The sequence below is a fragment of the Somniosus microcephalus genome, unplaced genomic scaffold (genome assembly GCF_052327205.1).
Source record: "Somniosus microcephalus isolate GS21.2 unplaced genomic scaffold, FLI_Smic_1.0 unresolved_chr2, whole genome shotgun sequence".
NCBI lineage: Eukaryota > Metazoa > Chordata > Chondrichthyes > Squaliformes > Somniosidae > Somniosus > Somniosus microcephalus.
In genome coordinates, this window is record NW_028225180.1 from 38,103,049 (window position 1) to 38,175,137 (window position 72,089).

A 72,089-nucleotide genomic window follows, 5' to 3' on the forward strand; every position below is an offset into this window, starting at 1 on the left:
CAACTCTTACCCACCCACTACTCTTTCATCACCCCCGGAAGAACATCGACCAACGGCACCCCCGGCAGAGACCCAGGAGACTACCGGGGACACCCAGCCGACACCTGCGGCACCACAACAGCTACGTCGGTCGCAGAGGACTATCAAACCCCCGAACAGACTAAATCTATAGAAGGGGTGACTGATGAAATATTCCATTCATCACTGCCTGTGACTGTGGTCGGTTTCAGTGTCATTTCCCTTCCCCCAGTCCTCATTGTATTGTTTATTGGAATGTGCTGGAATGTGCTGTGTGTGTAGGGCTCCGCCCATACCTGGCCCCTTTTGTAAGCTAGCTCAGTCTGGCCTCAGTCTCCAGAAGGAAGATATCTCTCTCTCTTACGTGTTACATTCTAAGTTAATAAAAGCTTGTTTTGTTTCGCTAACATCGAGTCTCGGAATTATTGAGGCACATCATGAGCCTAGCCCTAAACTCTGGAATTACCTCCCTAAACCTCTCCGCCACACTTTCCTCCTTTAAAAATATAAACCGCGGGTGTGTGAGCCAATCCCTAAACTCTGGAATTACCTCCCTAAACCTCTCCGCCACACTTTCCTCCTTTAAAAATATAAACCGTGGGTGTGTGAGCCAAGCCTTAAACTCTGGAATTACCTCCCTAAACCTCTCCACCTCTCTTTCCTCCTTTAAAACGCTCCTTAAAATCTATCACTTTTCATCTGCCCAAATACCTCCTTATTTGATTCGGTGTCAAATTCTGTCTAATATTCGAACCTGTGAAGCAACTTGGGACGTTTTACTACTTTATTGGCGCTATATAAATGCAAGTTGTTTTTCTGGTGTATATGGGTGTGGTGTTTATATAGCAAGTGGGTGTTTATAGAATAAATACGATGCTTTGCACGTGTGCCTGATGGTAAATAGTGATGAATGGTTGTTTTTCAGGCTGGAGTGACATTTACAGTGTTGTTCCCCAGGGTTCGGTATTAGGCCCACAGCTCTTTTTGATATATATTAATGACTTGGAATTGGGTATAGAGGGAATAATTTCAAACACTGCAGATGAAAGGAAACTCAGAAATGTAGTAAAAAATGAGACGGAAAGTAACAGACCGCATGTGGACATATAGAATGTGGTGAAATGGTCAGAGACATAGGAGATGTAATTTAACACAGAGAAGTGTGAAGTGATCCATTTTGGTGGGAAGGATGAGGTAAGGCAATATAAATGAAATGGTACAATTTTAATTGGCGTGCAGGAACAGAGAGACCTCGGGGTGTGTTTATCTATCTTGGAAAGTGGCAGGACAAGTTGAGAAGGCTCTGAAAAATCATACGAGATCCTTGGATTTATTAATAGAGGCATAGAGTATAACAGCAAGGAGGTAATGCAAAGCCTTTATAATACACTTGTTAGCTCTCAAATTGAGGGATCAGGGCACAACAGTTTAGCAAGGATGTGTGATACGCTTATCAATTACTCCATAAAAGGCGATGAATTAGGAAAGTAATGAAGAGGTTTTTATTAACTAAAGAACAGAGCATGCCTCTCGTGGCCAACTGGTTCCAAGAAGGAAGTGGGTTGCCGAAACACCCACCTTTATAACTGGTCATGTGGGCGGAGCCAGCTGAGGCATGCATTGGTACACAGCGCCAACCAGAGGTAACAATATGCAATAACAATAACAGTAGGATACAATAACAGTGGTTTACCACATTCACCCCTTGTTTAAAATTTAGTCCGGCGGGGTGAAGTGTACTCCAAGTTCGTGTAGGTAAGTCTCTCAGGAGGACTTGTATGACGTCCTGATCGTCGTGGTGGCGGCGGCGGTGGTGCAGTATCCAACGTCGAATCTGGTGTCTGGGTGGTCAACGAAGGGTCCTGGGGCTCCGGCATGCCGTCTACAGGGAGAAGTGGTGGGGGATAACGGTCGTAATTCAGGGGCACCCGAGGGTGCGAGGTCTCGTATGGAGACTGTGTCCTCCCGCCCGTCTGGGTACGCCACATAGGCATACTGGGGGTTGGCGAGTAGGAGGTTCACCCTCTCGACTAGGGGGTCCATTTTATGGGTCCTCACGTGCCTCCGCAGTAGGACGGGCCCAGGAGAAGTCAGCCATGTCGGTAGCGAGGTTCCCGATGTGGACTTCCTGGGGAAAATGAACATTTGCTCATGAGGGGTGGCATTAGTGGCAGTACAAAGCAGTGACCGGATGGAGTGGAGCGCCGCAGGGAGGACCTCCTGCCAGCGAGAGGTCAGAAGGCCCTTAGATTTTAAGGCTAAGAGGATGGCCTTCCAAACCGTCGCGTTCTCTCTTTCCACCTGGCCGTTCCCCCGGGGGTTGTAGCTGGTGGTCCTGCTCGTAGCAATACCTCTCGCGAGCAGGTACTGACGAAATTCGTCGCTCATGAAAGATGAGCCCCTGTCGCTATGTACATAGCTAGGGAACCCGAACAGGGCGAAGAGGTCATTCAGACAGTTGATGACCGTGGTACTGGTCATGTCTGGGCAAGGGATGGTGAACGGGAAACGGGAGTACTCATCAATTATGTTGAGGAAGTACACGTTGCGGTCAGAGGAGGGGAGGGGCCCTTTAAAATCGACGCTCAGGCGCTCGAAGGGGCGAGTGGCCTTGATCAGGCTTGCTCTGTCTGGCCTATAAAAATGCAGTTTGCACTCGGCACAGATTTGGCAGTTCCTGGTCATGGTCCTGACCTCCTCGATGGAGTAGGGCAGGTTACGGGATTTGATGAAATGGAAGAACCTGGTGACCCCCGGGTGGCAGAGGTCATTGTGGAGGGACTGCAGTCTATTAACCTGTGCGTTGGCGCATGTACCACGTGATAGGGCATCTGGGGGCTCATTGAGTTTCCCGGGCCGGTACAAGATATCGTAATTGTAGGTGGAGAGTTCAATTCTCCACCTCAAGATCTTGTCGTTCTTGATTTTGCCCCTCTGCTTATTATTGAACATAAAAGCAACTGAACGCTGGTCAGTGAGAAGGGTAAACCGTTTTCCGGCCAGGTAATGCCTCCAGTGACGCACCGCTTCCACAATAGTCTGGGCCTCCTTTTCGACAGAGGAGTGTCGAATCTCGGGGCCCTGGAGGGTCCTTGAGAAAAAGACCACGGGTCTCCCCGCCTGGTTAAGGGTCGCAGCTAGGGCGAAGTCGGATGCATCGCTCTCCACTTGGAAGGGGATGGACTCATCCACTGCGTGCTTTGCGGCCTTCGCAATATCGCTCTTGATAAGAGTGAAGGCTGCACATGCCTCTGGTGTCAGGGGGAAGGAGGTGGATTTGATGAGGGGTCTGGCTTTGTCCGCATAGTGGGGCACCCACTGAGCATAGTAAGAGAAAAACCCCAGGCATCTCTTCAGTGCTTTTTGGCAGTGGGGGAGGGGGAGCTCCATAAGGGGGCGCATTCTGTCGGGCTCGGGCCCGATGACTCCGTTCTCCACTACGCAGCCGAGAATGGCAAGGTGTTTGGTGCGAAACATACATTTCTCCTTATTGTACGTTAGGTTCAGCCGCTGGGCCGTACGGAGGAATTTTTCTAGATTAGCGTCATGGTCCTGCTGGTCGTGGCCGCAGATGGTGACGTTATCGAGGTAGGGAAAGGTGGCCTGCAGCGCGTTCTGGTCAACCATCCGGTCCATCTCCCTTTGGAAGACCGAAACCCCGTTGGTGACGCCGAAGGGAACCCTAAGGAAGTGGTAGAGGCGGCCGTTCACCTCGAAGGCAGTATACTGGCGGTCCTCATGGCAGATGGGGAGTTGGTGGTATGCTGACTTAAGGTCAATGGTGGCGAATACTCTGTATTGCGCAATCTGATTGACCATATCAGATATGCGAGGAAGCGGGTATGCGTCCAGCTGAGTGTACCGGTTTATGGTTTGGCTGTAGTCAATGACCAGGTGGCGTTTATCGGTGGTTTTAACGACTACAACCTGGGCTCGCCAGGGGCTGGTGCTCCCTTCGATAATGCCCTCCTTCAGGATCCGCTCCACCTCAGAGCTAATAAAAGCTCTGTCCCCGGCGCTGTACCACCTGCTCTTGGTAGCGATGGGTTTACAGTCGCGGGTGAGGTTAGCGAACAAGGGAGGGGGGGGGACTTTGAGTGTGGAAAGGCTGCAAGTAGTGTGCGGCGGGCGATTTAAAAGGTGTTGGTTGCAGACTGTGAGTGGGGGGAGGGGTCCACCGTATGCTAATGTGACACTTTTAAGGTGGCACTGAAAATCCAACCCTAGCAGCACGGCAGCGCAAAGACGGGGTAGGACAAGAAGTTTAAAATTTTTATATTCTGTGCCACTAACCGAAAGGGTCACCACATAGTAGCCGCCGACGTCCATTGAATGGGACTTAGACGCCATAGAAATCCGATGGCGCGTTGGCAGGACCGTGAGGGAGTGGCTACGTACCGCGTCGGGGTGAATAAAACTCTCTGTGCTCCCGCTGTCAAATAGGCAAGTGGTGGCGCGGCCGTTTACCGTGATGTCCATCATGGACCTGGACAGATGATGAGGCAGGGCTTGATCCAGCATAACGGAGGCCAGTGTATGGCTTAGTGAGTCGATATGGTCGTCCGACGAGACGGTGGTCGAGTCCGGAGACAAAATGGCGGTTGAGTGCGGCGGACAAAATGGCGGCGGCCATGATTCAGGTCCCCACGCGGCTGGAGGTGCACAAAATGGCGGATAAGATGGCTGCCCCCACGTTTCGCACGCGGCGCTGCTGGCGTTCGCGGGTTTCCCCCTGCAGGCATTGGCGTAATGGCCTTTCTTCCTGCAGCCCGAGCAGGTAGCGGTCTTAGCCAGGCAGCGCGCTCTAGGGTGTTTTAACTGGCCACAGAAATAGCATTTTTGGGCCTGGTTACGGGGCATCGCTGCAGTTGGTACCGGGGGCGGCGGTCCCGGTTGATTTCGGGACATCGCTGCAGCAGTTGGTACTGGGGGCGGCGGTCCCATGTCCCAAGGTCGCGATGGCCATGGCACGGCGCCGTTACGTGAGTATGCTTCGAGGTTTCGGTGGGCCGCATCTAACGAGAGCGCAAGGGCTACGGCTGTCTTCAGGTCGAGCTCCTTGCTTTCGAGCAGTCTCTGCCGGGAGTAGTCGGACTGGAGGCCCCTAACGAAGGCATCACAGGTAAGTCCCTCCGCGTGCCCCGCAGCCGTTACCTCCTTACAGTCGCAGTCCCTGCAGAGTGTCTATAGCGCCCGTAAAAATGCCTCTACCGATTCCCCCGGTTGCTGCCTGCGGGATCCCAAGAGGTGTCTGGCGTAAATCGTGTTCACTGGGCGCGTGTATTGCCCTTTTAGTAGTTCGAGGGCCGCCGTGTACGTAGTAGCATCCCGGATGAGTGTATATACTTGAGGGCTCACCTGGGCGGTCAAAACTTTTAGTTTGTTCTCCTCCGATGTCACGGCAGAGGATTCTAGGAAGGATGCAAAGCAGCTCAGCCAGTGTTCGAAATTGGTCGATGAACCCGCTGCTTGAGGGTCGAGGTCCAGGCATGCTGGTCTGAGGGCTCGCAGCAACGCCTGCTGTTGTTGCTGCTCAGTTCTGGACATTTTACTTTTAGTTAATAAAATTGATACGCTTATCAATTACTCCATAAAAGGTGATGAATTAGGAAAGTAATGAAGAGGTTTTTATTAACTAAAGAACAGAGCATGCCTGTCGTGGCCAATTGGTTCCAAGAAGGAAGTGGGTTGCCGAAACACCCACCTTTATACCTGGTCATGTGGGCGGAGCCAGCTGAGGCATGCATTGGTACACAGCGCCAACCAGAGGTAACAATATGCAATAACGATAACAGTAGGATACAATAACAGTGGTTTACCACAATGCGAAGGTGTTAGAGAGTGTGCTGGAGAGACTTACAAGAATGGTTCCAGGGATGACGGACTTCAGTTTTCTTGATAGACTGGAGAAGCTGGATCTGTTCTCCTTGGAGCAGCGAAGATTGCGAGGAGAGTTGATAGAGGTGTTCGAAATAGTGAGGTGCTGAGACAGAGTAGATAGAGAGAAGCTGATGCAATTGCGGGAGGATCGAGAACCAGATGAATACGCAGCTAGGGGAATGGTGCCAGGGGGAGCGATTCCAATTCCTGGGACATTGGAAATGGTTCTGGCGGAGTTGGGACCAGTACAAACCGGGCGGTAAGACATGGGTGCGACCGGAACCGATGTCCTAGGGGGAGTGTCTGCAAGTGCTGTTGGGGAGGGTTGAAACTAAAATGGCAGGGTGTTTGGAACCTGTGCAAGGAGACAGAGGAAAGGGAAGCAAGGATAGAAACAAAAGACAGGAAGGTGAAAAGCAATCGTGGAAGGCAGTGAAGTCAAGGGTGTAAATCGAACAGGGCCACTGTAAATAAGAATTCTAAAAGGATTAAGAGAGTTAAAAATCAAGCCTGAAGGCTTTGTTTCTTAATGCGTGGAGCATTAGTAATAAGGTGGATGAATTAGCTGCACAAATAGATGTAAGTGGATACGATATAATTGGGAATACGCAGACAAGGCTCCATGGCGACCAAGACTGGGAATTCAACATCCAGGGGTATTCAATATTCAGGAAGGAAAGGAAAATGAAAAGGAGGTGGGGTAGCATTGCTGGTTAAAGAGGAGATTAACAGAATAGTAAGGAAGGATATTAGCTCTGATGATGTGGCATCTATATGGGCAGAGCAGAGAAATACCAGGGGATGAAAATCTTAGTGGGCATTGTATGCAGACCCCCAAACAGTATTGCTGAGTTTGGGGATTGCATTATACGGGAAAATAGAGATGCGTGCAATGAGGGCACAGCAATTATCATGGATGACTTTAATACAGATTGTGCTAACCAATTTCGTAACACTACTGTGGAGGAGAAATTCCTAGAGTGAATGCGGGATGTTTTCCCGGACCAACATGTCAACATTAGAACATAAGAACATAAGAAATAGGAGCAGGAGTAGGCCAATCAGCCCCGCGAGCCCGCTCCACCATTCAATAAGATCATGGCTGATCTGATCCTTACCTCAAATCTTCTACCCCTCTCCATCCACCCGGACCCATGTGATCTCCCGGGAGAGGCGAAAAACCAGATAAAAAACCCAATGGCCAATCTGGGAGGAAAAATCTGGGAAATTCCTCTCCGACCCATCTAGGCGATCGAAAATCGTCCAGGAGATCACGCTGTCCCTATATTTTCTACAGTACTTACCTTCTGTAAAGGCGATCTCCACCCCAGCCAGGAACAGGAATAAAACCATCTCCTGAAATCTAACACAGAATTAGAACACAAGAAGTAGGAGCAGAACCAGGCTACACGGCCCCTGGGCCCACTCCACTACCCACAGGGCCATGACCATTCCAAACCTAGACTCATGTCCAATTTCCTGCCTGCTCCTCGTAACCCTTAATTCCCTTTACTTCTAGGAAACTATCTATTTCTGTATTAAATTTATTTAACGATGTAGCTTCCACAGCTTTCTGGGGCAGCAAATACCACAAATCTACCACCCTCTGAGTGAAGAAGTTTCTCCTCATCTCAGTTTTAAAAGAGCAGCCCCTTATTCTAAGATTATGCCCCCTAGTTCTAGTTTCACCCATCATTGGGAACATCCTCACAGCATCCACCCGATCAAGCCCCTTCACAATCTTATATGTTTCAATAAGATCACCTCCCATTCTTCTGAACTCCAATGAGTAGAGTCCCAATCTACTCAACCTCTCATCATATGTCCACCCCTCATCCCCGGGATTAACCGAGTGAACCTTCTTTGTACTGACTCGAGAGCAAGTATGTCTTTTCTTAAGTATGGACACCAAAACTGTATGCAGTATTCCAGGTGCGGTCTCACCAATACCTTGTGCAAATGCAGCAATACGTCACTGCTTTTATATTCTATCCCCCTAGCAATAAAAGCCAACATTCCATTGGCCTTACATCCAAGTGTCCCTAGAAATAGTAGACGCATTGCTGGTCATTTTCTGAATAGAGAGTTAACATTAGCTACCTTCCAATCCATGGGAACTGTTCCAGACTCTATAGAATTTTGGAAGATGCCCAGGAATGCATCTACTATTGCTAGGGCCACTCCCTTAAATACACTAGAATGTAGATTATCAGACCCTGGGGATTTATCGGCCTTCAATCCCATCAATTTCCCTAACACCAGTTCCCTACAAATACTGATTTCATTCAGTTCCTCCCTCTCATTAGACCCTATGTCCCCGATATCTCTGGGAGTTTATGTGTGTCCTCCTTTGTGAAGACAAAACCAAAGTATGAATTTAATTGGTCTGCCATTTCTTTGTTCCCCATTATAAATTCCCCTGATTCTGACTGCAAGGGACCTACGACTGACTTCACCAATCTTTTTCTCTTCACACATGTATAGAAGCTTTAACAGTCAGTTTTTATGTTCCCTGAAAGCTTACTCTCATAATCAATTTATCCCCTCTTAATTAATCCCTTTGTCCTCATTTGCTGAATCCTAAACTGCTCCCAATCCTCAGGTATGCTGCTTTTTCTTGCCAATTTATATGTCCTCTCCTTGGGTCTTATGCTATCCCTAATTTCCCTTGTTAGCCACGGTTGAGTCACCGTTTTTGTTTCATTTTTATGCCAAACAGGGATGAACAAATTCTGTAGTTCATCCATGTGATCTTTGAATGTTTGCAATTGCCTATCCACCGTCAACCCTTTGAGTAACATTCCCCAATCAATCCTACACAACTCGAGCCTCATACCATCGTAGTTTTCTGTATTTAAATTCAGGACCCTATTCTCTGAAACAAATACTTCTCTCTCCATCTTAATGAAGAATTATATCATATTATGATCGCTCCGCCCCAAGGGTCTCGCCCAACACGATTGCTAAAGAGTCCTTTCTCATTACATAATACACACTCTAAGATGGGCTGATCTCTAGTTGGTTCCTCGACATATTGGTCCAGGAAACCATCCTGTATACACTCCAGGAATTCCTCCTCCACAGTATTGTTGCTAATTTGGTTAGCCGAATCTGTATTTAGATTAAAGTCTCCCATGTTAACTGCTGTGCCTTTATTGCACGCCTCTCTAATTTCCCGTTTAACGCCATCCTCAAACTTCACGTTACTGTTTGGGGGTCTGTATACAATTCCCACTAACGTTTTCTTACCCTTGGTATTTCTCAGGTCTACCCATACAGATTCCAAATCATCAGAGCTAATATCCATCCTTACTATTGTGTTAAGCTCCTCTTTAACCAGCAATTATACCCGACCTCATTTTCCTTTTTGCCTGTCTTTCCAGAATATTGAATACCCCTAGATATTGAGTTCCCAGATTTGGTCACCCTGGAGCCATGTTTCCGTAATCCCAATCATTTCATATCCATTTACCTCTATTTGTGCAGCAAATTCCTCCACCGTATTACGAATGCTCTTTGCATTAAGACACAAAGCCTTCAGGCTTTTTTTTTAACATTCTTAGAGCTTCTAGTATTATTATATGCTGCGGCCATGTTTGAGTTACACACTTGATTTCTCTGCCTGCCAATTTTGCTTTTCTCCTTCCTGTCTTTTGCTTCTATCCTTGTTTCCCTTTCCTCTGTCTCACTGCATAAGTTCCCAACCCCCTGCCATTTTAGTTTAAACCCTCCCCAACAGCACTAGCAAACACTCCCCCGAGGACATCGGTCCCAGTCCTGCCCAGGTGCAAACCGTCCAATTTGTACTGGTCCTGCCTCCCCCAGAACCGGTTCGAATGTCCAGGAATTAGACTCACTCCCCCTTGCACCGTTCCTCTAGCCACATATTCATCTGAAATATCCTTCTATTTCTATTCTGTCTAGCACGTGGCATTGGTAGCAATACTGACATTACTACCTTTGAGGTCCTATTTTTTAAATTTACATCCTAACTCCCTATATTCAGCTTTTAAGAACTCATTCCGGTTTTTACCTATATCTTTGGTAGCTACATGCCCCATGACAACTGGCTGTTCACCCTCCCCCTCTAGAATGCTCTGCAGCTGCTCCGAGACATCCTTGACCCTTGCACCAGGGAGGCAACAGACTATCCTGGAGTCCCGTGTGCGGCCGCAGAAAAGCCTATCTATTCCCCTTACAATAGAATCCCCTATTACTATAGTTTGCCCACTCTTTTACCTCCCGTCCTGTGCAGCAGAACCACTCAAGCAGCCAGGAAATAGGCTGCTGCTGTCTTCCTCTGATAAGCCATCTCCCTCAACAATATCCAAATTGATATATCTGTTTGAGAGGGGAATGGCCACAGGGGACCCCTGCACTACCTGCCTGCGCCTACTACTCTGCCTGGCGGCCACCCATTTCATTCCTGCCTGTGCAGCCTTTAACTGCGGTGTGACCGACTGATTAAACATGATATCCATGATGTACTCAGCATTGCGAATGCTCCAGTATGTATCCTTTCGCAATTTCAGCGCTGCAATGCGGTCTGCCAGTAGCTGCCGCTGAATACACTTCCCGCACACATGGTCGTCAGGGACACAGGAATTTCTAGTCCATCGCCTTAATCACTCGGCCACGACTACCCAGAAGTTCGATTGGCCACACGCAACTTCATTTGTTTGAATGCGGTTTAGTGACTTGCACGGTCCTTGTGCTTTTCTTTTTGCGTGCGGTTTGCAGTGTGTGATCGCTTAACGTTTTGAGACTGAAAGGAAATGGAACGTCTGATTCAAATTGTTGATTAATTTGGCGTTCGGCCAAATTGAGGCAATTCGACACTACGAATGGAATTCAAATCGCCTTTTCTCTCGTGTGCTGCTTTTCTCCCTTTATACGGCCACGTGCGTGTCAGAGAATGTGGTTGGAGAATAAATCTGTGGCTTCATTGTATTTCCTGCTGCTTGTCCATCCAGTTAAACATTGTTTACTGTGGTGAAATGAAATCAGCAGACTTTACGAAGGAAGTACATGGAAATTATTTCAGGGCTTGATTTGGCGGATGCTGAGAGGCTGTTTACCCTGGCTGTGGAGTCCAAAACTATGGGTCAAAGTTTCAGAATGAGGGGCCGGCCATTTAGGATTGCGATGAGGAGAAATTGCTTCATTCCAAGGGTTGTGTAGCTTTGTAATTTTCTACCGCAGCGGGCAGTGGCTTGTCAGTCGTTGAGTACATTCCTAACTGAGATGGATTTGTACATTACGGGAAACAAGGTATATGGGGCTAGGTCGTTAATTTTCAGTTGAGCTAGAGGATCAGCCATGACGTTATTGCATGGCGGAGCAGGATCGAGTGCCACATGGACAAATCCTGCTCCTATTTCTTATGTTCTCATGTACCGATCTTGGCCGGCGGGGTTGAGAACTGTGGCCAGTCTGGTTTAGTTCATTAATAAGCATTGCGTAGGAAGTAGCATCAACTGGCAGATGGCAGCATGGACGACGTGCATTTTCTTCAATGGGTTGCAAAATAAATATTTTCGATGGTTAAATTTGCTGTCACAGATTTAAGAGCATTAAACAATGTAGTACTTCTCCTGTGGCCTAGGCCTCTCGTGATGCCATGATTTAATAACGGGGTGAAGTGCTTGTTTTACTTTCTGCTTCAATCGTTGTTTGATTGTAGCTTTGAATGTGGCGCGGCACAGGAACCGAAAGGCAGCAGTTAAAATGAAGTAAAATCAGATCATTTGGAATAATGTCTTCATTGCCATCATCAACAAGATCCGAAACTGCGCGGGGTAACCCCAATGGATCTCGAGTGCATTGCCTTAACAACTCGGCCATGCCTACCCCGACCGTGCAATAGACACACGCAGCTTCTCATTTGCTGCAAAATCGGTGGCTCTGCTGTGAACACTCTGGTACACAATCACGTGCGTTCCTGTGGAATAATTCCAATTGCACAAAACTTTTTGTCTGTCTCTGTGGCGCAATGGGCCACCGCGTTCGGCTATTAACTGAAAGGTTGGTGGTTCGAGCCCACCCAGGGATATAAGCAGCATTTAATTTTTGCAAACTTATCTATTGTTTAAAAATGGAGTCTTTGATTCCGTGAAATGAACAGTGGTGAGCATACTGCTGCTGCTTTCCTGCTTCAAATGGGAACAATTGCTTCAGCGATCAGTCTTTTGCCGGGCAGCCTGGATATTCTACTTCCCTTATACCAATATTCCAAGTGCAGCGTTCTTGCCATGAAAATCCAGCAGGAAAATCGTCCACAGTAGATAATCCATTCTGAAAACCCTTTTCTACACTTTCCTCAGTTTCACACTTACATGGATTAGAACGGAAAGCTTGAAACAATAACAATTGCCAGATAACTTCAGCTTCCTTGCATTACCCCGTACCCTGATCATGTGACAACAACCAACCAATCACATACAGAGGCGCGAGAACGCCCACATTGAAAGTGCCCAATCAGGGGCTGAGGATTGAGCTGTTCCGTCACAATCAGCTCCAGTACGTTGGAGGACTCGGCTGTGAGCGGATGACTTGTTCCTGTCGCTGGCGCCACGGCCGAGAAGCGAGCAGCCCCTGCAATCTCTTGTTTTCGGCCAAATGCTAGAGGTATGAATTTCTAATCACAAAATGTTTGACGCGAGCTGATTTGCTTGCTGTATTTGAATGCAGTTTACTGACTGGCACGGGCCTTGTGCTTTTCCTTTTGCGTGCGGTTTGCACTGTGTGATCGCTTAATGATTTGAGACTGAAATTAAATGCAATGTCTGATTCAAATTGCTGCTTCATATGGCGTTTGGCCAAATTGAGGCAATTCGACACTACGAACGGGATTCAAATCGCCTTCTCTCTCGTGTGCTGCTTCTGTCCCTTTATACGGCCTCGTGCGTGTCACGGAATGTGGCTGGAGAATAAATCTGCAGCTGCATTGTATTTCCTGCTGGGTGTGCATCCAGTTAAACGTTGTTTTCTGTGGTGGAAAGAAATGAGCAGACTGTACGAAGGGAGAACATCTAAATTCTTTCCGGGCCTAACTGGGAGGATGCTGAGAGATTGTTTACCCTGGATGTGGAGTCCCGAACTAGGGGTCAACGTTTCAGAATAAGGGGCCGGCCATTTAGGAATCAGATGAGGAGAAATTGCTTCATTCTAAGGATTGTGTATCTTTGGAATTTTTGCCGCAGAGGGCTGTGGCTGTTCAGTTGTTGAGTACATTCCTAACCGAGAAGGATGTGTACATTACAGAAATCAAGGTATATGGGGCTAGGTCGGTAATTTTCTGTTGCGTTAGAGGATCAGCCATGATCTTATTGAATGGCGGAGCAGGATCGAGTGCCGCATGGCCAAATCCTGCTCCTATCTCTTATTATCTAATGTAAGAAGTCACACAACACCAGGTTATAGTCCAACAGCTTTATTTGAAATCACAAGCTTTCAGGACGAAGGAGCAGCGCTCCGAAAGCTTGTGATTTCAAATAAAGCTTTTGGATTATAACCTGGTGTTGTGTGACTTCTTACATTTGTCCACCCCAGTCCAACTCCGGCATCTCCAAACTATGATCTAATGTACCGATCTTGGCCGGCGGGGTTGAGAACTGTGGCTCGTCTGGCTTAGTTCATTAAATAAGCATCGCAGCAGGAAGCAGCATCAACTGGAAGATGGCTGCGCGGACGACGTGCATTTTTTCAATGGGTTGCAAAATAAATATTTTCGACGGTTAAAATTGCTTTCACGGTTTCAAGAGCATTAAATAATGTAGTATTCGCCTATGGCCTAGGCCTCTCGTGATGCCGTGATGTAATAATGGGGTGAAGTGCTTGTTATACTTTCTGCTTGAATCATTGTTTGATTGTAGCTTTGAATCTCGGCACAGGAACCGAATACTGTATTCGCTGCTCACGATGCGGTCTCCTCTACATTGGGGAGACCAAACGCAGATTGGGTGACCGCTTTGCGGAACACCTCCGTTCAGTCCGTAAGGGTGACCCCGAGCTTCCGGTCGCCTGTCATTTCAATTCACCGCTCCATTCCCACTCGGACCTCACCGTCCTTGGCCTCTTGTACTGTTCCACGGAAGCTCAACGTAAACTCGAGGAACAGCACCTCATCTTCCGATTAGGCACTCTGCAGCCTTCCGGTCTCAATATCGAGTTCAACAATTTCAGATCATAACCTCGGCCCCTATTTCATTTTTACTTATATTTTTCCACTCCTTTCCTCCCCCCCCCCTTTCCTTTTGTTTCTCTCTCACACCTGGCAGCTATCTTTTGCCCTGCCAGTACACTTTACACCTAATCCCAGCCTATTACCATCTCGTCTAGCTTCTAATCTCTTTTACTTCTTTTGGTTCTTTTATTCTTTTGTCCGATTGCAGCCCTGCCTTCGATCTAGTTCCTTTTCTCTCCAGTTTTGAAGAAGGGTCAAACCCGAAACGTCAACTCAAATTTCTCTCCACGGATGTTGCCTGACCTGCTGAGTTTTTCCAGCATTTTCTGTTGTTATTACCGAAAGGCAGCTGTTCAAATTAAGTAAAAAAGGATCATTGGAACAATGTCCTCGTTCCCGTAGTCGAACCTGCGCGGGAAAACCCCAATTGATTTCTAGTCCATCGCCTTAATCACTCGGCCACGACGACCCCGACGGGAGCTTGGACCCACGCAGCTTCTCATTTGCTGCGAAATCGGTGCCTCTGCTGTGAACGCGCTGGTACATAATCACATGGGTTCCTGTGGAATATTTCCAATTGCAAACTTCTTTCGTCTGTCTCTGTGGTGCAATGGGCCACAGGAGAATTACTACATTGTTTAATGCTATTGAAACCGTGAAAGCAAAATCAACCTGGAAAATCGGCCACAGTATATAATCCATTCTGCAAACACTTGTCTACGGTTTCGTCAGATGAAATCTTTCGTGGTAAGAATTGAATGCTTTGAAGCGATTCCAATTGCCAGAGGACTTCGTACGATAGCAAAATACTGCAGATGTTGGAAATCCGAAATAACAACAGAAAATGCTGGAAAAACTCAGCAAGTCAGGCAACATCCGTGGAGAGAAATTTGAGTTGACGTTTCGGGTTTGACCCTTCTTCAAAACTTCAAAAAGTTTTGAAGAAGGGTCAAACCCGAAACGTCAACTCAAATTTCTCTCCACGGATGTTGCCTGACTTGCTGAGTTTTTCCAGCATTTTCTGTTGTTATGCCAGAGGACTTCAGTGGACTTGCATCGCCCTTCACCCTGATCATGTGACAGGAGCCAACCAATCACATACAGGGGCGCGAGACCGAACCCATTGAATGTGTCCAATCAGGGCCTGAGAATTGAGCAGCTCCGTCACAATCAGCTCCAGTGCGTTGGAGGACTCGGTTGTGAGCTGCAGTCGAGAAACCAGCAGCCGCTGCAATCTCTTGTTTTGAGCCAAAAGCTAGAGGTAAGGATTTCTTATAACCACATCTTTGACGCGAGCTGATTTGGTTGCTCTGTTTGAAAGCGGTTCAATGACTCGCCCGAGAATGATGCCTTTGTATTTCCGTGCAGTTTACAGTGTGTGATCGCTTCATGGTTTGAGGCTGAAATGAAGTGTAATGTCTGATTCAACGTGCTGCATAGTTCACTTGGGATCCTGTGCAACAGTGACGAGCATCCACTGCTGCTGCCTTCCTGCTTCCAAAGTGAACAATCGGTTCAGCCAACAGTCTGCAGCCAGGCAGCCTTGATAATCTACTTCCCTCTTATCAATATTACAAGTGCAGGGTTCTTGCCATGAAAATCCACATGGAAAATCGCCCATAGTAGATAATCCATTCTGAAAACACTTTTCTACTCTTTCCTCAGTCTGAAATGAAGTGTAGTGTCTGATTCAAAGTGATGCTTCATATTTCGTTTGTCCTTAAAAGTTAGTGCAGTCAGATTTGACAGCAACTTCAAAAGGAAATTGGAAATGTTTCTGAAGAGAACTAATTTGCAGGGTTCTGGGTAAATCCCTGGGGTGGCGGATGCAATTGGACAGCTCTTTCAAAGAGCCAGCACAGGCACGACTGGCAGAATGGCCCCTGCTGTGCTGCAATATTGTATGATTTTAACACATCCATTATGTCAAACGCCTTCATGAGCTCTCCTCTCAATTTACTTTTTCCGAGAGGGAAGATGCCAAATAGTTCTCCAAGTCTTCCTTCTCCATTCCCCCTTTCTCTGTTCTCGGAGTGACGAGACCAGAATACTTCTCTTCACCCCCAGTTGCAACAGGTGCTCCTACTTCAGCAAAGACTTGGAACACAAAGGGAGATTAGAAGGATAAGCTGCCAGTTCTTCTGTTCCACCCACCATCTCCCAGCCGCTACCCCAGTCGCCCTTCTCAACTTCAGGGTTGAAAAGCGTATCTCATCTGCTGCTGTGCTCCAATCCGATAAATATAACAAGAATATATTCTCAACCTGACCTATCCAGAGAGTGAACGTTACATTAAATCAATGTTAGGAGAAGATTCATTCTCTCTAAACAGGTGGCGAGCTGCTCTCTGTGTTCAGGATGAGGATCAGATGTGGTTTTAGAGTCATAGAGTTTTACAGCACAGAAAGAGGCCCTTCGGCCCATCGTGTCTGCGCCGCCCATCCATCCCTGTCCAGTCTAATCCCATTTTCCAGCATTTGGTCCATAGCCTTGTATGCAATGGCATTTCAAGTGCTCATCCAAATGCTTCTTGAATGTTGTGAGGGTTCCTGCCTCCACCACCCTTTCAGGCATTGAGTTCCACATTCCAACCACCCTCTGGGTGAAAAAGTTCCTCCTCAAATCCCCTCTAAATCTCCTGCCCCTTACCCTGAATCTATGCCCCCTTGTTATTGACCCCCCCACTAAGGGGAAAAGTTCCTCTTTATCTACCCTATCTATGCCCCTCATTATTTTGTACACCTCAATCAGGTCCCCCCTCAGCCTTCTCTGCTCCAAGGAAAACAACTCCAGCCTGTCCAGCCTCTCTTCATAGCTGAGGCGCTCCATCCCAGGTAACATCCTGGTGAATCTTCTCTGCACCCTCTCCAAAGCAATCACATCCTTCCTATAGTGAGGCGACCAGAACTGCACACACTACTCCAGCTGTGGCCTCACCAGCGTTTTGTACAGCTCCATCATAACCTCCCTGCTCTTATATTCTATGCCTCGGCTAATGAAGGCAAGTATCCCATATGCCTTTTTAACCACCTTATCTACCTGCTCCGCTGCCTTCAGGGATCTATGTACATGTACACCAAGGTCCCTCTGACCCTCTGTACTTCCTAGGGTCCTACCACTCATTGTGTATTCCCTTGCCTTATTTGTTCGTCCAAAATGCATCACCTCGCACTTTTCAGGGTTAAATTCCATTTGCCACTTTTCCGCCCATCTGACCAACCCGTTTATATCGTCCTGTAGCCGGAGGCTTTCCTCCTCGCAATTTACCACCCCACCAATTTTCGTGTCATCTGCGAACTTACTGATCATACCTTTTACATTCTCATCCAAATCATTTATGTAGATCACAAACAATAAGGGACCCAGCACCGATCCCTGAGGTACCCCACTGGACACAGGCTTCCAGTCACAAAAGCAACCTTCGACCATCACCCTCTGCCTCCTGCCACTCAGCCAGTTTAGGATCCAACGCGCCAAGGCACCCTGGATCCCATGGGCTCTTACCTTCTTGACCAGTCTCCTATGCGGGACTTTGTCAAAAGCTTTACTGAAGTCCATGTAAACCACATCCACAGCATTTCCCTCATCCACCCCACTAGTCACCCCCTCGAAAAATTCGATCAGATTTGTCAGACATGATTTACCCTTGACAAAGCCATGCTGACTATCCCCGATTAATCCTTGCCTCTCCAAGTGGAGATTAATTTTGTCCCTCAGAATTTTTTCCAATAATTTCCCCACCACAGATGTTAGACTCACTGGCCTGTAATTCCCTGGTTTATCCCTGCTACCCTTCTTGAATAAGGGTATCCCTTAGACTTCCATTAGTCTGAGGAACTTATGATTAGGAGGCAAAGTATCCCCTATTATTCTCTCCTCTTATAATTATGGTAAATTTCAGGCTCAATGCGGCCGGAGTATTTAAGTTGAGAGAGAGAGTTTGACCGCAAATCAATAGTTAACGTCTTTCCTCTAAATTTTATTACCACAATTCGCAAAATTCTCAAATATTTTCCTATGGAAATGATTGGCCCAGAAATTCCAGTCTCCATGGGTGAGTATGCATGGGGTACTCAACCATAAGCCCAATGGAAGTGCCGGTTTCCTGCATGCACTGCGTATGCGGGGGAAACCGTCACTTCCATTCCCCTGAAAAAAGGGCTTCAGAAGTCGAACGAATGCGCAGGAGACAGGTACAGGTTTTTGGGGGAGGGTAAGTCTGCATAAAGCCTGCTTTTACAAGTTAAGTGGTGAATTAATTAAAATTAAAGCATTTTTTCCACAGGTTCATTATTTTTAAATACTTTAATGCAAGGTAAGTTTATTTTTAGCCACGTTAGAAAATAGTTATTTTTTAATAATTGAAATTGTTGTTTAAAATAGTTATTTCATGTAATTTATAGTTTATTTTAAAAATGTGATGCTTTTTAAAAAATTATTCGACGATTTACTGATGTTTTGGGGCCCGAAGTATTTATAAGTTTTGAAAGGCCTTCCTGTCAAACTTATGAATGGGCATTCCCTGCTCCGATTGGCTCTCCATGGCCCACGTGATCCCACTGGATGGATTAAACTAACTGCGCTCCTGGGATACGCAAGCACTGCGTGCCGGAAGTTGGAGCAGGCCCAGGATCGGAATTTCACGGGGGCCCACAGCACAACGGCCGGCGTGCTAGGTAAGTTCAGGTCGGGGGCTTGCACCCGTGGGAAGCCTCCGACCCGAATTTCTGGGCCATTGTCTTTCTTTCTACCTGTGATTAAGAAGGCCAATGGAATGTTGGCTTTCATAGCTAGGGGTTAGAATATAAAAATAGGGAGGTATTGCTTCAGTTGAACAATGTATTGGTGAGACCGCAACTGGAATACTGCATACAGTTTTGGTGTCCATACTTAAGGAAAGACATACTTGCTCTCGAGTCAGTACAAAGAAGGCTCACTCGGTTAATCCCGGGGATGAGGGGATGGATATATGAGGAGAGGTTGAGTAGATTGGGACTCTACTCATTGGAGTTCAGATGAATGAGAGGCGATCTTATTGAAACATATAAGATTGTGAAGGGGTTGGATCGGGTGGATGCGGGTAGGATGTTCCCGATGATGGGTGAAACTAGAACTAGGGGGCATAGTCTTAGAATAAGGGGCTGCTCTTTCAAAACTGAGATGAGGAGGAACTACTTCACTCAGAGGGTGGTAGGTCAATGGAATATGCTGCCCCAAAAAGCTGTAGAAGCTACATCATTACACAAATTTAAAACAGAAATAGACAGTTTCCTAGAAGTAAAGGGAATTTAATGGTTACGGGGAGCGGGCAGGAATTTGGGCATGAGTCTAAGTTCGGATCGGTCATGGCCCTGTGGGTAGCCGAGCGGGCCCAGGGGCCGTGTAGCCTGATCCTGCGCCTATTTCGTGTGTCTAATTCTGTTAGATTCAGGAGATGGTTCTGTGATAGTAGATTGGCGGTTGGGATCAGATCAGCCATGATCTTATTAAATGGCGGAGCAGGCTCGAGGGGCCGATTGGCCTACTCCTCCTGTTTCTTATGTTCTTATGTTCTTATAACTTGTAATCATAGTAATCAGTAATCAATAGGTAATTATATGGTGCAACGGATTAAATGAAACATGGTTAAATTCAGGAACCGATTTTAGAGTGAATGCAAAAGTATCCAATCCTGAAGTGGCAGCCTCGCTTACTCCTGAGTAAGCAGGAGAAGGAAAAGGTGGGATTTTGCAGGTTTAAATTGTAGTGTCTGTGTGTCAGCTGTTGGGATGATTCAACTAACCTTGGTATCTTCTGGTGGGGTGGGGGGGACTTGTAAAGAAGCCTGGGATTAACAGGAATGTGTGAATCGATGGTGCACTCATGAAGGGAATGGAATTATGACAAAACACAATCTGTGTGATCATTCAATGACTATGGTCAATTGCTCAAGGCAATGAGCGTTTCTCCGGACTTTGACACATATCAAGTCATTCCATCAAATCGTTGGGCCTATACTCGTTGGAGTTTAGAAGAATGAGAGGTGATCTTATTGAAATGTATAAGATTCTTAGGGGGCTTGTCTGGGTAGATGCAGAGAGGATGTTTCCCCTCGTCGGGGGATCGAGAACTAATGCGTATAGATTGAGAAAAAGGGGTCGCCCATTTAAAATGGAGATGAGGAGGAAGTCCTTCTCTCAGAGGGTCGTGAAACTTGGTAAATCTCTTTGCCAGAGAGCTGTGGAGGCGGATTCGTTGAACATATTCAAGGTGGATATAGACAGATTTTTGAACGATAAGGGATTCAAGCATTATAGGGAGCGGGCAGAAATGTGGAGTTGTGGTCAAGTCCCGATCAGCCATGACCTTATCGAATTGCGGAGCAGGCTCGAGGGGCCAAATGGTCTACTCCTGCTTCTATTTCTTATGTTCTTTGTAATGTACGTAAGAGGAACACAGGAATTGCTAGACAGTAAAAGGCCGACATCCATCTAGTTCATCTCTTATCATCCTGGCAGTCACATGGTGCAATGATAATGTATGTGGTGACTAATCATAGCAATCAATCTTTATCAATTAATATTCAACAGGCTGGACGCAAGGAAACGACCAGTTGTGGCGAGCTTTGCGAATCACAGATCCAAAGTCATCAGTTTCTCACAGGCAAGCTGCACCTACACATATCAACTCTCGAATTGCTCCTATATTGTATGAAGAGATATTAATTGCTGAAATCAATCTATCCAATTTGCATTTGAATGAATCAATATTAACTCCTTCCACTGTCACCAGAGGATATATGTTCCGTAGAGTTACTACTCTCATTGTTACAGGATTAGTTTTGATTAAATTTGCCTCAAACGCGGCGATGTCTTCTGATTTTACAATTCCGGACAAGGTGAAATAGCTTTTTCATGGTCCGCATTATCTAGTCTAGAGATAAACCCAGTAAACCTGATAACCCAGATATATAGGCTGGTTGTCTCAGTAAACTCATATGCAACCAGATATGTGCTGGTGATTCCACTAAGCTCTGACAATTCAAATATAGAGGGCAGTTTTTATTTAATTTGTTTTATTCGAAGTGGGCGTTGCTGGCAAGGCCATTCCTAGTTGTCCTTCAGAAGGTGGTGGTGAGTCGTGTTCTTGAACCGCTGCAGTCCGTGTGGTGAAGTTACTCCCACTGTGCTGTTAGGTAGGGAGATACAGGGTTTTGACCCAGCAATGATGAGGGATCGCCGATATATTTCTAAGTCAGGGTGGTTTGTGACTTGGAGGGAAAGGTGGAGGTGGCGGTGACCGCAGTAAACATGAAAAACTCAGATGAATGGGCTACTGATCCCAGTAAAACCGATAAGCCCAAATATACAGGCAGGTGATCCCAGTAATCCCTGATGCATAAGAGAATGATCGTGAAAAACAATTGTTAGATCGGTGTCTTTGAACCCAAGGAAACCTTCTTTACAGGAATGCTCCTTTTAATGTACGTTAATAGGCATTACAAATTAATTTTATATTAACCATCAGGCTTGTTTTATGCCCTGTATCTTTATTAAGCCAACTTTTCAGCTCTTCAGTCCAGTTTCTTTATTCCTCGCGATTTTCTTGATGGCGTTATCTGCAATGATTATCCTACATCGCTGTGTTAATTTTCAGTTTTGTTGTGTTGTGTTGCTGTTTCCAGATCAGGAATGCCTTGCACTTGCAGCTTATTAGCTCCTGGACCTCCTGGTCGTTCTCGTCAAACCAGTCTTGATGTTTCCAGGTCGAGTGACTGAGCGTCTCTTCACATGTGCTGATTATGGGGGTCTTGAGTGCAGACCAGTCGCTGTGGGCACTCTGTGTCTCTGCATCTCTGGGAGTGGTCAGGTTTTTTGTGAGGCGAAGGCTGAATAGGGCTTTCTCACTGGGTGTTTGAGTGCTCCAGCTTTGATTTTCCTGCATCATTGTTTCTATTGCTGCCGCTGTTTTGGGGCTACATTGAGGAAGGATCTTCCCAAGAGCTACACAATTAGTCCCAATCCGCTGCTCTTCCCCCACAGCCCTGCTGTCCCTCCTACCAATGGAAACAATTTCCCCCGTAAATTTCATCATCTCTATTGAATCTCCCCTGAACTGAGATTAATGGAGTTAAATGCGAGCAAGTGCCAGGTCATCCACTTTGGGCCTAACAAAGATCGGTCAGTGTATGGTCAGGAAAGATCACATCAGAGAATATTTTTTCTGTGAAATAGTCGGTCCCGTCAAATTTAACAAAAATTGCCCCAGATCCCTGCTCTCATAAGCAATGAACATTTTACACATTTCTCCTAAAATACAATGTGTAAAATGAGATATGGGTTAACAGTTCAGGAGATGCAGAGAGCTAAATAAATGACTGAAGTTTCGACTGTCCCTCAGTAACCATATTATCATTTATTTCATTCTGCAAAATAAAGTTATCAGTTGATTAATGGTGAGTAAAACAATTGTTATTTTGATCTCATTAGATGCATGTTACTTCGCATTAATTAATTAAAATCGGTGATATCAAAATCACTTCCCTAACCTGGAATCAAACCCGGGTGGAATCGCTGATAGGGATAGGTTATTGAATCATTTAAAGGTGCCCTCGAATAACTTCACACTGCTAAATTAAAATCACAGCTGCAATGTGTTGAACAAAGGGATTGAGAATGATAATGCCAGGTGACACCTGCGGTGAGACAGGGTTCGAAATTACAAAGAAGTTGATGTTTTGAAGTAACCACTGATCTAAACCTTACGCTGAGTAAAGATGGAGAAACAACTCAAAATAAAGGATGAGCTCACAAACATCAGGTGCAGTGCAGTCTGGTAAACGTCAAGCCCCTCCTTTCTGATTCAGAGCCATGAACTGGAGTCAGACGCTGCAATCTTTAATTCAAGGCACAAATACGAGTAACACTGACTTCCAAATCTTTTCACTGTAAATTTCTATCAGTTTATTTCAAATCCGACTGCGTTGAATCTGAAAGTCAGCACCATGGGATTTAATATTCCCTGCTGATTCTATTTTCTGTGCATTGGTAGAAATAACCGGTCCTGGTCAATTTGACAAAAGTTGCCCCAGATTCCTGTTGTCAAAAGCAATGAATATTTTAAACCAGACAACTAAAGTGCATTGTGAAAAATGAGATATGGGTAACAGTTAACATGCAAAGCACAAATAAAATGTTTGAAGTATCGATATTTCGCTCAGTTTTCATTTCTTTCATTGTGAAAAAGAAGTATTTCGGTTAATTAAGGATGCTTTTCAGTGAAAGCAACATAAAAGTTGAACAAGAGGTACGCGCCCAACGTGGAGCTAGAACCCTCGAACACTGTGATTACAAATCTCATTTTTTACCGACTGAGTGTGCAAGGTTTAACGCCCCTGTCACTAACTGCCGCCGCCCGAGGGTCTTAACTTGTTCTGCAAACCACGAGCCAGGTTCTCCTGAATTCCAAGGTGTGTAACAAAATCAAGCATCAAAAGCCCTTTCATTAACCACAGGGCTTCAGCCAATTTTCTGATCAAAAGCACTTTTATTCTTTTTCAATATTGCTTGCCTATTTCCCGGTGTTTCCCGATTCTGTCTATCGCTCTAGCTCTGTTTATTCTGTGTGTGGCCACCTGCAGGTTGATTTTGAACGAATACCTGTGTTTGTCTTTTGTCACATTAAATAAATGAGAATTGTGGCGCTTCTCTCCCTGACACTGGGGAAACAGTGAGACAGTCTTTGGAGCAAGGGTCTGATTATTGTGAAACAGCAAAGAGAAAATTTATTCCGCAATTATCCGGCAGTGATTATGAACATTCACCTTTACTAATTTGGAGTTAAACACGCTACCATTGCGCCACGAGGCCCATCCTGTAAATGGGGATGTTTATATAAGTGCACGTTCCACAAACACTGTTTCATTTCTCCTGCCTTCTCCTGATTCCTCAGTGTCAAGCACAGAAGCGCCTGATGCCCTCATTTATTTAAAGTAACACGCAGACACAAATGCAGGTAATCTATCAAAATCAACCCGCAGGTCGACACACACTTATGGGTAAGCCATTTACGACTGAGATGAGGAGGAATTTCTTCACCCAGAGAGTGGTGCACCTGTGGAATTCTCTACGACAGAAGGCATTTCAAGCCAAATCAAAAACTATCTTCAAGAAGGAGTTAGATATATTTCTTAAGGTTAAAAGATCCATGGATATGGGGAGAAAACAGGTACAGGGTATTGAATTTGGATGATCAACCATGATTTACATTAAATGGCAGAACAGGCTCGAGGGGCCGAATGGCCTACTCCTGCTCCTATCATCTCTGTTTCTATGAGTAAGCAGGCGCTTGACTGTAATCACCGACAAAGATGTAACATTTTCACCGGCCGAGTTAGTTCAGTCAGTCGAGCATGCGATTCTTAATCTGAGGGCCGTGTGTTCAAGCCCCACGTTGGGCAAAAGCTTACTGTTAAACTTTTATTTTGCTTTCCCGGGAAAGAATCATTAATTAACCGATTACCTTGTTTTGCACAATGAATTTGATGCTAACTGAGGAAGAGTCAATAATTCAATACTGCTCAGGCTGGAAATCTGAAATTTAAGCAGAAAATTCTGGAGATACACAGCAGGTCAGGCAGCATCTGTGTAGAGAGAAACAGAGTTAACGTCTCAGGTCAATGACCTTTCGGCAGAACTGGAAAAAAGTTTAAATGGAACAGATTTATAAGCAAGTTTAGGGGCCTGGAAAATGGGGAGGAGATGAAAGAACAAAATCCGTGAGCTGTGAAAGGATAGAAGGCAGGAGAGGTTCAGTGGCATTAAGAGATATTCAAGGAAAAAAAGGAGATGGCAATGCACAGGTTAAGAAACAAAGGATGGCTCTAGATGAGTTGCAAATTGCATTGGCAGAATGAAAGACAACTGCCATGTGGGAGAGATGAAAAGGTGACACAAACAAAATGTGTGGATAAAAAATATATATATAATAGGGGCCGAGTTTATGATCTGAAATTGTTGAACTCTGTTTTGAGTCAACAAGGCTGTAGAGTGCCTAATTAAAAGATGAGGTTCTGTTCATCGAGCTTCAGTTGAACAATGCAAGAGGCCGAGGATGGTGAGATCTCAGTGGGAGTTGATCGGAGAATTATGTGACAGGCGACCAGAAGCTCGGGGTCCCCCTGAACGACTGAACGGAGGTGTTCCGCAAAGTGGTCACCCAATCTGCGTTTGGTCTCCCCAATGTAGAGGAGACCACATCGTGAGCAGTGAATACAGTATACTAAATTGCAAGAAGTACAAGTAAATCGCTGTTTCACCTGGAAGGGGTGTTTGAGGCCCTGGACAGTGGGAAGGGGAGGAGGTATAAGGGCTTCTGTTGCATCTCCTGCGCTTGCACGGGAAGGTGCCGGGAGAAGGGGAAGGAGTGTTGGGGGTGATAGAGGAGTGGACCAGCATGTCGCCGAGGAAGTTCTCCCTTCGGAATGCTGAAATGGGGTGGGGGGTGAAGCGATGATGTGTTTGGTGGTGGGACTACGCTGGAGGTGGTGGAAATGTAAGAGAATGATCCACTGATTGTGGAGGTTGGAGGGGTGAAAGTTGAGGATAAGGGGAACTCTATCATGGTTCTGGGAGGGAGGAGCAGGTGTGAGGGCAATAGTGTCGATGATAGAACGGACACAGTCAGAGGACGTGTCAACCACAGTAGAGTGGAATCCACGGTTGAGGAAAAAGGAAGACATGTTGGAAGAACTGGTATGGAAGGTGGCATTGTCAGAGCAGATGCAGCGGAGGCAGAGAAACTGGGAGAATTGAATAGAGTCCTTACAGGAGGCGTGGCGGAAGGAAGTTTAGTCCAGGTAGCTGTGGGAGTCAGTGGGTTGTAGTGAATGGTTGTCAATAACGTATCCCCAGAGATGGAACCGGAGTCGATGAGGAAGACAAGGGAGAATTCAGAGATGAACCATGGGAATGTGAGGGAAGGTTTCAAATTGGAAACAAAGTGAATTAAATTATCTAGTTCAGGGCGAGGGCAGGAAATGGCCGATACAGTCATCAATGTAATGGAAAAAGAGGTGAGGGATTGGACCTGCGTAGGACTGGAACAAAGAATATTCCGAATACCCCACGAAAAGGCAGGCATAGCCTGGACCTATGCGGGTTCCCATAGCAACACGTTTGATTTGGAGGAATTGAGTGCATTCAAAGGAGAAATTGTTCAACGTTAGAACAAATTCGGCCAGGCCGCGGAGGATGGTGGTGGATGCAGACTGGCCGGGCCTCTGTTCAAGGAAGAAGTGGAACGCCCTCAGTCCATCCTGGTGGGTGATGGAGCTGTAGAGAGATTGTACGTCCATAGTGGAAATGATGCGGTTGGAGCCAGGAAAATGTAAACTGTTAAACTGGCGGAGGGCATCGGAAGAGACGTGGATGCAGGTGTAAGAGACTGGACAAGGGGAGAAAAAGTAGAGTCGAGATAGGATGAGATAGGTCCCGTGGGGCAAGAACAGGCTGAAACGATGGGACTACCAGAGCAGACCTCTTTGTGGATCTTGGGAAGGAGGTAGAAGCGGGCTGTACGTGGATGGCGAAAGATAAGGTTAACGGCCATGGGGGAAGGTCGCCAGAGGAGGTAAGAACATAAGAAGTAGGAGCAGGAGTAGGCCATTCGGCCCTTCGAGCTTGGTCCGCCATTCAATGAGATCATGGCTGATCTGCTGCCTCAATTCCATTCAACAACCCTATCGCCATATCCCTTGATGCCCTTACTAGTCAGAAATGTATCGACTTCTGTATTGAATATACCCAATGACTGAGCCTCCACAACCCTCTGAGGTAAAGAATTCCAAATATTCACCACCCTCTGTGTGAAGACATTTCTTCTCATCTCAGTCCTGAAACACCTACACTTTAAGAACATAAGAACATTAAAAGTAGGAGCAGGAGTAGGCCATACGGCCCCTCGGGCCTGCTCCGCCACTCAATAGGATCATGGCTGATCCGAATCTAGACTCACGTCCACTTCCCTGCCCTCTCCCCGTAACCCCTAATTCCCTTATCTGCTAGGAAATTGTCTATCTCCATTTTAAATTTATATAATGTCGCAGCTTCCACAGCTCTCTGGGGTAGCAAATTCCATAGATTTACTACCCTCTAAGTGAAGAAGTTTCTCCACATCTCAGTTTTGAAAGGGCAGCCCCTTATTCTTAGATTATGCCCCCTAGTTCTAGTCTCACCCATCAGTGGAAACATCCTCACCGCATCCACCCGATCAAGCCCCTTCACAATCTTATATGTTTCGATAAGATCGCCTCTCATTCTTCTGAACTCCAATGAGTAGAGTCCCAACCTACTCAACGTTTCCTCATACGTCAACCCCCTCATCTCCGGAATCAACCAATTGAACCTTCTCTGAACCGCCTCGAGAGCAAGTGTATCTTTTCTTAAATATGGAAACCAAAACTGCACGCAGTATTCCAGGTGTGGCCTCACCAATACCCTGTATAACTGCAGCAAGACTTCCCTGTTTTTATACTCCAGCCCCCTCGCAATAAAAGCCAAGATTCCATTGGCCTTCCTGTTCACCTGCTGCACCTGCGTACTAACTTTTTGTGTTTCATGCACCAGGACCCCCAGATTCCTTTGTACTGTAGCACTTTGCAGTTTCTCTCCATTTAGATAATAACTTGCTCTTTGATTTTTTCTGCCGAATTGCATAACCTCACACTTTCCAACATTATATTGCATCTGCCAAATCTCTGCCCACTTACTTAGCCTGTCTATGTCCTTTTGCAGGTTTTTAATGTCCTCCTCACTCACTGTTTTCCCTCCCATCTTTGTATCGTCGGCAAACTTGGATATGTTGCAGTCGGTCCCTTCCTCCAAATCGTTAATATAGATTGTAAAGAGTTGGGGTCCCAGCACTGACCCCTGCGGAACACCACTAGTTACTGATTGCCAGCCCGAGAATGAACCATTTATCCCAACTCTTTGTTCTCTGTTAGATAGCCAATCTTCCAGGCATGCCAGTATATTTCCCCCAATCCCGTGATTTCTTATCTTGATCAGTAATCTTTTGTGTGGAACCTTGTCAAATGCCTTTTGGAAGTCCAAATACACTACATCCATTGGTTCCTCTTTATCCACCCTGTATGTTACATCCTCAAAGTATTCGAGCAAATTTGTCAAACATGACTTCCCCTTCATAAAACCATGCTGAATCTGTCCTATTAAATTATGTTTATCCAAATGTTCTGTTACTGTTTCCTTAATAATGGACTCCAACATTTTGCCAACCACAGATGTTAGGCTAACTGGTCTATAGTTTCCAGCTTTTTGGCTACTTCCCTTCTTAAATATGGGTGTTACATTAGCAGTTTTCCAATCTGCCGGGACCTTTCCTGAGTCCAGGGAGTTCTGGAAATTAATCACTAATGCATCCACAATCCCTACCGCCACTTCTCTCGAAGACCCTAGGATGTAGGCCATCAGGTCCGGGGGATTTGTTCGCCTTAAGTCCCATTCTTTTACTGAGTACCATCTCTTTAGTGATTGTAATCATGTTTAGCTCCCCCCCACCCATTGCCCCCTGTTTGTCCAGTGCTGGGATATATTTAGTGTCCTCTAGTGTAAAGACTGATACAAAATATTTGTTGAGCGTCTTTGCCGTCTCCATGTTTCCCACCACTGGTTGCCCGGTCCCATCCTCTAAGGGACCAACGTTTACTTTAGTCACCCTTTTTCTTTTTATATAGCTGTAGAAACTCTTGCTATCTGTTTTTATATTTTTTGCTCGTTTACTTTCATAATCTATCTTCCCTTTCTTAATTAATCTTTTAGTTATTGTTTGCTGGCTTTTAAATGCTTCCCAATCTTTTATCCCCCCACTTGATTTGGCTACTTTATATGCCCTTGTTTTCAGTCGGATACTATCCTTTATTACTTTACTAAGCCACGGATGGCTGTCTTTTCTTATATTCCCCTTTTTCTTCAGTGGAATATATTTATCTTGAAAGATGTGAAATATCTCCTTGAATGTAGACCACTGCTCTTGTACTGTCTTACACTTTAATCTGTTTTCCCAATCCACTTTAGTCAATTCTACTCTCATACCTTCATAGTCTCCTTTACTTAAGCTCAGTACGCTCGTTTGAGATCCAACTCTCTCATTCCAAGGGGATCCTTTATGAGGACATTTTTTATTAATCCTGTCTCATTACACAGGACAAGATTGCCTGCCCCCTCTTTGGTTCAGTTACATACTGCTCAAGGAACCCGTCCCTAACACACTCTATGAACTCGTCCTCAAGGCTGCCATGCCCAATTTGATTAGTCCGGTCAATATGAAAGTTAAAATCCCCCATGATTATAGCTGTTCCCTTATTGCAAGCCCCAACTATTTCCTGATTTATATTCCGACCAACAGAGTTGCAACTGTTAGGAGGCCTATAGACTACGCCCACTCGTGACTTTTTCCCCTTATTAATCCTTATCTCCACCAAACAATTTCACTATCCTGATCCTTTGACCCAATATCATTTCTGACTATTGCAGTGATTCCATCCTTGATTAACATCGCAGCCCCACCTCCCTTTCCTTCCTGTCTGTCCTTCCTAATTGTCAAATACCCCTGTATGTTTAGTTCCCAGTCATGAGTATCTTGCAGCCATGTTTCCGTAATGGCCACCAGATCATACCCATGTGTAGTTATTTGTACCGTCAACTCATCAATGTTGATACGAATGCTGCGTGCATTCAGATAAAGAACTTTCAAATATGTTTTCTGACAGTTTATTCCTTCTTTTACCCGTTTTACTACTTTACCTTTATCATTATACATTCTGGCCTAGAAATTCAGTTGGGCGCGCCAGCTGTTAGCGCCTTAGGGGGAGTAGATCTCGAGCGCTAGGCGCTTATCGCCCGGGCGCAGCGCGATCTGCGCCTCTCCCCAACTTCAGGACACATTTAGCGCCGGCGCAAAGTCTTAGCACGCGCCCTGCTGCGCGCGCAGATCATGACATCATTTAATAGTGCAACGCCCTTTGTGCGCCCCAAACCGGAACTTCACTCGCGCCGGCCCATTGTGCGCCGGGCGTCCCGAGCGACTGTGAAGTGGAACGGTACACAGGCCAGCCGGGCCGGGGGGAGCGCTAATTAAAGGGCACTTACCCAGCAGTATAAAGGCCAGCCATTTTGCAGCATTCACTCTTGTGCAACGGTTTTTTGGACAGAGACCAAGGAGGAGAGTTTACTGGTTTGGACCAACACTAGGACAGGTATTTTTGGCTCAGGCCAGAGCTTACCAATTATCTTAGCCTTCATTCAGAGCTCAGTGTTTGCCAGCATATAATGGGGGCTGCATTGGGTGGCAACGCTGAATATCAGCCTTATGCCAGAAGGGCTTACAGACGCCGTGAGAGAGTGGCAGCCCTGGCTAGACGCAGAGGGGGCAACAGGCGTCGCCAACTGAGGCCTTACCCACGCAGGGTATACCGCCAGCAGACCTCCTATCTGACCATGTCTGCCGCGATGTGTGTTAGGAGGCTGCGATTCCGAAGGGAGGTGGTTACAGACATCTGCCGGCTGCTTCAGAGAGATCTGCAGCCACAGCTGATGCGCAGGACGTCTCTGTCGGTGGCAGTGAAGGTGACGGTGGCTCTCAACTTCTATGCCTCCGGCTCCTTCCAATCCGCTACTGGGGACATCGCTAACATCTCCCAGTTCGCCGTGCATTGCTGCATCTGCCAGGTGACCGAAGCCCTTTTCAGAAGGAGACATCAATTCATCTCCTTCCCCATGACCCTGGACAAGCAGCAGCAGCGTGCAGTGGGGTTTGCAAGAGTAGCGGGCTTCCCCATGGTGCAGGGCGCCATTGACTGCATGCATGTGGCTTTGCGGGCACCTCTTGAGCATGCCGAGGATTACCGCAACCGGAAGGGCTACCATTCCCTCAATGTACAGCTGGTGTGTGACCACAGGCTGCGCATCCTAGCTGTCAATGCCCGCTTTCCAGGCAGCAGCCACGATGCCTTTATCCTGCGACAGACAATGGTGGCTGACATGTTCCAGGCACAGCCTCCCCCAAGAGGATGGCTTATCGGGGACAAAGGCTATCCTTTGTGTACCTGGCTCATGACCCCGCTCCGCGCGCCCACGACCCCTGCTGAAGAGGCATACAACGAGAGCCATCAAGCGACGAGGAGCCTCATAGAACAAACAATCGGCGTGCTCAAGCAACGGTTCCGCTGTCTCGACCGCTCCGGGGAAGCCCTCCAGTATTCGCAGGATCGAGTCTCCCAATTCGTCGTCGTTTGCTGCATGCTGCACAACCTGGCTATCCGCAGGACTCAGGCACTGCCACCTCACGTTGGACCACCACCTCAGGAGGAGGAGCAGGAGGAGCATGAGGACGACGAGGACGAGGAGTACCAGCCCAGGAGGGACGCACAAGGTCCAAGGGCCGCCCGTCGGCGGCTTATTGAACGTCACTTCTAGGCCCCCTGTCAGGGAATGGCTTGTGCCAATGATAGAACATGATTGCAGCCGCTCCGCAAGCCCTCAGCCGGTTAAGGCAACAAACACTTCAAAGATCAAACCTGGACAATGTGAATAAATAAAATGCTTTATTGTACAAACTCTGGGCCCTTCCCACATGAAAACCAAAAACAGAGGAAACCCCCAAAAAACACTCAAACACATTACTCGCTCCCACAACCTGGGGAGGATTAACAAACTAGGGCAACTAAAATGGCCGTCATTCTCGGCCTTCGTCCAAAACAAACATCACATCATCGGCCTTCAAAAAACAAACATCCAATTCTCGGCCTCAAGAAACAAACACAAATGGCCACACATTCGACGATTTGGCCCGCTAGGGCGATGCCTTGGCCATCTTTGGGTGGCCCCTGCCCGCCCTGCTGCTCCGCCTCAAAGTAAGGCCATTGGCTGCTGCAAGGCTGGGGGCAGGCTCCTGAGGGGCACATGTCTTGACGGCAGATGCCCTTGGGGGTCGGCCTAGTCGAGGTCTGGGCGTCGAGCGGGCGGCTGTTGATTGCTGCAGCTGTGGCTGGCCAGCATCAGTCGCTGCAGCAGCTCCTGGCAGCTCCACTGGGGGACTGGCAGTGGCGGCTGGAGGAATGGCGGCAAGCTGGCGGATGGCAGGCGCTCGCTGGTCGCCTGAGACACTGGCACTCGCCCGGGCCAGCACTGCAGCATGCGCACCAATCTGCCGAGGGACAGACCGCTGTGCTGCTGCAGCGCGCCGGGTGCCCTGGCGATGCCTGGCTGACACAGCGAGTGTGGCAGCAGTGAGTGCCCGTGTTGACCTGTTCACTGACCGCAGCAGAGCAGCCAGTGACTGGACGGCACCACTAATCACCTGGCCAGTCGCTGAAAGATCTGCCCGGTATTCCGCCCGACTGGTGGCCTCTAAGGGCCCGAACTCGGCCACACTCCGAGAGAGGGAATCGATGGACTCAGGCAACCGTGCCACTGCCGCCATGAGCTCCGTGTGCCGGCGCTCCGAGTCCGCGGACAAGTCTTCGAGGCGTTCCATCTCCTCGGCGAAGAGCATCTCCTGACTGGAGGCCGGACTCTCCCTCTGGGGAGAAGGCCGCCGAGCTGGCCGACCCTTCCTGCGTTGCTGGAGGCCGCTGGGCCCAGCAATTGGACTCCCCTCCGACGCATCCCCCCTCTGGGGAGAAGGCCGCCGAGCTTCCACCCCCCTCCCGCCTTTCTGCAGCACGCAGGTCCCAGGAGCTCCCCTCCCCTTCGACACTTCCGCCACGCTGCCCTCCAGGGAAGATGTGTCCCCTACATTGGCCTGGGTGGCCGCGGCTGAGGGTTCCCCTGATGGGCCGCCTTCCTCTTGCTCCTCCTCCTGCTCCTCCTCGGAGGGTCTGTCACTGGCAAGTTGAGGGACCTCCTCTTGACCATCTGAAAGCAGGAAGGCACAAGAGTAGCTTTAGAGTGAGGAGAGGGCGTCAGTGCGGGATGCATGAGTGGTGGCATTCAGCGCATTGGTCGGACAGTGGCAAAGGATGTAGATCTGATGCGCAAGTGGGACGAGAGAGGTGCAAAAGGTGATGTCCTTACCATTGCTTCCCAGAACAGGGTCGGCATCTCCACATGCAACGGGCCCAATCACCCGGCGACCCATGAGGCGCTCCACGCGATGTTGCAGGTCGGTGAGTGGCTGGATATGGGGTCATCCTCCCCCGGTCGCAGTCCGGCTCTTGCGATTATTCGCCAGCTTGGCCTGCAAGAGAAAGGACGGCCTCTAAGTACAGTGTGTCGCCGTGATCTTGTGTGCACTGCCTCCCATGGTGGAATAGCCTGGCCAGTGTGTCGCCATGATCTGCTGTGCACTGCCTCCCATGGTGGAATAGCCTGGCCAGTGTGTCGCCATGATCTGCTGTGCACTGCCTCCCATGGTGGAATAGCTTGGCCAGTGTGTTCAGTGCAGAATGTGCAATTGATGCTCATGCCTGTGCCATAGCTGCTGGATGAAGGCTGGCCATTAGAGCTTTCAGGTCCCTTTGCCCATAATGTGAGGTGCACATGCAAGGATGAGGAGGTCATTGGAAAGGGTACTCACCCTGACAATGCGTGTGAGGTCATTTAACTTTTTGCGGCATTGGGCACCGGTCCTGGGGACGTCGCTGTTGGCTGACAGCTTGCTGGCGACATGCCTCCAGGCTCTCCTGTAGACGCGGACCGTCGCCTTCTTGCCATTGTCCGGGTACAAAACATGGCGCCTCTTCTCCACAGCAGCAATCAGCACACTCAGATCACGCTCTGAGAAGTGCTGCGCACATTCACGGGCCTTCTCCATGTCTTCAGGCGCTATTTGGGTCCAGCAGCAGTGTTCAGGCCTAGCTGGAGGGCTCCACTATCCAGGGCGTGGCAGCAGACACATTCGACCCTTCCCCCTTAAGAGCTGGCCGGCGCCAGGGTGTCTGCTGTCAGTCACGAGATGGCCGCACCTGCGCTGCGCCCGGCCTCGGTGCTATCGATCACCACCTCCGGTTTAGCGCCCAAAGAGAGGCGTCCAACAGCAGTTTTAGCGCTCGCCCGAACTAGTAGGGCGAAGCTAATGAATATCGGAGAAGTGGCCTAGATTTGGCGGCGGCCGCAAACTTTAGCGGACGCCCCACTTTAGCGCCCCAAAAGTGGCGTCAATGAATTTCTAGGCCTCTGTCTCTTCCTGACACGCTCTGGTTTTTAATTCCCCCGCTGCTACCTTGCTCTATTGCCTGCTCCGCTGTCATTTTTATTTTTCGCTGTCTTAAAACCTCCCCTCCACTAATTAGTTTAAAGCCCTCTCTGCAGCCCTAGATATTCGATTCGCCAGGACTCCAGTCCCAGCACTGGCCAAGTGAAGTCCGTCCCAATGGAACAGCTCTCTCCTGTCCCAGTACTGATGCCAGTGTCCCAGGAAGCAAAACACATTTCTCCCACAGCAGTCTTTGAGCCACGCATTTAACTCTCTAATTTTATTTACCCTAGCCAAATTGCACGTGGCTCAGGTAGTAATCCAGAGATTATTACCCTTGTGGTTCTGCGTTTTAATTTGGGCACTAGCTGCTCAAACTCCCTCAGCAGAACCTCCTTCCTTGTGCTATCTATGTCGTTGTTACCAACATGGACCACGACAACTGGATCCTCCCCCTCCCACTCCTAGTTTCTCTGCAGCCCAGATGAGATGTCCTTAACCCTCGCTCTCGGAGGCAAAGAACTCTATCTATCCCCCTAACGATACTATCCCCTACCACTACAACATTTCTTTTATCTCCCCCCACTTGAATGGCCCCCCGCTCCACGGTGCTGTGGCCGGGTTGCTCATCCTCCCCGCAGTCCCCGTTCCCATCCTCACAGAGAGTAAGAGCCTCAAACCTGTTGGACAGGAGCAATGGCTGCGGCTCCTCCAAAACTACCTCCTGGATCGCCGTACCTGCCTCACTTCTAGTCACACCATCCTTACCCTGGCCACGGACTACATCTGAATTAAATAATCTAATTGGTGTGATTACCTCCTGATACACAGAGTCCAGGTAACTCTCCCCCTCTCTGATGTGTCTCACTGTTTGAAGCTCGGACTCCAGCTCTTCAACACGGAGCCAGAATTCCTCGAGCAGCCAACACTTACTGCAAATGGGATCACCGTGAGCATCAATGGTGTCCACCAGCTCCCACATATTGCAGCAGCAACACATCACCTGATCTCCCATTCTATGTAATTAATTTTATTAATATTATTCTTAAATACCATCTGCCCCGATCCTAGATGATGAATATCGCACCTTAGAAACTATAAACCACAGAGTTTAAGCTTAAAAAAGAGAGAAATACTCACCAACCAATCACTTACCCGCTTTCTGGTGACGTCACACTTGGATTACTTTTTACCTCTCTCCTTCCCTCTGAGGGCCGTGACTGGAGATTGTTACGCCTTACCGCCGATTCCCGCACTGAGGCCTTACCTGTGTCTCTGGAGCCCTTAAACAGCCGCTCAGCCCGCGATTCCCGCCGATTCCCGCACTGAGGCCTTACCTGTGTCTCTGGAGCCTTTATACAGTCGCTCAGCCCGCTATTCCCGCCGATTCCCGCACTGAGGCCTTACCTGTGTCTCTGGAGCCTTTATACAGTCGCTCAGCCCGCGATTCACGCCGATTCCCGCACTGAGGCCTTACCTGTGTCTCTGGAGCCTTTATACAGCCGCTCAGCCTGCGATTCCCGCCGATTCTCGCACTGAGGCCTTACCTGGGCTCTGGAGCCTTTATACAGCCGCTCAGCCTGCGATTCCCGCCGATTCTCGCACTGAGGCCTTACCTAGTCTCTGGAGCCTTTATACAGCCGCTCAGCCCGCGATTCCCGCCGATTCTCGCACTGAGGCCTTACCTGGGTCTCTGGAGCCTTTATACAGCCGCTCAGCCCGCGATTCCCGCCGATTCTTGCACTGAGGCCTTACCTGGGTCTCTGGAGCCTTTATACTGAGGCTGTGGCCCCGGGGTTCCAGACGCCCCAGCCAAGGGGGAAACATTCTCCCAGCATCCAACCTATCAGGACCCGTAATAATTTTGCATGCTTCAATGAGATCCACTCTCATTCTTCTGAATTCAAGAGAATACAGGCCTAGTTTACTCAATCTCTTTTCATACAAGGTCAGTGACAGTCTTGGAAACAGATGCTCGTTGTTCGGTAGTGGGGTCATGGACCAGGCGGAGGTAGGAAGATGTGTCAGTGAGTTGGCATTCAGCTTTTGCTAGGTAGATGTTGGTTCGTCAAACAACAACAGCAACAACCTTGTCAGCAGGTTTTGTGTTTTGCATGTTAACAGTTAACTGTTACACATATCTCAATTTACACAATGTACGGGCTATCCCAGCTCCTAACTCTATCGTTCTTAGTTCTTATGTCCTTAAACAGGAGAGCAAACTCGCCCGTGGACATGCATAAGGAGCTAGTTCCAACAAAATGATTCCACAAACATGAAAGCAGCTACACTGCGGACTGGTCTCCACTTTCAGTACCAGGTCAGATGGAAAGGTTCAGGGAGCAGGTGAACCACTGAATCCCACTTTTAAGGGATCTCACACCGTGGTGTCAAAACAAATGAATTCCACTTAGTAAATAAAAGTAAACAATGTTGGGTTCGAGGCCACATCAGCGGAGATTGCAATCTGAATGCAGCGCCTTCGGCCGCGCGACCATCCTGACTTGTTAACGTCTTTGATGCAGCTTATCACTTTCACGTTTAGAAAGTTTCTGTCCGAAGGCTTGTTGAATGCTGCTCGAAGGCTCAGTGACCCAGATATCATCTCTCCGGGGTTTTCCTGAGCCTGTGCTCGGTGTATGGGGAGGTTTGGCCCGAGTCCCAGGGATGGACAGTAACACTCTGAGCTCTGGAGCTGGGGTGGAATGAATAATTAATGGGTTTGTCTCTGCATCTGAAATGCGGCTTAGATCTGCTGTTGTTAACCGAGGCATATTGTTCACGTTTACTCAGAGGAATATCCGCAGTCAGGAGCTGAAAAGGACCAAGAGCTAAAAGAACACAAGAAAAAAGGTAAGAAATGTCAGCAATTGTGATCAACTCTTTAATGTGTTTTCTGATATTTTAGTGGTTTAAATGTTTTAATCGCCATTCATTAAGCAATAGCCTTGTTTTGCAGAATGAAAGAAATGCTCACAGTAAGGGACAGTCGAAACTTGAATAATTTAACTCTAATACTTTGCGAAACTTTATTCATTGATGAAGTTTTATCCCCTATCAGAATTTACACACTGTGTATTTTAGGATGCTTTTTTAAATTGGTCATTGCTTCTGACACAAGAAACCTGTTAAATGTATTTCACAGAAAAAATAATCTGGAACATAATGTTTCTGCCCAGGAAACATTTCGCGTGAGAGACGAACGTGATAGCCACTACACTATGGAAATCTCTACTTAACTACAATTCCAGAAAGCACCTTTCAGAAAGAAGATGCACTACAGAATCGCTCTTTCTGCAATGATTTCCTTTCACTAGAATTTCTCTGACCGGACTGCACCAGTAAAAAATGTTCATTTCAAACTCATTAACCTCCTGAAATTCCTTTCCCCCGAATCTTCTGAATCTGATGCCTTTAGTTTTGCCAACTCAACCAACGTCCCTTTGCAAGTTTCTGCTCCCATCTACACTAATTAATCTGCCACAAACATTGTGTTGTTAAGCTTGGTAATATATGCCTATAGAAGACCTTTGGATTATCTTTTATGTTTGCTGCCATTCTATTCTCAATCCCTCTCTTTGCCCCTCTTATTTTCCCTTTCACTTCTCCTCTGAACTTACTATATTCAGATATATTAGGATAGTTGAAACCCCCATTATCGCTAGTCTATAGTTCATAATCATAGAGTCATAACGACAAGAAGGAGGCCATTCGGTCTATCGATTCTGTTCCGGCTCTCTGTGGAGCAATCCAGTCTGTCCCATTCCCCCGCTCTATCCCCGTAGCCCTGCAAGTTTATTTCCCTCAAGTGCTTATCCAGTCTCCCCTTGAAAATATTGTGTGTTTCCATTTGCACCACTTCTGTTGGCAGCGAGTTCCAGGTCCTCACCACTCGCTGCATAAAAAAGTTTACCTCATAACCCCCCTGTATCTCTTGCATAAAAACCTTAAATCTGTGGCCCCAATCCTTATACCTTCAACTAGTGGGAACAGCCTTTCCCCGTCTAGCCTGTCCAAACCCGTCATAATCTTGTACACCTCTATCAAATCACCACTCAACCTGCTTTATCTTAAAATACTCCTACGCAGCACATTTGGAGTTTTACTATGTTAAAGGCGCTACATAAATATAGGTTGTTGTTGTTGTAACGAAAATAAATGCTGCTTCTCCAACATGTCCTTGTAGCTAAGATCTCCCAACCCCGGAACCATTCTGGTAAATCTCCTCTGCACCCTCTCAAGGGCCTTCACATCCTTCCTAATGCGTGGTGACCAGAACTGGACGCAAAACTCCAGTTGAGGCCTAACCAGCGCTTTATAAAGCTTCAGCATAACTTCTCTACTTTTGTACTCAATATTTATGTTTATGAAGCCCAAGATCCCATATGCTTTGCTAACCACTCGCTCAATATGTCCTGCCACATTCAGGGATATATGCCCGTTAACTCCCAGGTCCCTCTATCCCTGCACACTCTTTAAAACTATGCCATTATTTGTATATTGCTTCTCCCTGTTCCTTCTGGCAAAATGCATCACTTCACACTTCTCTGTATTAAATTCCATCTGCCATTTGTCTTCCCATTCTACTAAACTTTCTATGTCCTGCTGCAGTCGATTGGTTTCATTCTCACTGTTTGCCACACCCTCAATTTTGCTTACATCGGCACATTTAGAAATTCTACTCTCTACTCCAATATCCAGAACATTTATATATATCAAAAAAACGCAGTGGCCCCAGCACTGACTCTTTGGGAACACCACTGACTACTATCCACCAGTCTGGAACACAGCCATTTGCTACAAATCTCTGTTTTGCTATCCTTAAGCCAATTCCTTATCCAAGCTGCCACAGATCCACCTGTTCCATGAGCCTCAATTTTGTTAACCAGCTTTCTATGTGATATCTTGTAAAACGCCTTCCTAGAATCCATGCAGACAACATCCATTGCATTTGCTTCATCAATGCTCCCTGTTACTTCATCAAAAATATCAATTAGGTTCGTCAAACACGATTTGCCTTTTACAAATACGTGTTGGCTCTCCTTAATTAGCTTAAACCTCTACAAGTGTCCGTTAATTTTTTCCTTGTTTATTGTTTCTGGAACATTACCCACCACTGATGTTAAACTGGCCGGCCTGTTGTTACTAGGATTATCCTTAAACCCTTTCTTGAACAGTTCTTGCATCTCTCTGTAATTTCTCTGCAAAGTTATACGCCATATTTTCCCACTACTTGATGGCCGATAGAACACTTCTAGTAGTGTAATGGCCACTCTATTATCACTTAACTCTAGCCAAAGATATTCAGCCCTTGACCCCTCCAGGACATCCTCTCTCTCCAGCACTGTAAGATTCTCCTTAACCAATACTGCCACACCACCATCTATCTTTCCTTCACTATCTTTCCTGAACACCTTCTATCCAGGAATATTTAATACCCAATCCTGCTCTTTTTTGAGCCAAGTCTCCGTTATTGCCACGACATAATATTCTCATGTAGCTATTTGCACCTGCAGCTCACCAAACTTGTTTACTATGCTTCGTAAGTTAAAACACAAGCACTGTAAATATTTCTTAGACCATCATGTGCTCTCTGTTTGTCTAACCCCACTTAATACCTTACTAATTCTTACTTTAGTGCTTTCACTCTCTCTAAATCCGTTGTGCACCTTGTTTCTTCTTTCTATTGGTACAACCTGGTGCCCACAACCCTGCCAACTTAATTTAAATTCTCCCCAACAGCACTAGCAAACCTCCCCTTGAGGATACTGATACCGGCTGTGTTGAGCTGCAACCCGTCCGGCCTGTACTGGACCCACCAACCCCAGAACTTGCCCTAATACCCCAAGAATCTCTTCCCTCTTTCGCCCTATGTCGTTGGTACACATATGGACCAGGACCTCGGGCTGTTCACCTCCACCTCAGAATATTCTGCAGCCGCTCTGTGACATCCTTCACCCTGGCACCAGGGATGCAACATTACCAACCTGGAGTCATGTCTGTCCTCCTCTGCTGTCTGACCATCATTCATTCCCTCTCTGCCTGTGCACTCCTTAGCTGCGGGGTGACCACCTCTTGAAACGTGCTGCCCACCTAGCTCTCAGACTCATGGATGCACCAGAGTGGCTCCAGCTGCTGCATAATATACAAAACCTCGAGCTCGGGCTCCTCCAGCTGACAACGCTTCCTGCACACATGGTTGTCCAGGACACGGGAAACATCCTGGATTTCCCACACGGCACAGGATGCACATTCCGTGGGACTGTGCTTCACTGCCATGCCTTTATTTATTCGACTATTAACTAACCTTACAAAAAATTAAGACTAAGATGTGCCAAATTAGATTTATAAATGGAATATATTATTAGCATTTACTAATTTAACATAGTATTAAATTTTTGCTAAGAGTCTCTTGTGTGAAATCTTATCAAATGCCTGGTAGAAGTGATCATATTAAACCTAGAAAATCCCCCCCTTGATACAGTTTTAATTTTCCTCGTGTCTCTGGTAGTTTATCCTGTACTATGAAGACTGATACAAAGTAATTTTAGCATGCCTATCGTGTCCTTATTTTCAATTACAGTATCACATGGCTCTGCCTTTAAGGGACATTCTGCTTAGCCACCCTCTTTATCATAATATGATCGTAAAACTTTTCAAAGGGTTAATCTCGTGTTCCCTTCCTACAACGTTCTTTGCATTCCTTTGCTGTGCAAAGACACTTGGGGTCTAAGTACATAGATCATTAACACAGCACTAACAGGTACAGAAAGTAATCAAAAAGGCTAATGGAAAGCTGGTGTTTATATCTAGAGGACTAGAATACAAGGGGGTAGAAGTCATGGGGCAACTATATAAAGCCCTGGTTAGGCCTCAGCTGCAGTATTTTATGCAGTCCTGGGCAGAGATGTTGGATGGCTGCGTTCCCCGGATCGGCTAACTACTATATACTGTAAGTTAAGGTTGCCCCATGATCTCATGCCGTTATGCTCAATGTTCTGTGTATTCCTGGCCTTGAAGCATCTATTAAGTAAATATTAAATTGATTTATATATACACACGTGTATGTGACACATATCAACTTTGAATTGAATTCTGATGAGAGGCAGGACTATTTATATTAGATTTCCTTGACATGTTGAGGAATTATAATCTGCTTGATTTAGTTCTCGTACCCGGGCACAATGTCCTGAATATGCAAGAATTATGATACCAAATACACTCAATGTCCACACCTGCACTTTATTTATGTTGAAATGTATCAAATTACTCTATCACTCATTCCATATATTTATAGATTCAATAATATGTAAAAAAAAAATTCATCTGCGGCAGTTCCTTACTACAAAACTTCCTTTCCCTATTTTGTCACACTGCCGTGCCAACTTCTCTGTAATAAATTGCTCTTTCCTTAATAATAATGGCAACTCTCTATGTCATCACTTGGTGCCGCTGCAGCAGCACAGATTTACCTGCCCCAGCTTCTCAGTGTGCACCATTCTCTGGTTCAACCCACTGTAGCGACCTTGCATATTACTCTAAGCTTTTTTGTAAACCACAATGTGGGGACATTAAAATGGGGACCCAATGACGTATGGAAGCAGTACACCAATTAACCCCAAATCCCTGACCCTGTTACGTAAGTTACATATAAATCTGGAGCCGGAATAGCCCATTAAAATATAAGAACAAAAAAATAGGAGCCGGAGCTGGCCATTCGGCCCTTCGAGCCTGCTCTGCCATTCAGTCAGATCATGGCTTATCTTCTGCCTCAATACCATTCGCCAGTCTTATCGCCATATCCCTTGATGCCCTTACTCGTCTGAAGTGCATGGACTTCTGTTTTGAATATACCCAATGACTGAGCCTCCACTGCCCTCTGGGGTAGAGAATTACAAAAATCACCACCCTCTGTGTGAAGACATTTCTTCTCATCTCAGTCCTGAATGGCCTACCCATTATCCTGAGGCTGTGGCCCTTGGTTCTAGACTCCCCAGCCAAGGGAAACATTCTCCCAGCATCCACCCTATGAAGCCCTGTAATAATTTTGTATGCTTCAATGAGATCCCCTGAAATTGTTCTGAAATCAAGAGAATACAGGCCTAGTTTTCTCAATCTCCTCTATTACGACAGTACAGCCATCCCAGGAATCAATCTCGTGAACCTTCGTTGCCCTCCATCTATGGCAAGTATATCCTTCCTTAGGTAAGGAGATCAAAATTGTACACAATACTCCAGGTGTGGTCTCACCAAGACCCTATATAATTGGAGTAAGACGTCTTTATTCCTGTATTCAAATCCTCTTGTAATGTAGGCCAGCATACAATTTGCCTTCCTAATGCACCTGCACATTCACTTTCAGTGACTCATGTTCAAAGACACCCAGGTCAGTTTAAGCAGCTGCATTCCTCAATCTTTCACCATACAGGAAATACTCTGACTTTTTGATTTTTCTACCAAATTGGATAACTTCACATTTATCCACATTATAATCCACCTTTCATGTTCTCGTCCACTCACTGATCCTCAATAAGATCATGACTGACCTTCTAAATCAACTGCACTTTCCCGCCCGTTCCCCATATCCCTTGCCAAACACCTTCCTAACTGCTTGCTGTAAATGCACGTTAACTCTCTGTATTCCGTGTAAAAGGATTCCCAAATCCTTGAACATACTCCATGCCTGAGCATCCACTGCTCTCTGGGGTTGAGAATTCCAAAGATTCACGGACCTTTTGAGTCAATTAATGTCTCCTCATCTCAGTATCAAATGGCCGGCCCCTTATCCTGAGACTCTGCCCCCTAGCTCTGGAGTCAGCAGCAAGAGGAAACAGCCCCTCGGCATCTACACTTTCAAGCCCTCAAAGAATATTGCACCCTTCAATGAGAACACCACTCGTTCTTCGAGAATATAGGCCCATTCTAGTCAATCTCTGCTCACAGGACAATCCTATCGTCATTGAACCCCGTCAGGTTTGATTCCCTGTCAGGGAATTCAGTTCTGACAAAGACAATTGAAATCTGTGAGACACTTAATAATAGTTTTTATAAACCCACAAAAGTGTGTGTTGCGCACTGAAGGAAATGCTAACATGTTTGCCGGGTGACAGTCAAACGTTAATAATTTTCTTTCTAGACTCATAGTTGTACCGCAGAAGTCGACCCTTCACCTCAGCACTTCTGTAATGCGGTGGTTCTCACATTGACCTAACACGCGCAAAGTGCCCGGTTCGAAACCGGGCGGAAGCATTTTGTAAATCATATTCATTTAATAAATTGAAAAATCGCCTTTGTCATGCAATGTAACACAGTCCTGTTACATTTGTATTTCTCTGTACCATTCTGCACACACTCAAAATGCTACAGTGTCGCTCGTTCACTCCCGTTTCCAGCCCTGACTCTGCAGAAAGCCCCTCTCAGAAGCTGCACGTTCCGGCTGCTTTCGTTAGAATTGTGAAAGACTTTTCAAGGATTCTGCAGCGTTGCCTCGGTTCACAACAGCAGATCTAAGCCGTGTATCTGCAAACTACATGTTCTCCAGAATCCCAAGGTGGATAAGGAACTCAACCATTAAATCCCTTTCATTAACCACAGGGGTTCAGGCAATTTTTTATGATTCTATAAAAAGTTATTAAAGTTTGACTGTCACCCAGTAAACATGTTAGCAATTCCTGCAGTGTGCAACAAAATGTTGTGGGTTGATTAATGATAATTGTGCTGTCTTTCTTCAGGAATTTATGTTAGTTTTTTCAGTTAATTCAGGGGTTTGAGTAATTTGGGTCGATTCCCATTGTGTGCCGCCACCTAGTGGATATTTGGTACTTTGCAACTGCAGTAAAAGCGCAGTAAAGTGCAGTGAAGCACAGTAAGTGCAGTAAAGTAAACTTCTGTATATCACAGACCTACAGCCACACATGGTCTGGGAAGTTATATTGTTGCCACGCTTGAGACTTGGATACTATTTGTCTGTAAGTACTTGAGAATGTTATAGATGATTAGTGTACACTATATTTTGCAGAAAATGTTTAGTTTGTAACTTTTCTCTGTAAGCAAACTTACACAGCTAGCCGTGAAGTGCTCACTCTCTGTCTAGCTGGTTAACTAGTAGCTGTATTTTGATGCACTATGTACAGGGCTAATTTAAAGAGAATGCCTTCCAGTTTGCTAAATGTATATTCACAGTAAGCTGTGTTTCCACGTGTTTGGTAAGTTACATGCCAAATGTACTGTGTTGCCCAGGCGTACCTAAATTTGTGTATGCATATCAGTTATGTGCTTGTATACTAATGTGTGCTTCCATTTCTGTGTTGTATTTCAGTTTCACAATAAAAATCGTTCAGTAAAGTTTTACAAGAAAAGTCAAACCTTGTGATTTTTATGGGAAGATATCAAGTTGTTAGCTACCTGTCTAGCTCTGCATAGGAACGCGCTGCAATGGCAGAATAGTGAAAAGACAACAGCACAGCGGGCTGAAGCACAAGAAGATACCTATCAGCTTCCATGAATCTACGCTCAGGAAGACAATATACCATAGAGGACGTCGACCAGCCAACCGAGAAGCATGAGCCTCTCCGAGCAAATGATGCCAAGTCACATTCCTCTAAACCATCCTCTAGATCATCTCGGCGGTCCGGCAGACCGTCGTTATCGACAGCTTCTGCAGCCGCCTAAGCACGTGCCAAGGCAAAAGCTGCCGAGGCTCAATTGTCTTTCGCTGAAAAAGAAGCTAGTGTGATGAAGCGGAGAGCTCACCTCGACGCCAGTCTCCACATTCTCCAAAGCCAGAGAGCTGCCGCTGCCGCTGAAGCTGAAGCTGCAGCTTATGAAGAAGGTGAGGAGAACGAAGGTGGAGAGCACAGCCATGAAGCATATGTTCTAGAACAGATCCTCAGTCCAGTGCAACGTACAAGTGAGTATGTCCAACAACACTCCAAATTGTTCTTCAAGGAAACTTCCAGGTATCTCGACGCAGAACCAGCTACTCACCACAGTAACAAACAGCTTGTTTTCGGAGACACTGAGCTTAAAAGAGAAGAAAAAGTAAGACTGACCTGCAGAGACCTCCACAGCACTCGGCCAATCCAGCCAAGCTTTCCTCACCCGAGCCACAAGGTGCAAAAGACCTCGCTAGGTACCTCATCCGCCGAGAATTGTTAAGTTCAGGTCTTCTAGAATTTGATGACCGTCCTGAAAATTATTGGTCATGGAAAGCGTCCTTCCTGATTACCACCAAGGACTTGAATCTCTCAGCAAGAGAAGAACTAGATTTGATGACAATGTGGCTCGGAGCTGAGTCGTCAGAACAGGCGAAGAGAATTCGCTCAGCGCACGTCCGCAATCCCACAGCAGGCCTCAACCTGGTTTTGCAACGTCTCGAAGACTGTTATGGGACACCAGAACTCATTGAACATGCACTGCTAAAGAAGATTGAGGACTTTCCGAAGCTAACCAACAAAGATAATGTCGAGCTCCGAGAACTGGTTGACATTCTCCTCGAACTGGAGTGTGCTAAGGGAGAAGGTTACCCGACAGGCCTCTCGTATTTGGATACAGCTCGTGGGGTAAACCCAATAGTGGAAAAGCTCCCCTACAACCTTCAAGAGAAATGGATAGCTAAGGGATCCAAGTACAAGGAGTACAATGGAGTGGCATTTCCCCCCTTCTCTCTCTTCTCCAGGTTCGTCCAACAACAGGCAAAGGTGAGGAATGATCCAAGTTTGACTTTCTCCACCTCCAGCATTTACACTCCTTCGAGAACAGAGAAACCCACAAAGTACAGCAAGAAAGCCTCTGTGAGCGTGCACAAAACAGATGTTCCAGCCGAATCCTCAGTCAACCAATCCAGTTCTGCTGGGAATAAAGTGGATGACACAGATCATCAGTGTCCAATACACAAGAAGCCCCACCCACTGAAAAAGTGTCGAAGCTTTAGAGACAAGCCTATTGATGAGCGCAAATCATACCTGAAAGAGAGTCGCATCTGCTTCAGGTTTTGTGGGTCGACTATGCACATGGCAAAAGACTGCAAGGCGACAATCAAGTGCTTCGAGTGCAACAGTGAAAAACACATCGCAGCCCTGCATCCAGGTCCTCCTCCTTCAACCACCGAGAGTGCTGCGGTTGACAAAGAGGATAGCGGGGAGCAAAGCAAAAGCACATCTTCTTCAGTCACCTCCAAGTGTACAGAGGTTTGTGGAAATGCAAGCAGCCCACGCTCATGCTCCAAAATCTGCTTGGTTAAAGCATATCCTGCAGGGAGAAAGGAGAAGGCAATCAAGATGTACGCAGTGCTTGATGAGCAAAGTAACAAGTCTCTAGCGAAGACAGAATTCTTCAATCTCTTTGAAGTCAAGGCCAGCGCAGCTCCGTACACGCTAAAAACCTGTTCAGGGACAACAGAGACTACGGGTAGGAGAGCTGGCAACTTCATGATCGAGTCCATGGATGGGAAACTACAGCTTCCCCTCCCCACCTTAATTGATTGCGACATGATGCCACATGATAGGACGGAAATTCCCTCCCCCGAGGTCGCACGCCATCAGCCCCACCTACAGACAGTTGCCAACAAGATTCCAGCTGTGGACCTGGACGCTCCAATCCTCCTGCTCTTGGGAAGAGACATCTTAAGGGTGCACAAGGTGCCTGAGCAAATCAACAGGCCCCACAATGCTCCTTATGCGCAGCGGCTTGACCTAGGATGGGTCCTCGTGGGTGGAGTTTGCCTGGGAACAGTCCACAAACCAGCGGATGTCAATGTCTATAAAGCAAACGTGTTGCACAATGGTCGCACATCCTGTCTCAGCCCATGCCCAAACAGGATCCAGGTAAAGGAAGACTATGATAAATGATGCAGCATCATAGGTCAACCTCCTGTGCCTGTGAGGAAGAGGCAGGCCCCACTGTGAGCACAGACAGCCTAGGATGCTCAGTGTTTGAAAGGTCCAAGGATTATGACAAGCCAGCACTATCCATGGACTTTCCTAACCATCATGGATGAGGAGGTTTACCAGGACGATGGACACAGCTGGGTGGCACCCTTACCATTTCACTCTCCTAGACGCCGTCTTCCGAGTAACAGGGAACAAGCTATGAAGCGCCTCTGCTCACTCAGGAGAACCCTGGTGCCGGTGTCCACCGACCCAAACATGCCTGCAGTCCTCACCCCAGCAATGCTCCTGACTCAAAAGATGAGTGCTATTTCAGCCCCCTCTGGAAACTTCGACATGGCTGAGCTGCACGGGAAGCAGTGGAAGCGAGTCCAGTGTCTTGCAGACACTTTTTGGAAGAGATGGAGAGGAGAGTATTTGTCCACCCTACAGAGCCATAGGAAATGGACAGAAGACAAGCCAAATGTCAAAGTGGGAGATGTTGTCTTTGAATGGCTAGTGAGACTGGTTGTCAAAAATCTGCCGAGCAGGGACAAGAGGGTCCGCAAGGTGGAGGTGAAGATTGTCAAGGAGGGTACTCTCAAAGTGTTTCTGAGGCCAGTCTCAGAGATCGTAGTCCTCCTTTCTGAAGAAACCTAGAGAAAGGATTCTGAGTATGTTTGCAGCCAAAGGACGTTTTCTTTAGGTTTATTTTGTATCTGTAGTGGTACAATGGAATTGTACCAAGCGGGGAGTGTGCTGTCTTTCTTTAGGAATTTATGTTAGTTTTCCAGTTAATTCAGGGGTTTGAGTAATTTGGTACTTAGCAACTGCAGTAAAAGCGCAGTAAAGTGCAGTAAAGCACAGTAAGTGCAGTAAAGTAAACTACAGTATATCACAGACCTAAAGCCACACATGGTCTGGGATGTTATATGGTTGCCACGCTTGAGCCTTGGATACTATTTGTCTGTAAGTACTTGAGTATGTTGTAGATGATTAGTGTACAATATATTTTGCTGAAAATGTTTAGTTTGTAACTTTTCTCTGTATGCAAACGTACACAGCTAGCCGTGAATTGCTCACTCTCTGTCTAGCCGGTTAACTAGTAGCTGTATTTTGATGCACTATGTACAGGACTAATTTAAAGAGAATGCCTTCCAGTTTGCTAAATGTATATTCACAGTAAGCTGTTGTTCGACGTGTTTGGTAAGTTACATGCCAAATGTACTGTGTTGCTCAGGCGTACCTAAATTGTGTATGCATATCAGTTATGTGCTTGTATACTAATGTCTGCTTCCATTTCTGTGTTGTATTTAAGTTTCACAATAAGAATCGTTCAGTAAAGTTTTACAAGAAAAGTCAAGCCTTGTGATTTTTATTGGAAGACATCAAGTTGTTAGCTACCTGTCTAGCTCTGAATAGGAAAGCGTTGCAAGGGCAGAATATAATAGAAACAATTATAAAGTGTCTCACAGACTTCAATGATCCCTTAATACCGTTGGTTAACTAAAATCTATCAATCGCAGCTTAAAATGAGCAATTCATGTTGCATCTTTGAAAAAGCTATCCAATTAGTCCCACTCTGCTGCTCTTCCCCCATAGTCCTGCTGACACTCTTGCCAGTGGAAACTGTTTCCCCCATAATTCTGATCACCTCTATTAAATCTGCCCTGAACAGTGATTAATGAAGTTCAACGTGGGCAAGTGTCAGATCATCCACTTGGGGCCTAACAGAGATCGGTCAGTCTATGGTCTGAAAACATCATGTCAGGGAATACTTTTTTTTGTAAAATAGCCGGTCCTCTTAAATTTAACAAAAGTTGCCCTAGTTCCCTGCTCTCCCAAGCAATGAGCATTTTAAACCATTCTCCTAAAATACAATGTGTAAAATGCGATATGGGTCAACAGTTCAGCAGAATAAGTTACTGAAGCTTCGACAGTTCCTCAGTAACCATATTATCATTTCTTTCATTCTGCAAATTAAGGTTATCAGCTGATTAATGGTGATTAAAGCAGTTCTTTTTTAATCACATTAGAGTCTTGTTATTAATTTAATAAAATTGCTACGCATTAATTTAAAAAAAAACGGTGATATCAAAATTACTTCCCTAACCGGTAATCGAATCCCCATTCACCGTGCTGCTCGGAATAAGTTATTGAATCATTTAATGGTGCCATCAAAAAATTTCACACTGCCACATTAAAGTTGCTGCTATAAAGTGCTTCGGTTTTGAAGAAGGTGATTGAAAATCGCAATAAAAACACAAGACTGCGCCCACGCTGGGACAGGGTCCGAACTTATAAAGAAGTTGGTGGTGCGAGGTAACTGCTGAGCGAAAGCTGACGCCGATTAATAGACGAGAAACGCTCAATATAAAGGATGAGCTCACAAACACCAGGCGCAGTGCAGTCTGGTCAATGACAAGCCCCTCCTTTCTTATTCAGAGACATGAACCCTAGTCAGACGCCCCAAACTTTAATTAAAAGCACAAATCCGAGTGACACTTACTTCCAAATCTTCACTGTTCAAATTATTTCACTTTATTCCAAATCTGGCTGCAATGAATCTGAAAGTCAGCACCATGAGATTTGATGTTCACTGCTGCATTCTACTTTCTGTGCACGGTAGAAATAACCGGTCCTGTACAATATGACAAAAGTTGCCCCAGATTCCCGGTGTCATCCGCAATGAACATTTTAACCCAGACTGCTAAAGCACAGTGTGTGAAATGAGAAATGGGTAAGAGTTAACAAACAAAGCACAAAAAAAAGCTCTCGCTCAGTTATCATTTCTTTCATTGTTTAAAAGAAGATTATCGGTTAATTAATGATGCTTTTCCGGGAAAGCAACATAAAAGTTGAACAAAAACAGTTACCCAACATGGGGCTCGAACCCACGATACTGAAATTATAAGTCTCATGCGCGATCTGAATAAGCTAGCCGGGCCGGACAATCGCACACTTCCTTGTCTCTGATTGGCTCTGGTGGCTAAGCCCCAGGGGTTTAACTTGTTGTGCAAACCACGAACCAGCCTCTGCTGGTTTCCAAGTTGTGGAAGGAAGTCAAGCATCAAAAGACCTTTCATTAACCACAGGTATTCAGGCAACTTTCTGATCGCAAAGCGGTTTTAGTCATTGTCAATATTTCTCGTCTATTTCCCGTTGTTTTCCGATTATGTCTGTCTCTCTGGCTCTGTTTATTGCGTGTGTGACCATCTGCACGTTGATTTTGAGCGAATACCTGTGCTTGTGTCTTGTCACATTAAATAAATGAGTAATTGTAGCGCTTCTCTGCCTGATACTGGGGAATCGGTGATACAGTCTTTGGAGCAAGCGTCTGGTTATCGCGAAAAAGCAAAGAAAATATTAACACCGGGATAACAGTGACCCCGACATGATTTGAACATGCAGCCTTACTACTGCTAGGAATCAGGTGCGCTGCCATTGTGCCATGAGGTACACATTGTAAACGTGGATATTTGTATGCATGTACGTTCCACAAACACTGTTTCAATTCTACTGCCTTCTCCTGATTCCTCAGTGTCACACATAAAAGCGCCAGATACCCTCGTGTGTTTAAATTAACCAGCAGACACAAACACACAATAAACTGAGCCAGAAAGACATACAGAATGGGTAACCACCGGGAAATAGACAAGAGTTATTTACAAGGACTAAAGCGCTTTGCGATCAGAAAATTGCCTGAACCCCTGTGGCTAATGAAAGGGATTTTGATGCTTGAACTTTTATATGCCTTGGGCTTCTGGAGAACTTGGCTCGCAGTTTGCAGAAACGAGGCACAAATATGCTGCTGTGACCGGGCTGGAGCCGCCAGGCTCCTGACTGCAATCAGCGACAAGAATGCCAGATACTGATGGGCTCGGCTAGCTCAGTCGGTAGAACTATGGGACTCTTAATCTGAGTGTTGTGGATTCGAATGCAACGTTGGTTGGGAGCATTTTGTTAAAATTTTATGTTGCTTTGAAAGCGTCATTAATTAACCGATAACCTTGTTTTGCACAATGAAAGAAATGCTAACTGAGGGAGAGTCCATACTTCAATACAAAAAGAAAATACTGCAGATGCTGGGAATCTGAATTAAAACAGAAAATGCTGGAGATACTCAGCATCTGTGAAGAGAGAAACAGAGTTAACGTTTCAGGTCGATAACCTTTCGTCAAAGCTGGAAAAAAGAGGTAACGGAACAGATTTTATGCAAGTGCAGGGGATGGGAAATTGGGGAGGGAATGAAAGAACAAAAGGGAAGGTCTGTGATAGGATAGAAGGGAGGAGAGGGTAAGAGACATTGCGAGATATTCAAGGCAAAATAAGGTGTTAAAGGGACAGGTTAAGAAACAAAGAATGGCTCCAGATGCAATGTAAATTGCGCTGGCAGAATGAAAGACAGCTGCCATGTGGGAGGGAAGAAAAGAAGACACATACAAAATGTGTGTATAAAAGCTATATATAAGATATTGGCCGAGGTTATGATCTGAATTTGTTGAACTCTATTTTGAGTCCAGAAGGCTGTAAAGTGCCTCATAGAAAAATGAGTTGCTGTGCCTCGAGCATATGCTGACCTTCAGTGGAACAATGCCAGAGCCCGAGGACGGAGAGGTCTGAGATGGAGTGGAGTGGAGAATCAAAGTGGTAGGCGACCGAAAGCTCGGGCTCCCCCTTACAGACTGAACAAAGGTGTTCCGCAAAGTGGTCACACAATCTGCGTTTGGTCTCCCCAATGTCAAGAATACCACATCGTGAGCAGCGAATACAGTATATGAAATTGGGAGAAGTACAAGTAAATCGGTGTTTCACCTGGAATGGGTGTTTGGGGCCCTGGACAGTGGGAAGGGATGAGTTATAAGGGCATGTCTTGCATCTCCTGTGCTTGCACAGAAAAGTGCCGGGCAAAGGGGAAGTGGTGATAGGGGTGATAGAGGACTGGACCAGTGTGTCGCGGAGGGAAAGCTCCCTTTGGAATGCTGAAAGGGGAGGTGAGGGGAAGAAGATTTTGGTGGTGGGATCACGCTGGAGTTGGTGGAAATGGTGAAGGATGATCCGTTGAATGTGGAGGCTGGTGGGGTGCAAGGTGAGGACAAGGGGAACTCTATCGTGGTTCCTGGAGGGAGGGGCAGGCGTTAGGGCAGAGTGCGGGAGATAGAATGGACAAGGTCAAGGGCCCTGTCAACCAGAGTAGAGGGGAACCCTCGGTTGAGGAAAAAGGAAGACATGTCGGAAGCACTGGTATGGAAGGTGGCATCGTCAGAGCAGATGCGGCGGAGACGGAGAAACTCGGCGAATTGAATAGAATTCTTTCCGGTAGCTGTGGGAGTCAGTGGGCTTGTAGTAAATGTTTGTCAATAACCTACCCCCAGAGATGGAGATGGAGAAGTCAAGGGACGGAAGGGAAGAGTCAGAGATGGACCATGTGACGTTGAGGGAAGGGTGGATGTTGGAAGCAATGCCAACGAAATTATCTAGTTCAGGGCAAGAGCAGGAAATGGCACGATACATTCGTCAATGTACCGGAAAAAGAGGTGAGTGAGGGGACCTGAGTAGGACTGGAACAAAGAGTGCTCCAGATATCCCACGAAAAGGCAGACATAGCTTGGACCCATGCCGTATCCCATAGCAACACCTTTGATTTGGAGGAAGTGAGTGGCGTCAATGGAGAAGTTGTTCAATGTGAGAACAAAGGCAGCCAGGCGGAGGAGGGTGGTGGTGGATGGGGGCTGGTTGGGCCTCTGTTCAAGGAAGAAGAGGAGCGCCCTCAGGCCATCCCGGTGGGGGATGGAGGTTTAGAGGGATTGTACATCCATGGTGAAAAGGAGGTGGTTGGGTCCAGGAAACTGATAAAGAGGTGGAGGGCGCAGGAAGTGTCGCGAATGTAGAAGGGAAGAGCCTGGACAAGGGGAGAAAAAATAGAGTCGAGATAGGAAGAGATCAGTTCTGTGGGGCAAGAACAGGCTGAAACAATGGGTCTACCAACGCAGTCCTGTTTGTGGATTTTGGGAAGGAGGTAGAAGAGGGCTGTGCGGGGTTGGGGAACTATGAGGTTGGCAGCCGTGGGGGGAAGATCTCCAGAGGAGATAATAACATGAGAACCTAAGACATTGAAGCAGGAAGAGGCCATTCGGACCCTCGAGCCTGCTCCGCCATTCAATGAGTTCATGGCTGACCTTCTGCCTCAATTCCATTCACCGACCCTATCGCCATATCCCTTGATGCCCTTACTAGTCAGAAATCTATGGACATCTGTTTTGAATATACCCAATGAATGAGCCTCCACATTTATCCACCTTGTAATCCTACTGCCATGTTCTCGCCCACTCACTGAAACTCAATAAGATCATGATGGACCTTCTTTTTCAACTGCAATTTCCAGCCCGATCCACATATCCCTTGATTCTCTTAAAGTCCCAAATCCCCGTACATTTGCAGCAAGTCATATTTTCTCTTGTACTCCAACCCCCTTGCAATAAAGCCGAACATGCCAAACGCATTCCTAACTGATTGCCGTACATGCACGTTAACTTTCCATATTCCGTGTGAAAGGACTCCCTAATCCTGGAATATACTCAATGACTGAGCATCCACTGCCCTCTGAGGTTGAGAATTCCACAGATTCAAAACCCACTGAGTGAAGAAATATCTCCTCATCTCAGTCTCAAATGTCCGGCTCCTTATCCTGAGACTCTACCCATTAATTCTAAACTTTCCAGCCAGGGGAAACTGCCTCTCAGCGTCTACCCTTTCCACGCCTCCAAGAACATTGTACCTTTCAATGAGAATACCTCTCGTTCTTCTGAACTCTAGAGAATATAGGCCCATTCTAGTCAATCTCTCCTCATAGGACAATCTTATCATCATTAAACTCCATCAGGTTTGATTCCCAGTCAAGCAATTCATTTCTGAAAAAGACAATTGAAATCTGTGAGATTCTTAATAATTGTTTCAATCAACACACACAAATTTGTATTGTAAGAAGTTACACAACACCAGGTTATAGTCCAACAGCTTTATTTGAAATCACAAGCTTTCGGAGCGCTGCTCCTTCTTCAGGTGATTTGTATTGCACACTGACGGAAATTCTAACATGTTTGCTGGGTGACAGTCAAACTTTAATGGCACAGAAATTCGGGTGGAAGGCTTCCCGCGGGTGCAAGCCCCCGACTTGCACTTACCTAGCACGCCAGATGTTGTGCTTGGGCCCCCGTCGGATTCCAATCCTGGGCCTGCTCCAACTGTCGGCGCGCTGTGCTTGCGTATCCCAGGGGCGCAGTTGGTTTGATGCATCCCCTGGGATCATGTGGGCAAAGGAGCAGGGAAATGCCCATTCATAAAATTGACAGGAAGACCTGTCAAAACTTATAAATACTACGGGCCCCAAAACATCACTAAATCTTCAAATAAATTATAAAAAGTATCACATATTTAAAGGAACTATGAATTACATGAAATAACTATTTCGAACAATAATTTAAATTTTTGAAAAAAAATTATATCATTTTCTAACGGGTCTAAATATTAACTTACCTTGCTTTAAAGTATTTAAGAATAATAAACCTGTGGAAGAAATGTTTTAATTTTAATTAATTCACCACTTACCTTGTAAAAAGCAGGCCTTATGACTGCTTTTTATATGTCTATCTTCTGGAGACTTACCCACCCGGGAAAACCTGCAAGCAAAAGTAAGTTTGATGCGCACGCACAGCCTCTCCTGCACACGCTTTAGGCCTCTGAACCCCTTCATTCAGGGGAACAGGAGAGCTGGTTCCCCCCGCATGCGCAGTGCATGCAGGAAACCGGCACTTCCATTGGGCCTATGGGTGAGTAACCCGTGTGCACTCATCTGTGGAGACCCGAAGTTTTGTGCCCGGAAATTCGGGTCTCCACGGGTGAGTTCGCACGGGGTACACACGCGTGGGCCCAATGGAAGTGCCGGTTTCCTGCATGCAATGCGCACGCATGGGAAACTGGCACTTCCATTCCACTGAAAGCAGGGGTTCAGAGGTCGATCGCATGCACCGTATGAGGCAGCGCGTGCGAACCGAACATTGGAGTGTTTCTCAGTTGGTGCACTGCGGGTAAGTTCCCAGCATTTGCACATGTAAAAAGCACGAGTAAAGCCCTGTCAAAAGCTCTGTAATGATGAGGAAGAAGAATGCTTTCAGCAGTGGGGCTTCTAAAAGGAACATTATTAGTTGTGAAAGAGAGCAAAGTTATTTTTACATAGTCTGAGGTAAGTTTCCAACTTTAAAAATTTTTGATAAACGGGTTTTGAGTACTGTAGTTATAAAGAGCAACTCTTGCTGTATGCAATGCCTAATTGAATTTAATTTTTTTAATATTGAAAATGAATGTCTAAAAATGAATAATTTAACATTTACAAAAGTTTCAAAAAAGAAAATGATCATCAATTATATATAATCCTTTAAGTAAGTAAGTATGTATGTACGTATGTATATATTCCTTTAAGTATGTGTATGTATGTATATACTCCTTTCAGTATGTGTATGTATGTATGAATGTATGAATGTATGACTTTCAGAAAATGTTAGTTATTGGAAAATCATCTCGGACTGTGATATACATCAGGCGGTTATGACGTGCTCCCAAGTCGAAAATGCACGTTTCCTGCCATAGCCCAAGGTGATTTTCTAGCCACTCACTTTATTAAAATTACTTTAACAACTCTTTGCATTTTTTCCTTACAAGGACTTTTGTTTCAAGAGGAAGCCTGTGAGGGAGAAACATGCCCTTTATAAATGGTGTCCTGATCCTCTGTGCGATTTTGCTTCAGAGAATTCCAAACGCCAGGGAACAACATAGAAGACTGAGGAACCATAACCGTCTCCTGATCAGGAGGAACTACTACCCACCCCAGAGAGTGTACAGGGAGAGGCGATCATTTGAGATGCTGTCGGAGGAATTGTGTGTGAGGAGGCTGCACTTCAGTAAAGAGGCAATCGGCCGACTATGTGACATGTTGATGGAGGACCTTCAAACACGCTCGAAGACCCGCACTGCCTTGTCAGTGAACATGAAGGTAAACACAGCATTGAACTTCTTTGCAAGTGTGTCATTTCAAGCAAGCACCGGAGACATAAGCAACATCTCCCAGAATGCTGCGACCGTCTGCATTCACCAGGTCACAGATGCCATTTTCCGTAGGCTTTCAGAGTTCATTAATTTGACTTGTCCACTGGACATCAAAAGAAGATGGCCCTTGCATTTCATCGCATTGCTGGATTTCCCAAAGTGATTGGCGCCGTCGATTGAACCCATATTGCATTGAAGGCACCAGTGGATGCACCTGTGACGCACATCAACAGGAAGGGATATCATTCATTGAATGTAATGATAGTATGCGATGCGCACCTCAGGATCATAAACGTGAATGCAGTGCACTGGGGAAGTAATCATGACTCCTTTGACCTCCGAAACTCGAACTTATATGACGCCCTCAGCAAATTGCCTCCAGGATCCGCATGGACATTGGGCGACAAGCGCTACCCGCTAAGACCATGGCTGATGACTCCCTACCGCAAGACCAATAATGAGGCTCAGGAGAGACACAACCAGGCACACGTGTCCACACATCAAGTAGTGGAGAGGACAATCGGAGCTCTGAAATCACGCTTGCAGTGCCTGGATAGGTCAGTGGGGACCTTGCAGTATTCTCACCAGGATGTGGCAAGGATTATGATGGCCTGTTGTGCTTTGCATAACATTGCCCTGCAGGAAGGACTGACCCTTAACACTGCAGAGGAGCTCCCTGCTGAAATCGAGGAAATAAGCGCTGCCAATGTGCCTGTGGCCAGGCCTGATAGGGAGGAGCCAAGTGCTGCCGAATGTAAGGCTGCTCGGGAACTGCCAGTAGCCAACACCTTCACGAGGTAGTGTCGCCTTGCACCTCCCCCTCACCCAGCAAGGCAAAGAAAGGAGCAGACACAATTTAATGTGAAACAGTGAACTTTTATTGCAGCATCAAAGACTTTTGAGGTTCAGTTTTGATGTAGATGGTTTATAACTTTAAAATGTTAACTAGCTATTTTCTACTTTCAAAAATTCGTAAAAATGAATAGTTTGGAAAACAAATTGTAAACTGTTTAAAGTTACTTTTTTTGGTTTCTTAGTGCAATTAAGACATTCAAGATGTTTACTGGCTATTATCAACTTTTCAAACATTCGCAAACATAAATAGTTTGGAAAAAACTTGGTAAACAGTTTAAAGTAAATTTTTGGTTTCTTAGTGCAATAATAACATTCAAGATGGAACCTAGCTATTTTCTAAATTTCAAACAGTTGTTGTAAAAATATTTTTGCTAAAATTAAAGTTGAAATTTTTTTCAAAGTGACTACAGGCTGTACTTTTTAAATGAAAAGGTTACATTTACTTTCAGTCACAAATATACATTTCAATGAAAAAAGCAAAGATAACGTTTAAAATGTAAATAGAATGAAAAATTAAACAATTGAACGATTTGCCCCCTCTCATCAGTGCCTGAGTGTCAAAGGAGGTGTATTGCGCAAAAGGTGACACCCTAACGTCTCCTGCGCCTTCCCCCTCCCCGTGACTGGAGCCCTCTGCTGCCACTTGAAAGGCCCCTGTGTGCCATCTCTAGCCCTTGCCCTTCAGCAATTGCCTCATGACAGGGTTGCTGCTGCTGCAAGGCAACGTTTGCTTGCATCCCGACTGGCGGACTGTGTTGATTTCTTTGTGGGTTCAATGATGAGACATTTCTTGAAAGAGAATAACTTTTAATCTATGGTTTGTTCAAGAATTCATACAGCTTTTTACAGGAGACCTTGCTTCAGCTCCAGCTAAAGTGAAACTAAAAGCTCAGCCTGCTTGTCTGGTCACATGACCTCTGCTGGTCAGGCACAAGCAATCAATACCTGCAATCATGCTATTAAGGCATCATAATCGAACAGGCAAATAACATCACTATTTGCTGATATCATTACATCTCCCTTTCTTAAAACAAAAGTATTTTACTTTTAACTAACCACATGTTTTCTTTGTATTAATCTGCATTTTAACTGTAACACTTAATGAACTTACATTATCATTATCATGATCAAGGTTTTTTAACCTTGCTTTGTGTGTTCACATGAAATATGTCAATACACTAGAACTTGAAGAAAGAATAAGGTAACATTACTTCCTTCTATAACAACAGTCCTTAAATTTGCTCAATGAGTCTCTCAGGAGGCTTCACATGTCTTGAGGATTTTCTGATTGACTGTCCTTGAATCTGAGTTGTTGCCTCAGATGATGTGTTCTCAGCTGTGTGATCAGGTTGTTCAACAGTATCAGTCTCTTGACCTGCTGTGGCTGGTCCCATGAGAAGATCTCGACGATTTCTTCTCAGAACAGCACCCTCATCTGTCTGAATGGTGTATGATCTTGGTTGAACTTCACTCAGGACAGTTCCCTTCTGAGTCCATGTGTTTGTTTTGTCTTTCAACCTTACTTGGTCACCAGTGTGGAGTTCAGGTAGGTTTTGTGTTCCTCTGTCATAGTAATACTTTTGCTTTTCTTTCTGTTGTTCTTTGAACTTCCTCACTTTCTCCAATTTTCAGCCACATTACCTGACAACTGAAGCGTCGCTGGTGGGAGTAGACCTTCCATTTTTCACTTCGTTAGCTATTCTCCAAGGTAAGTAATGATTTTCTCTTTAGGCTTGCTAATCTCTATGCGGAGAGCTGATTTAACTTCCGATTTTTTGTTTTCGATTCTCTTTCAGCCACTTCTGACATCATGTGTTGATTTCTTTGTGGGTTCAATGATGAGACATTTCTTGAAAGAGAATAACTTTTAATCTATGGTTTGTTCAAGAATTCATACAGCTTTTTACAGGAGACCTTGCTTCAGCTCCAGCTAAAGTGAAACTAAAAGCTCAGCCTGCTTGTCTGGTCACATGACCTCTGCTGGTCAGGCACAAGCAACCAATACCTGCAATCATGCTATTAAGGCATCATAATCGAACAGGCAAATAACATCACTATTTGCTGATATCATTACACGGACCAGCTGGCTCCTGGGCCCTCACTGTTTCTGCACTGGGAGCAGGTAAGGGCGCTTCTGCGGGAGTCAAAGTAATGGCAGCAGAATGTGCTTCATGCAAATGCAATAGTCAAAGGAGAGTCTCATTAAGCGACACCAACTGCAATGCTATCAGATTAAGTGAAATGCCAAAATTATCGATTCCCTGCCTGATGGAGGCTATAGAGTCAAAATTCTTCTCAGTAAGAGAACACACCAATTCACTGAAACCCTCAATCTTTTGCACCTCAGCTTGTAAGTGCTGTTCTGGTAAATGTATTTCTGCTCCTCCCACATGCGCTGCAGTATCAAACTGGTGTCTGTCTGTGGGACAACAGTCATCAGTGCCTCGCACAGAGCCAGAGGGGCCAGGAGATGGTGAGGTACTGTGCAGCAACGCAGGCTCCATACACTCCTCTTGCACTAGCTGACATAGCACATGTTGCTCCTGCTCCTCCTCCACCTCACTTACTGCTCCCACTGCATCAGCAACCCCTTCCCCAATGCCCTCTGCGGCCGAAGACTCAACGCACTTCTCATCCCGTGTGTGAAGGGTATGCTGTCCAACTGTGGAAAGGAAACAGTAAACATTTGCAACGGTAAAGCATGATCTGCCACGTCACAGATATTCAACACACACTTAACATTTTTAAACATATAGCTGGCCAGCGCAACTCACGTTGAGGTGTAACAATCTCTGATTGTAAATCAGCCGAGGGGCGATCTCTAGTAAATCCAAACAGCTGCTGGACCCATTCCTCATGTTCGGTTGAATCTCTTGGAATGACAACACCACCGCCTGTCAGTGCACGTTCTCTGGCGCTGTGAGCACTTTTACTCTAAAATGAAAACAGAAAATATGAATCACCCATCTGCATTTGAGACAGGGACACAACATGCTTTGGAGACTGGGTGTTTTTTTCACTCACTAATTGAATAATTACAGCTCAAACCAGTGGAATCGAGATAAGTTTATAATAGATGACCCTGAGCTGGCCCCAAAGCCATAAAATGTCATTGCAACCTCAGGTGACTGGACCAAGAAGTCACTTGACTATACTACATGCATTGAATAGCTTTTTAAAATTAGTTCAGTTAAATTTAAAGAAATGTTACAGTTGACTTTTCTAATAACTGTACAAACCTTGACAGATCGCAACAAATCACTACATTTCTTGAGGCATTGTTCCGCTGTCTGTGGAATGGTGGAGTTCGCGCTGACAGCCTGGGCAACTTCTGACCAAGCTATCATCTGTCCTTTTCGCGGCACCCTGGACTTCTCATTCCCAATGATCCGCATGTGCTTCGCCTGCACCTCGTTGAGGAGATTGCTGAGGTCATCGTCAGTGAAATTCTGATTTCTTTTAATGATGTGAATTGTGCTCATTCCAGCCATTTCACTTTGCTAATTAAATAAAATGAATGAAAAAAATGCTTTCAGGGCTTTTAAAACTCTTTAAATTGCTTCAAATCTCCTTAAAACTATTTAAGAGTCTTCCAATTCATGTAAAAGTATTTAAAAGTTTATAAAGGTTACCAAAAGATTCATAAAAATACAAAGAACCTACTTAACATGCTGCTTCTGCATGTACCAAGGCTTTGGAGCTGGTGAAAAAGATTGGGGGGCGTGTCCTATGCTAATGCGACCTCACCGGGCGGGTTTCCCTTACACTCCACGCTGGATGCTTCACGCAGGCTGCACTCCTGGGCGGCATGATGTCAGACGCTGCCCGGGAGTGCTCCTCAAGCAAACGGAATTCCATGCACGCCGAGAGCACAACGGCCAGGGCGCTAGATAAGTGCAGATCATGGGCTTGCAACCGCGGCAAGCCCCCAACCCTAATTTCTGGGCCATTATATTTGTCTCTTTCTTTTTTCCACCATCTCATCTTTTGCCGGTTTCTCTTTCTGCCTTCCCAAGTGTGTCTCCCCAGTAATTTCTCCCTCTCTCCCTCTTTCTCTCTATTCTTTTTTCTCTGTTGTTTCACTATCCATTTCAACATCTTCATCTCTTACCGTTTGCTTCTTTACCTATTTTGATTGGACCCTTGTTGTACTTACTTTCTTTAACGTGTTACCTCTGCCTCTCTACACTCTGCAATCAGTTGAACAAAGACCCAGAGATGGACAACCGAAGGAAATCCATCGTGTTGCTCTTCAGTATATCCGGCAGTTTTATATTTTTATGGACGCCCATTGTTTTTTTTTCTATCTCTCCGTATGCCAGCCCTCTCTTCTTCCTCATCCACCTGCTTCCCATTTAAACTTTCATTCCCAGAAAGGTGATCACCTTTTACATGTATGTTGACGACACCAGTTTTAATTCTCTCTCCCCTCTATCGTCACCCCCCCCCCCCCCCCATTTGGTGTCGGACTACATTTCCAAAATCCTGTTTTGGATGAGTCATAATTTTCTCTAAACAAACATTGGCATGGATAAAGGCATCAGCTTCAGTCACAGCCACAAACTTTGTATCCTAACCACCATTATCAATCGCTACATTGGTCATTAGCTGCCAATGCCCCTCAGAACCTCTCTGATCATAGGTTCTGCGTTATACACAATAGTCACCCTATAATAAAGTGCACCTAATTCCGCATTAGTACCATCGCCGCATCCATCTTGCCACATAGAGTTTAGGCCCAATCTACTCAACTCTCCCCATAGCACAATCCTCCCATCGCATGGATCAGTCTATTAAACCGCCATTGCACCTCCTCAACGGCAAGCATGCCCTTTCTCAATTAAATAGACCAACCCTGTGTGCAGTATTCCAGGTGAGGTCTCATAAATGCCCTGTAGTATAATTGTAGTAAGACTTCCTTACTCTTGTACTCCACCCCATTGCACTAAAGGCAAACGTGCCATTTGCCTTCCTAATTGTTTGCTGTACCTGAATGCTGACCTTCTATGGTTCCTGTGCGATAAATCCTAAACCTCTCTCAACTTCAACATTTAATAGTTTGTCACCAGTTAAAACGTATTCTATGTTTCTATTCTTTATACCAAAGTGAATAACCTCACATTTGCTCACATTTTAGTGCATCTGACATCTTATTGTACAAACATGCAACGTGTCTGTATTCTGTTGCAGGATCTGTGTATTCCCCTCACAAATTACATTCCCACGTAGCTTTGCATCGTCAACAAATTGAATACTTTACACTCATGTAAATCATTAATTTAGATTGTCAATATTTGTGGTCCAAGCACTAATCCTTGCAGCACCCCACTAATTAGAACCTGCCAACCGCAAAATGACCCATTTATCCCTGCTCTCTCTTTTCTGCCCGTTAACCAATCCTCTAACCATGCCAGTAATTTAGACCAACCTAATAAGCCTTTATCTTGCATAACCATTTATACGTAGCACCTTGCCGAATGCTTTTTGGAAATCCAAATAATCTACATCCAAATAACCTGCTTCCTCTTCATCTACCCTTCTAGTTGCATCTCAATATACTCCAATAAATTTGCTAAACACGATTTCCCTTTCAAAAAACCCTGTTGATTCTGCCTAATCATATTATGATTTTCTAAGTGCCCTGTTATCTCATCCTCAATAATGGTAAGCGAAAAAGTTATAAATGTGACAGTTTTGAACAGATGCATATGGTTCGACTGTAAACAGAAAACGGAATTTTGAAGCATTTGACTCCCTCAAGTAAAGCAGCAACTTTGAGTTGTAAGCATTTTAAAGTGTAATTTGAATGACTATTACATGTACAATATAAGTAATGATTTTGAGATACCTGGTATGAGACGTTTATGAACGTCTCCTTCTTAGCTCCTATTGTTTGCACTTTCAACACAGACCTCCTGCCTCATCGAGCGAGCAGGAGCATATCAGTTGGTGGGTGAGTATTTACAGCAGAACCCATGGGGGTTGAGGTTAATTTTTCCTTGTCTTTGCTTGTAGGCTAGTTCCCATGTTAGAAGAAAGTTGCTCCAGTGAAACTGATCCAAAACCATACTTGGTACAACTGTGGTTTCATACCGCTTTCATTCATTGGGTGAAATCATATATTGGTAAGGGAATATCTGTCACAAGAGCCTTCAACTGCGTGTCAGTGTGTTCAGATCTTAGGACAATAAGAATTGCTGCTGAACGAAGTGCCTAAGATATTGTGGAACGCCGTAAGGCAATAAATTTCAGCTATTGTTTGATGCAGTGAGAGGGAAGTGGCTCCAATTGTCAATCATGCTTTTTACACGGCACTCTTATGGGCCATGCTTGTGTCCAGTTTATTTGGAGCCTGGTAAGGACTGTAAAATTATTCCCACATGAACAACTTGCTGGAAATAGCAATCACTAACAAGGGCAAACTCTATGGAGCTGGATCATTACATTCTTGGACCTCCTTACATTGGAGAGAAAATGGAAACTGGGCGATATGTTTCCAGATTGCCGCGAGCAACCCATGAATTTAAGATTATTTAAATTTAGGTTTCGGTGCCCGCAGAAGGCCTAATTACATAACTATCATGGTTATCTTGGTTCTTTCAGCTGTCGCAGCATCAGCGAGGTCACCCACAGAGGTGCACTGCCGCCAGGGGGCGCGAATACTGTCCGGTCTCAATATTTAATGAAGGTTCTCTGAGGAGAAGCAGGCTGGTTACTGGGGGAGTGACGCTGAGTGATGGTGAAGGATTTTCAGGTCTATTTAGGCAGTACATCAGCCGCTGAGGTAAACTTAGCCGAGAAGAGACAATCTGGGGTTTTCCCGTTGTTAGAAAGTGACATTTATATTATGTTAGTTACAGATGATTCAGATGTTGAAGTGTGACGATTCTCTTCTGATGGAAACAATTGCTGCAATGATACACGATGCTGCATCATCCTTCCAGCTGGCCCTAAATCCAGCCAATCAATCATCCCGTGTAGCATTAATAATCACCTGGGCATGTTCAGTCAGCGTTTATTTTAATTTTCACAGTTAATAACAGGAAAACATTTAACATTATAATCATACCGGTGACGATACATAACAGTTTGTTAAGGAGAATATATTACAGTAACCATCGATTTGCAACGTTGCATAAAATGTACCAATTTCGATTGATCCATTAAACACTTTTTGATCTTTATTGCTATCGCTGATAAATATTGTGTGGGAAACACTTCAGCAATTTCTATTATTTAAATAATTTTGCAATTGAATTCAGAGGATATTTTACCCCATTCTTTAGCTCCTCTCTGAATTTATCCTGGGCCAGCACATAAATAAATGTGTTTGTGCAGCAATTGAGAACCTGAAGCATAAATGCCACCGATTCAAAGTCATTAACACCATACTGAATGATGGTTATACGGAGAGATAGAAAATAAACAACAATGGTCGTCCATAAGAAAATAAAACTGCCCGATATACTAAAGAGCAAAATGATGGATTTCCTTCGGTTCTCCATCTCTGGATCCTTGTGATTCTCTCCATTGCTGAGGCCCCGGAGTCCCCTGCGGACTCGACTGGACATTAAAATGTGTCTAGCGGTGAGAACATTGAGCAACAAAATCAGAACGAATGGGACACAAGGAATTAACGTAAGATTAAAGGTGTCAAACGCTGCCCACGTGGGTGCAGTAAAAAAGGCTGCTTTCCAGACACAACCCTGGGGTACGTTCTCCATTATATATTCAGGGTCAAATACAAAGTACCAGGGAATGTTTATTAAACAACCCACTGCACTCACCACCCCGAGAACAACAGCCGCAGTTTTCTCGGTGCAATATTTTGTTTTCAGCTTCGGACAGCAAATGGCCACAAATCGATCGAAGGTGAAAACCACTGTGAACCAGACAGAGGTCGCCGTGGCTGCACAGAGCAAGACTGTATTGAGACAGCACACGGGGGTAATGGTCAAGAATGAAACTGGGAAATAAATTTCAACAATGCAGCTTAATATTACATCCGTACAAACAACCAGGAGATCGGCCGTTGCCATGGCCACCAGGTAGCGAGTGGTACATTTGGAGAGACCGCACTTTCCTCGGGACAGGATCACAATCGCCACCAAGTTAACTGCAAGAGATACAAAGACCAGTGAGATTTGTTTCCACTAAGAGTTACTTTAAAACCATCATTATTACAGTCATGTTGAGTGAAATTTCAGGTTGCTATTGCACTGATTAATGGGAACTCATTTATGCTCTGTTGCTTCCAATCTGCTCTATCGCTGAACTCGCATCTTTCTCCAATTTCTCTCCTAGCTCCCCTCATGCCCTCTACGAGCTCAACTTGTCTATGAGACCCACCTACTGCTCACTTGCTCCTATTCCCACCAGCTGCTGACCACCCAACTTCACTTCCTGGCCCGCTTGTTAGCTGATATTGTTAATGGTTCTCTCTCCTCACATACTGTCCCCTCCCCTTCAAACACGCTGTCATGAACATCTGCTCAAAAACTATCCTTGAAGCCTGTGTCCTTGCCAAGTACCGCCCTATCTCCAACTTCCCTTTCCTTACCATGTCCTTGTTCGTGCTGTCTCCTCCCAAGTCCGTGCCCATCTTTCACACAATTCCATTTTGGAGCCCGTCATATCAGCTATCACCCCCTGCCCGACTACTAAATCGCCCTTACCAAAGTCAGAATTTGTATTCTATGTAACTGTGTCTGTGGTAAGCTATTCCCTCTCTTCCTTTCCGACCTGTCTGCTGCCTTTGTCTAGACAAACCCCCTCCAACGCCTCTCCAGCGTCATCCAGCTGGGTGGGACTGCAAACGCCTGGCTCTATTCTTATCTATATAACCGTAGCCTGCAACGGCTTCTGTGCTCGCTCCAACACTGTTACCTCTGGCCCCATCTTATCATCATCTACATGCTGCTCATCAGCGATATCATCTGGAAACACAACGGCCTAGAAATTCAGTAAGGCCCCGCCAGGTCTTTAGCGCCCGAAATTTAGCGCTCGCCCGGATTCCCGTAGCGCCCGCCTGAAATTCAGTTGCGACGGGCCAAGATGGAGGCGGGCGCTACTGCAGGGTTTGGCCGCCTCGCATGGGGCGATGAAAGTCTATTTCAGCCGTCCAGCTGCGGTGCGGCAGGCTGGGGTACTGCAGGCCTCCTCCTTCTCTTAAGGAGGAGCTGGCTGCAGCCGTGAGATCACCGCTGGATTCCCCCGGCAAATGAGCCCGGCACCACGGAGAAGTGCCGGGCTCGCGGGAGTCAGACAGCAATGCCGCGGGGGGGTGGTGCAGGAGTCCGGGGAGGGAGGTGCGGCCATGCGGCCGCCGGGAAAGTGGCCGGCCGCCCCTCCACCTTTATGCGCCGGCCTCTCGGAGCTGCAAGGCCTCATTTTCCAAACGTTGTTTGCGGGCGAGGCGGCCGCAACTGAATTTGGCCTTCGGAACGGAATCGCCTTGGAACCGGGGCGCTGCGCACACCGATGACGTCATCGGTGCCGGCGCAGCGCTACTGGCTAACGCCGATGTTAGGGCCCAACTTAATTTCGGGCACTAAAAAACTTCCGGCGCAACCCACCCTTTCGCCCCTAAGTGGACACAAACGCAACTGAATTTCTAGGCCCACGTCTTGTTCAAAGGCACGCCGGGGACACCCAGCTCCATCTCACCACCACCTCTCCCAACACGGCACTTGTCCCCAATTTGTCACACCGCTTGTCAGATTGGATGAGGAAAAATTTCCTACGACCTATTATTGGGAAGACCAATGTCATTGTATTCATCTCTGCTTTAAACTCCATTCCCAGCCAATGACTACATCCCTCCCTGGCAAATTTATGAGGCTGGACCAGACCGTGTGCACGGTGGCATAGTGGTTAGCACTGTTGCCTCACAGCGCCAGGGACCCGGGTTCAAATCCGGCCTCGGGTGACTGTCTGTGTGGAGTTTGCACATTCAACCCGTGTTTGCGTGGGTTTTCTCCGGGTGCTCCGGTTTCCTCCCACAGTCCAAAGATGTGCGGGTTAGGTTGATTGGCCATGATAAAAAAAAATTGGCCCTTAGTGTTAGGGGGGATTAAATACGGGGATAGGGCTTGGGTGGGATGGCTGTCGGTGTAGGGACCGGGTGCTAGGGTTTGGATGATCAGCCATGATCTCGTTGAATGGCGGAGCAGGCTCGAAGGGCCGAATGGCCTACTCCTGTTCCTATCTTCTATGTTTCTATGTGTGCAACCTTGGCATTGTAATTGACCCCCAGTTGAGCTTCCGACCACATATCTGCTCCATCACAAAGACTACCTACTTCCACCTCCGTAACATCACCCGACTCAGCTCAACTGCTGATGAACCACTCATATGTGCTGCGGTGGCCTCTAGGACTGATTACTCCAAATCTCTCATGGCAACCCTATCATCTTCCAAGCTCCTTAAGCTTGAGCTCATCCAAAACTCTGCTGCCTGTATCCCAACTCGCAGCAAGGCCCGTTCACCCAGCACCCCCTGAGCTCGCTGATCTACAATTGCTCCCGGTTCATCAAATTTTATAATTCTCATTCTTGTTTTCAAATCTCACCCTGGCCTCGCCACTCCCTATCTCTGTAAATTCTTCCAGCCCTACAATCTTCAGAAGTCTCTGCCCTCCTCCAATCCTGGCCTCTTGGGAATCCTGGATTTCAATCGATCCACCATTGGAGACCGTGCCTTCCACTACCAAAGCAATATGGACTGAACTTGGTGAAGGTGCAATAGGGACTGGGCAGGCTGAAGGTTCAATGGAAGTGGGCAGGGCGAATTTGCAATGGAGACTGGGCGGGGTGAAGGTGAAATAGGGACTGGGCAGCTTAAATATTCAGTGTAAGTGGCCAGGGTGAACATCCAATGGAAGATGTGCACTGGAGCTGCAATGGAGAGCAGGCTAGATGAAGGTGCAATGGAAACTGGGCGATGTGAAGGTGCAAAAGATTCTGGGCAGGGTGAATGTTCAATTGAAGTGGGCGGGTTGAAGGTGCAATGGGGATGGGGCTAGGTGAACGTGCAGTGGGGCACGGGCTAGGCAAAGGTGCAATGAGGATCGGGCTGGTTGAAGGTGCAATAGGGGCTCGACAGTCTGAAGTTTCACTGGAAGTGAACAGGGTGAAGGTGCAATGCGGTACAGGCTGGGTGAACGTGCAATGGAGAACGGACTGGGTAAAGGTGCAATGGTGACTGGGCGGGTTGAAGGTGCAATAGGGATCGGGCGTGGTGAAGGTGCAATAGGGACTGGGCAGGCTGAACTTTCAATGGAAGTCGGCGGGTGAATGTGCAATGGGGAAGAGGCTGGGTGACGATGCAATGGGGAACGGGCTGGGTGAAGGTGCAATGGTGACTGAGCAGTGTGAAGGTGAAATTGGGACTGTGGGGTGAAGGTCAAGTGCCAATACAAAGTGACCTCGGCTGATTAAAGAGAAAAATAAATAAAACTAAAGAAAAAGGTATACATTGAGTACATTACAGAGACAATAAAGGAGAGGAAGGCAAATGCCAAAACGATGTTAGGAAATAAGCCAATATACAATTAGGAAATCAAAGACGAATTACAAAATTAAATTATCAATCAATATAAAAATTAATATTTCAGTATTCTATAAGTATAGGATTAGGAAAATAGAGATATGGCCACTAAGGAATGAACAGGATTAACTCTAAAATAAAAGCAGTGAAATGAAATAAATTGAACAATTCTTTTACCTCAGTTTTTAACAGGGCCACAAACATGGTGGGTGTGAAATTATCTGAGGAATTCAAAATGCATACCAAGGCTTCTTAGATAGACAGGAGCGAGATCTTTGATTAGAAGTGCATGTAACACGGGCAATACAGTAATCATGGGGGACATTAATCTACATATAGACTAGACAAATCAAAAACCACTAATGGTGTGAAGGACGAATTCTTGGAATGCATGCAAGATGGTTTCCTCGATCAGTATGTGGAGGAACCAACCAGGGAACCGACGCTGCTGGATCTGGTACTGTAATGAGAAAGGGCTAATCAATAATCTTGTATTAAAGTGTCCTTTACGGACAAGTGACCATAATATGATTGAATTTTAAAACGTTTGAGAGTGATGTAGTCCAATCTGAAACTAAACTCTTCAGTCTCAACAAAGGAAACTACAAGAGAATGTAGGACAAGTTGGCCATGGCAGATTGGGAGACTACACAAAAGGTATGAAGGTGGAAATACAATCGCTAACATTCAAGGTAATAATGCATATTTTGAAAAAAGTCATATATTTCTCTAGGGCATAAAAACCCAAAAGGAGGAGTGATCCAACCATGGCTAAGAAAATAAAATGAACTAGTATTAAGTCAAAGGTGGAAGCTTAAAAAGTTGCCAGAAAAAGGGGTCAGCCTGAGAATTGGGATTTTTTAGAAATCTGCGAGGGGTGATTAAAATTTGATAAAGAAAAGGAAACTGTAATATGAGCACAAACTGGCGAAAAATATAAAAACGGATTGCAAAATGCTTTTCTAGGTATGTAAAAAGGCAAAGTCTGGCGAAAGTAAATGTAGATCCTTTACAGTCAGAGATGGGAGAATTTATAATGGCGAATCAGGAAATGGGAAGGAAATTAAATAAATACTTTGTTTCTGTCTTCACGAAGGAAGACATAACAAATCTCCCATAAATACGAGAAAACGAAAGCTGTGGTGAGAATGAGGATCTTTAAGAAATTATTATTAGTAAAAAAAAACAGTAGTAGCAAAATTAATGGGACAAAAATTCGATAAATCTCAAGGAATGGATGACATAGATCCCAGGGTTTTGAAAGAGGCGGCGATTGGGATAGTGGACGCGTTGCTTTTCATCTTCCAAAATGTTATAGATTCAGGAACGGTTCCTGCAGATTGGAGGGTAGCAAATGTATCCCCGCTATTTAAGAAAGGGCGGAGAGAGAATACGGTGAACTACAGACCTGTTAGCCTCACATCAGTCGTTGGGAAAATGCTGGAATATATTATAAAGGATGCAATAACTGGGCACTTAGAAACGAATAGTAAGATTGGGCAGAGTCAACATGGATTTATGAAAGGGAAATACTGTTTAACAAACCTATTGGAGTTATTTTAGCATGGAACTAGTACAGCAGGCAAAGGAGAACCGGTAGATGTGGTGTATTTCGATTTTCAGAAGGCCTTCGATAAGGTCCCACACAAGAGGTTGGTGACCAAAATTTGGACACATGGATTGGGGGAAATATACTCGCCTGGATTAAGAATTGGTTAACAGACAGAAAACAAAGAGTAGGGAAAAACGTGTATTTTTCAGGATGGCAGGCTGTGCCTAGAGTGGTACCGCAAGGACAGTGCTTAGGTCCCAGCTATTCACGTTCTGTATGAATGTTTTAGATGAGGGGACTAAATGTCACATTTCCAGATTTTACTGACATCACAAAGCTAGGTGGCAGTGTCTGTTGCGAAGAGGATGTGAAGAGGCTTCAAGGGGCTCTCGACAGGTTCAGTGAGAGGGCGAGAACAGTGCAGATGGATTATAATGTGGATAAATGTGAAGGTAGAAAAATTAGACAGGCAGAGTATTTCATAAGTGGTGAAAGATTGGGGAATGTAGATGCTGAAAGGGACTTGGGTATCCTTGTACATGAGTCACTAAAATGAATGTGCAGTTGCAGCAAGCTATTAGGAAGGCAAATGGTATGTTGGCCTTCATTATCAGAGGATTTGCGTACAGGAATAAAGACGTCTTACTCTAATTATATAGGGCATTAGTGAGACCGCACCTGGAATATTGTGTGCAAGTTTGTTCTGCTTACCTAAGGAAGGATATAATTGCCAAAGAGGGAGTGCAAGGAAGGTTAATGAGATTGATTCCTGGGATGGCAGGACGGTTGTATGAAAAGAGATTGAGTAAACTAGGCCTGTATTCGCTTGAATTTAGAAAAATGAGAGGGCATCTCATTGAAGCATACAAAATGATTTCAGGGCTCGATAGGGTGGATGTTGGGAGAATGTTTCCCTTGGCTGGGGAGTCTAGGACCTGGGGCACAGCCTCAGGGTAAAGGGGAGGCCATTCAGGACTGAGACGAGAGGACAGTTCTTCACACAGAGGGTGGAGAATCTTTGGAATTCTCTACCCTAGAGGGAAGTGGAGGCGCAGTCATTGGGCATATTCAAAACAGGAGTCGATAGATTTCAGACTAGTAAGGCCATCAAGGGATATGGCGATAAGGCTGATGCATGGAATTGAGGACGAAGGTCAGCCATGAGCTCATTGAATGTTGGAGCAGGCTCGAGGGGCCGAATGGTCTAGTCCTGCTCCTTTTTCTTATGTTCTTATGATAAACTAAACATATGTATAAAGGATAAAACCCCGTGTCTGGAAGGACTATTTCCACTCACAGTCAAAGCTAAGGAAGAGACAGCAGAGGCACTGTATATAAATATATGTAAACATTCTTAGAACTTTCATCCAGTGCGCTGAACAAGGGTGAGAGGACAGGTATAGTAATCTTCGCTCAAACATAAAAAAGAAATTTCTCTTGAAACCGAAAACATAATAAAGACAAGTCGGCACGGATTAAAAACGGGAAGGTACTACTTGACCAACCGTATTGCGTTATTTGAAAAACTAGCAGAGTAGATAATGGTAAGTTAGTGAATATAATATACATAGACATTTAAAAGTGCTTCCACCGCCATAGTAGACTCGTGACTAAGGTACGAGCCTGTAGACTCAGTGGAAAAGTGGCTGAATGGATAGAAAAACTGGCTGCTCAATAGAAAACAGAGAGTAGATGTTAAAGGTAGTTGCTCAGACTGGGAGAATGTGGGAAGTGGTGTTCCACAGGGGTCACTATTGGTTACAATTTATAGTAGAGGGTTGGACTTGGGAATCAGAAGTATAATATCAACATTTGTGGATGACACCAAATTATGGGGTATAGTTAACACTGAGGATGTCTGCGACAAAATTCAAGAAGATATTAACAAAATGGA

General features: G+C 45.8%; 1 long non-coding RNA gene and 1 other non-coding gene across 2 annotated transcripts; both read left to right on the top strand.

Annotated features, from left to right (window-relative positions):
• Positions 1-11,876: 11,876 nt before the first annotated feature.
• On the top strand, positions 11,877-11,950 carry trnan-auu (transfer RNA asparagine (anticodon AUU)). Its single transcript has one exon. It is a non-coding gene; the product is annotated as a tRNA-Asn (tRNA).
• Positions 11,951-15,183: 3,233 nt separating this feature from the next.
• LOC147092539 (uncharacterized) lies at positions 15,184-57,489 on the top strand. Its single transcript, XR_015075050.1, has 4 exons — positions 15,184-15,344; positions 20,653-20,725; positions 37,067-37,126; positions 55,858-57,489. It is a non-coding gene; the product is annotated as an uncharacterized LOC147092539 (long non-coding RNA).
• Positions 57,490-72,089: the final 14,600 nt, after the last annotated feature.